This window comes from Nelumbo nucifera, chromosome 1 (genome assembly GCF_055504915.1).
Source record: "Nelumbo nucifera cultivar China Antique chromosome 1, China Antique-T2T, whole genome shotgun sequence".
Lineage (NCBI taxonomy): Eukaryota > Viridiplantae > Streptophyta > Magnoliopsida > Proteales > Nelumbonaceae > Nelumbo > Nelumbo nucifera.
The window spans coordinates 74,331,089-74,403,177 of record NC_142649.1 but is presented as its reverse complement, the minus strand read 5'-3'; the positions used below and the strand labels follow the sequence as shown (position 1 = coordinate 74,403,177).

At 35.5% G+C, this 72,089-nt stretch overlaps 3 protein-coding genes across 33 annotated transcripts in view; 1 reads left to right on the top strand and 2 right to left on the bottom strand.

Moving 5' to 3' along the window:
* Positions 1 to 1,772: 1,772 nt before the first annotated feature.
* Positions 1,773 to 5,912, bottom strand: LOC109115229 (cysteine-rich receptor-like protein kinase 10). Of its 4 annotated transcripts, none has more exons than XM_088904113.1 (7): positions 4,937 to 5,912; positions 3,961 to 4,086; positions 3,645 to 3,766; positions 3,321 to 3,531; positions 2,865 to 3,102; positions 2,463 to 2,550; positions 1,773 to 2,293 (listed from the first exon to the last, which is right to left on the bottom strand). In XM_088904113.1, exons 1-7 carry the CDS (start codon positions 5,742 to 5,744, stop codon positions 1,946 to 1,948), a joined length of 1,941 nt encoding a protein of 646 aa, XP_088760239.1. In that variant the 5' UTR covers positions 5,745 to 5,912; the 3' UTR covers positions 1,773 to 1,945. The 4 variants fall into 4 exon arrangements, with proteins under 4 accessions (XP_088760239.1, XP_088760229.1, XP_088760234.1 ...); XM_088904103.1 differs by having other exon boundaries at positions 2,463 to 2,613; positions 4,937 to 5,909; XM_088904108.1 differs by having other exon boundaries at positions 2,463 to 2,613; positions 4,943 to 5,909.
* A 28,685-nt stretch (positions 5,913 to 34,597) lies between these two features.
* Positions 34,598 to 42,194, top strand: LOC104604921 (uncharacterized). 25 transcript variants are annotated; one of them, XR_016085784.1, is made up of 7 exons: positions 34,598 to 34,941; positions 35,047 to 35,099; positions 35,189 to 36,003; positions 36,735 to 36,825; positions 38,013 to 38,213; positions 40,871 to 40,954; positions 41,763 to 42,194. XR_016085784.1 is itself a non-coding variant. In XM_088904042.1 (6 exons), exons 4-6 carry the CDS (start codon positions 36,715 to 36,717, stop codon positions 41,919 to 41,921), a joined length of 354 nt encoding a protein of 117 aa, XP_088760168.1. In that variant the 5' UTR covers positions 34,599 to 34,941; positions 35,047 to 35,099; positions 35,189 to 35,234; positions 36,704 to 36,714; the 3' UTR covers positions 41,922 to 42,194. The 25 variants fall into 25 exon arrangements, 3 of the variants coding, with proteins under 3 accessions (XP_088760168.1, XP_088760164.1, XP_088760161.1); XR_016085785.1 differs by having other exon boundaries at positions 37,998 to 38,213; XR_016085783.1 differs by having other exon boundaries at positions 37,949 to 38,213.
* Positions 42,195 to 66,188: 23,994 nt separating this feature from the next.
* Positions 66,189 to 72,089, bottom strand: part of LOC104604920 (cysteine-rich receptor-like protein kinase 25) — an 8,009-nt gene continuing 2,108 nt past the window's right edge. For 3 of the 4 annotated variants that reach the window (XM_010269498.2, XM_010269499.2, XM_088904031.1), the window contains 5 exons: positions 70,526 to 70,647; positions 70,155 to 70,365; positions 69,563 to 69,800; positions 67,018 to 67,165; positions 66,189 to 66,835 (listed from right to left, as the gene is read on the bottom strand). In XM_010269498.2, the coding sequence (XP_010267800.1) occupies positions 66,530 to 66,835; positions 67,018 to 67,165; positions 69,563 to 69,800; positions 70,155 to 70,365; positions 70,526 to 70,647 (1,025 nt within the window). In that variant the 3' untranslated portion in view covers positions 66,189 to 66,529. The remainder of the gene's footprint in view (positions 66,836 to 67,017; positions 67,166 to 69,562; positions 69,801 to 70,154; positions 70,366 to 70,525; positions 70,648 to 72,089) is intronic. The other variant, XM_088904028.1, reaches the window with a different exon arrangement.

Sequence of the window (72,089 nt, the reverse complement as noted above, 5' to 3'; positions counted from 1 at the left end):
TTAGAGATCTATTTGTGCCTGAAACCATTTTGGCTGTTTGGAATAAACAGCCTGGGCTGTTTTGGGAGCCTCCACACATGACACCTTGGCTAATTCTGGTTCTCATTTGTCTTTTCAATTAAAAATGTATTGAGTGTAAATACTATTTTACCCACACTCATTGTGACAGGCTCCCAGAACAGCCCAGGCTATTTTTTTTTTTTTTACCAATAGCCAAAGTTTTTCCCTTTGAAGAAGCTTTAGTTAGAGTTGGGGGCTTGGTTAAAGTAGACTTTAATATGAATATCTGGAATGTTCTCCAGATCCAGTTAGGTAACAGTTTTACAGCCCTTATAAGCCCTCCTATAGAAAATTGTAAAGATTATTCCTTCTAGGTTTTGGTGGGTGCAAATAATGTTTGGGATGTGAATAAAGTTAGAAATATGTTTGGGGAAGCATGGGCAGAAGCTATTATCAATACTCATATCTTTAAATCCATGGATTGTTTACCCTTCCTTTGGAAAGTTTCTTCCTCTACAAATCTTTCTATTAAGAAGGTTATCTATAAGCTAGGTGGGGTTCTGTTCTTCCTCAAAATGTGAAGGGCCTTCTCTCTAAGATTTGGAAATTGAAAGCTTTGTTTCATTATAAATTGTTCCACTGGAGGGCAGTTAGGGGTTTTATTTATATTTCTTCTATTACGAATTGCAGAGGAAAAAACTATTTGTCATTTGTTTCTTGGTTGCCCCAGTGCTAGAGCTGTCTAGAGTGCCTCTCCTTGGGGTCTCAGGTTAGAGAATGTTCAATCTAGGGATTTAATTGATGTTATTTTATCCTTGTTATCGAGCTTGGACTGCTAGGAGTATCATGACAAGTTTCTTATATGGCTAGGTGTTATAATATATGGTTATTTCACAATTCTATCTTATTTAATGGGGAGTATGTTTATCTTGCTAACTTTGTTTCACGGCTTAAATCTTATGTGATGGATTGTTTTTCTTTGGATCGGTGTGAAGATTGATCCCTGCCTAGCTTCTGTTTTTTCCTTTGACAAGAATTGGTGCTCTCATTCCTTTGTTGTGTTTTGTGATGGAGGGTGTTTAAATTGTTCTATAGGCTCCTATGGTTGTGTGGCATTTGATGAAACTAACGGTAATTTTCTTTTCCCTGTAGGAGGAAAGTTTATAGTCTCTGCTGGGCTGATCGAGGAAAAACTTTTTGCCGTCAAGTGCTAGGGCTATCTTCGTTGGCTGTTATCTCAGACTCCTTACTTTCTGTTTCTCCTTTAAATGGACTTCCCTCTTCTTTTGCTTGGTCTTCTTTTACTACTTTGGATGACATTGGAACTCTTTTATCTTCATTCTCTTCAATTTCCTTTTTGTTTGTGAATAGATCTGTAAATAGTTTGGCTCACTATCTTGTTATTAAAGCTAAACATTTTAGTGAAAGAGTGTGGTATTCTCCTCCCCCTTTTTTGGGCCTATCTTTGTATAATCCATTCTCTTTTGATGGCTAATTTTATTTCTTATAAAAAAAAGCATGTTTTTGCTTTCTATTGCAAAAAGAATGCCATGAAAGCACATTCTACCAAACCCATTTCACACACAAAGGCTCAGTTTGGAAGGAGTACAAATGCAAATATGTGGAGTGAAAAACCTTGTATTATTTTCTATGTATTTGTACTCTTTCCAAACTGAGCCTAAAGTACATAGTAAAAGCCCACAATTAGGCTTCTGTTTTGGGACTTTAAAAAACATAAAAGCATAAGTCTATCCAAACAGAGCCTATGCTTCTTTTTCATCATTGTTTTTTTCTGTTGTTATCCTTTCTTTCTGTCAAAAACAAATTAATTTACTTATTTCAGTATATTGCTCTCCTTCGAAAGCACTTTAATAGTACACAAATAGAACTAGATTTGCAAATCAAGAAAAGTCTTCTTTTGTATTCTTGATACCATGCTATAACTCTACCTGGGGTCTAATTCTGTAATTGTTACATCATTGATAGACCCCGCTAGTGATCTACTTGTAGATCGATCTGATTCTGTTGATTGTTCTTCAATCTCCCTCGTGGGTTTCTTTGGCTCCATTTTTCTGTATCCCAAAAACGCTGGTGGTTGAGGCACTTCAAGAGTGACAGAATAACTACTCAGCATGAGAACTACTGTTTCCATGGTGGGTCTCCGAGCTACATTATCCTGAACACACAATAACCCAATATGAATGCATCTCATCACTTCATCTCTTGAGTAGAACTCTCTTAAAATTGGATCCAGCAACTCTAAAGCTTTTCCTTCCTTCCAATTTCTCCAGGCCTACAACAGTTCATCAATATGCAAGTACTCAGTTTACTTCTGGGTGCATTGTGAATTGGACAACAAATTGACGTTCTGGTAATTCTGACTTCTTTCTATTGTAAATAATAGCAATCTATTGTCATACCAAAGAAAAGATAAGTACATGAAATTAAGGATTCACACTTACAAAGCTTAGAAGATACTCTGCAGACTCTGCTCGATAGAAAGAATTGTTCTTCTTGCCAGTAATAATCTCTAGAAGCAACACACCAAAGCTGTAGACATCAGATTTAACGGAGAATTGTCCACGCATCACATATTCCGGAGACATATAACCACTGTAAAGAATTATAAATGGGAATGCACTTTAAGTCATGACACTAAAACTAATAATGTTTTATTCCTACTGAATTTGAAGAAATAATTTATAGCTTAAATAGGGGTCTGCATTTCATAATCCAACTGGTCTGAACTTAAGTATAGTTGAGATCAGGTCTCTCCATATCCAAATCATTCTACCACTAAAGTATACATATTGTCTTATAAGTTATAACCCTCATATACAAAGGATTCAATAGTGAAGGCTTACAATGTCCCAACCACTCTGTTTGTATTGGCTTGATTTTGATCCACACAAAAAATTCTTGCCATCCCAAAATCAGATATTTTGGGGTCCATATTACCATCTAACAAGATGTTGCTAGCTTTAAGATCTCGATGAATAATCCTGAGCTGAGAATCTTCATGAAGATAAAGAAGCCCTCGAGCTATGCCCACTATAATCTTGTAACGTGTTGGCCAATCCAAACATTCACTTCCATCTGGATCTGTACAATATCCAAAACAAGTTAGGAATTTAGGATATAGGATTTGAATAGATAGAGAATTGTTTTACCACCATTCTAAATGTTTAAATCTATTAAGAAAAATTTTAAAGCACAAAGCTTAGAAAATACTATTTTCCAAAATCCACAGAGCATTAGAGAACAGAACAGCAGTAGGTCAGAAAGCGTGAGTGGGGTTCTCGAAAGATTAAAGAACAAACCGAATAGAAGGTAATCAAGGCTTTTGTTGGGGACGAATTCATAGATAAGTATCTTCTCTTCTCCTTCTAAGCAAAATCCCAATAGCCTAACAAGATTCCTGTGTTGAAGCTTTGCAACTAATACAGCCTCATTCTTAAATTCTTCTGCACCTTGTCTAGAGCTTCTAGAGAGCCTTTTCACAGCAATTTCTTGTCCATTGGAAAGTATACCCTGGCAATATATATAATTCATCATAAACAGCTACTCACCTATGACTATACTCACATGTTTACTCTATGTGTAAAACTATACTCACATGTTTACTCTATGTTTAATCTCATTACCTTGTAAACACAACCGAATCCACCTTGACCAATTTTGTTGTCATCAGAGAAGTTGTTTGTAGCTGCTATGACTATACTGAAATTAAATTGCAACGACTCCACATTTGTAATATCATTCCCATCTAGACAAATGTGAAGAGGAAAGTGTAATATGTTAAAATGAACTTGTAATTATTGAACATGGGTTATTTATTTTATCAAACAATTGAAATTACAGGCGTCCATGGAGCTATGATTATGCCTACCTAGCCTGAAGTATTGAATCTCAAATGGCAAATGAAGTTTACCAAGAGTAAATAAAAGACTTATCTCTTACCATTGATTGTTTCCTCTTTTTTTCTACTCCGCCAACACCACCTTAGAACTGACAATAGCAACACTGCAATAGCAATTGAAACAACAATTGCAACAAAAGTTCCAGCTGATATCCTTTTCCCTTTTCCTGCATTGATAGGGAAAAAAAACATTAAAGAAAGAACATTTGCCGACGATAATTGAATCTTGAAGATAAACACGACACAAAATGTTAATACCAAACGACTGCATTTTCAACAACTGTTCGTTTCAGGGTAATCTTATAAACAACTCCCTTTTCTTCATAGAAGAAATAGTCTTCAAACTCTCCTTTACTTTTATGCTTTGGAAGAGGTACAAAGGGCTAAAGACCTAAAGGTCAAGAAGCTGATTGTAGAGGGAGATTCTATGGTGGTAGTTAACTAGTTGAAAGAAGACAATTCTAAGTTCTGGAGTTACAATAATGAGAAGAGAAAATTCAAATGGTTGTCCAAGAATATGGAAGTTCAGTGTAATTGGGTTAAGAGAAGTGCAAACTCGTCTGCTGATGGTCTGGCTAGGCAAGGAGTCAATAGGATTTCTGGGTTCTGGGCTCAATTGTAATTGTTTTGTTCTTTTCCAGCTTGGGATTTATCCTTTCCTGGGGAGTTAAGATTCTTTAGCTCCCCTATTAGTAGGAGACAGAGCAACACTCCCCTGTTGCCGAATATTTTATCCAATTGAAAGAATCACTGAACTCTGAGTTGCTAGTTCTGATAATTGGAAAGTGAAATGGGGTGGGCAACGAATGTAGAAACTAGAAAGCCATTTTTCTCCGGGAAGAGGTACCTACCTACGGGATACGGAGATTTGTTTCTTTAAGAGACGAAACAATAGCAAAAGATTCATTGAATTTCGAGTACTAAAATAGAGGCAAAATAATAAAAACAATGACAGAAGGAAAACAATAACAAAAGGCTAATTCAAGGAAAGGAAAACCAAAGACGGAAAAATATTACCGTCACCTGACCCATCTTTAGACGGAGGATCTGCTTCAATCGGTGGTGGAGGAGGCAATGGTGGCAGCGACTTTAAGTCAAAGAATGGGTAAGTCTCATATCTTACGTTACAACTCGCAGAAAATATATGGGCTCCTATTTTGCCACTACAGCAGGAAGGGATCAAGTTAATCATCTGCTGGAGACAAGAGGAGCAGCCAAGCTCCGTTAAATCCAGAGTACACTGCACCAAACCATATACAGTGCTTTTGCCGGTCAAGTCGGTGTTGATCGTCCCGGTAGCGAACCTGGAAGCCTTAGAGGACGCCGTATTTATAAGGCTGGTCAAGAGTTCTACTTTATCCAAAACATCCGTATTGGATGCACTGGTGTCATTCCAAAGATATCCTACAGGACTAGCTTTGTACAGGGAAAAGAAGTTGAGGTTGGAGTAGCGTAAGACGCAGTTATCGTAACAGATGAACGCGTCCTTCGTATTTGAGCATCTCTGGACGATTTGTATGCTCGAGTTGTATAAGCAGTTCTGGCAGTCATCCATGGAGATATCGCCTCTGCACTGAACAAGTCCATAAACCATGTCGGGGTTGTCGCCAGCACTAGTGTTGAAGAAGCCATTGCGGGAGCCACTGGAGACTAGGGAAGGAAGGAGGAGGTTCACCAGATTTTTCTCGAATTGGCTTCCGGAGGTGTAATTTTCCGAGCCGTAGCAGGAGTCAAGGATGGGGTCTTGAGCTCGAGTGGGCATTTGAAAGAGAAATAGACAAGGAAGGAAAAGGAGTAGTAACTTCATGGCACATGACCCAAACATAAGAATACTTCTTTCTTGTTTTGATTTTTCAACTTTTGATTAAAGAAACAAAAGCATACTCACAGGAGATCGGGAAAAGCGGGAAGCTTTGCCCTGACCGAAGCCGATAATCTCGACGGGCACGTAGAAGTTGAGTGCACAGCCTTAAACTTCCCCTGCCTTTTTCTGACAATACCTTAAACTCCTTTGAACTTTGACCTTCCTAAAAACCTACCGTGACTTTGGATAAATGTAATTTCGATCCCTTCCATTGGTGTGACGTTAAAACCCTGAGAGAAATTGCTGGTATCATAGTTTAAAACATGTGAAAATCCCAAATTTGCCCATCGATGGAGACGATCAAATATTTTATAACCAAACTACCCCTACGAGAAAGACAAGCAAAAAGGATCTCATTCTCCTCCTCACACATATTGGATATTCAAGAGTCCTTCAACTCCAATTAAAAAATAAAATAAAAATAGGATCTTAAAGAACACACCCAGTCAAATATCAACGTCTCAAACTTGAGCAAGGGATATTCTCTGGTCCTCATTTTTCTAATGCAAATATCGGATATGGTGAACAGCCTATTTACATTAAATAGCTTAGGTTTTGCGGAGCAAATTGAATCAATTATAAAATCTCTTCTATACGGAATAAGAATTTAAGACCCTTAGATTTGTTTGGACTTGCCAGAGGGACTTGATACAAAAGCGATTTGTAAAATTAGGAATATGTAGTGTTTAATATTATTATTTGAAGTAACGCAATTAGGAAAAGAGTAAGTACATTCTCAATATGTTTTATATGTTATGATTAATTTTATTTTTAAATTTAAGTTTATATTTTTAATTAATATCTTTTTTAATACATTGTCTTGTGCCGCAAAATATTCCTTTGCTTTTTTTTTCTCTACTTATGCTTTTAAAACATTAGGCGCACAGGGAAGCGGAGGAACTGAATGGTGAGTCATTTTATTTTTAACTGTTGTATCAAAATGTAAGCGCTGTATAAAATTTGTTGGATTTGATTCCCTGTGAGTGGGATCAATTGGATCCATTTTTCTATATTTTCGTAAAGAAGCATCAATAGTGGGGTGTGAGGGCATTAGTTTATGCATCATATCCAGCTGAGAGTAACAAAACTTTTGTGTAGGCTTTTAATCGATTTGTTAATGGCCACTATAATTATGAATAAAGATACATTTGTTTGAGGTGTAAATTTAAATTTTATACTAGGGAAAAATGTGAATCGGTTTAGTGATCGATGAAAATTGAGACCAGTTGATTTTGAAAATTTACACCAATCATGCTTGTTTTTTACGTAGTGCTTCAATGTGTACACCGGAAGGATTTATGCTGATACGCCGCTTGCCGCCACCGGAACTCTGATACGCCAGAATTGGGTCTGGACAGAACTCTAATATGCCACTCGCCGCTCACCGCTCACCGCTAACTGATAATGTCAAATCCTAATCTGTTTATCGGTGAGGAGGATTGCATGATTTGTACTAATACGCCGATCGCTGTTCACTGATATGCCAGAGCTGGTTCACTCTCTTCTTTGATCAAACTCTGATACATCACCGCCACTCACCGCTCACTGATACGCTCACCATTTGCTGATACGCCACTGCTCACTAATACGTTGCCGCCGTCACACTAGTTCGCTCTCTTCTTTGACCGAACAAAGAGATGCAACCGTTGGATAGAGGAGATGCAATGTAACCGTTGGACAGAGGAAGAGGAAGGTAAAGTTTTACATTAGTTTTATCGATGTAAACTTTCCATTGATTTTCAATGAATATACTGACAAGAATGGACTTTTACACCCATTGATGAAGTATATCAACACCTCTACCAAATGCCTACAAAATCGAACCGGGGTATAAAGTTTACCCCGATTCTCATTTACACCTCTACCAAACGCACCCTAAGAAACAAGATAAATTGTTGGAAATGACAGAAAGACAAGAAAATATCGGAAGTTCAGAAGGATTGACAGGTTACAGTAAAAGGGAGAATAAATAGAGGAAGAGGTGAAATGGATCACACATGACCATTTTGATGTTCGGGTGAAAAGGACGAAGAAAACAGGTCAACCTATCCGTGTGGTATATGGGTCATTCATGTTCCCACAATTTTTCCTGTGTGGAACATGCTGTTTTCAATATTAAACTAGAGAATGATGGGTTAACTTTGGCTGTTGGGGGCTAGCAGCCCTTGTTGTTGAGAGAGTTTCTGAGTTGGGCATGTTCACAGCAGTTCACCAATTCACGGGCATGCTTTTATTTTTATTCAAAATAAATCAATGGACAATTACTTTAGAGATTAGACTATTGTTATTTATTGGAGATTAGACTATTAATTTAGTTGAAACTAGGAGTGTTCATGGGTTGGTTTAGTTTGGTTGTAGGTTGTTTAGCCAACCAAATCGACATGGTCAAGTTAGGGAATTGGTTACCCAAAACCGACTTACCATTAGTGAAAATAGGCCAACTCGGGCTGTAGGAATGGCAACGGGCAGGGCACCCCCCTTCCCATCCCCGCCCCTTAGTCAAGATACTTTGCCCCTTCCAGCTGTCCCCAATGGCGGGGAAGGTTCGGAGCAAGGCACCCACTCCTTGTCAGGGATAGAGAATCCCCGAATTTTCCATGCTTTAAGGCAAACACATAAAAATTATCTATTTTGTGGATAATTTATAAATAGGATTATGGGAATTTGGAGGTATTTTAGAAATTGAATTATGATACTTTGGGTGTAGTTTAAAAATAGAATTATGGGATTCTAAGATTTTAAGAATTTAGGGAAAACTTAGAGATATTTTAAACCTAGGTATATTTAATTAATTTACTTTTAGGTTCAGGGAATTATATACAAAATCCATCCCTGCCCCATCTCTGGTTGGGGAAAAAACTATTTTCCCCGCCCCATCCCATCCTTGTTTATAGTCAGGGAAAACCTGGCCCATACGGGGTGGGGGGCCTTGATTTTACTAGGGAAATTGCCATCCCTATAGGTTGTACCGATTTAGTTCGACTTTCGATTTAGTTAGTCGGTTCAAAGTATTTAAACATAAAAAAATAAATTTAAATTTAAAAATTACAGCGACATTATTAAAAAATAAATTTTATGATTTAAAATATTTTAGACTAAGAAATAATGGAATTTTTCTACTTTCTCATATTAAAAATTATATTAAAAATATAAAACATTAATATATATATGGCCGGGTCGTTCAATTTTTGTCAATTTACAAATGGCGAAAGCGAAACTAATCCAACCTGGTCAAGTTAGGAAATTATTGAACCAAAGCTGACCGGAAATACTAGAAAATTGACCATCTCGGGTCGTGTTGGTGGGTTTCATTAATTTGATGAACAACCTTAGCTGAAATTAATTAATTATTTAAAAAATAAAAAATATAAAAAAATTGTATACTCTTATGTGTTTCTATTGTTTAGCTTTCACTTAACAAATCTTGTGCAACGCATGGGTCCCCATGTCGACATGCCTCTCCTTGCTCCATTACCCCCACCCTCCGTTCTCCTTGACTCTCTCCTCTCCCCTTTCCACCACTCCCATTAAGCTATATCACCATTCCCAACCCAACTATCTAAAAGTATTCATAGAATCTCTCTCCTACACTACAAGAAAAAAGCGCCGCCTTAGATCTAAGGTCGTGGTCAAGCGTCCACCCCCTTATAAAAGCCGCTGCCTTAGATTAGGACTGCCAGCTTAGATGCAAAAGACCGCTGCCTTATATGGCCGGTTGAAGACGGTTTAAAATGCTCGGAAGTGGTGGTCTTACCTAGTCACTGGCTTAGCATTAATTAGGTAGTGGTTTTGATCGCCGTTTTAGATACCAAAAGACCGCCACCTTAGATTTTTGTCAAAATCCTTCATGTTCTTAGGTGGAGGTCCGAACTACCAGCTTAGGTGTTAAATGACTGCCGCCTTAGGTGTTGTTTGTGGCTAAACCGACGGTTGCATGACTGCCACTTAGATCTTTTCTTTTTCATTTTTATTTATACCAGGTTGATAGCTAAGCCGACGGACATGACCACTAGCATAAACCTATTTTTTTTCAAAAAAAATTCATATACCCGCTTAATTACAGTATTTTTGTGGTACCTGAATTGTTTATTGATTTAGCATTTTCATACTTATTTAATATAGCAAAACCATTTGATAAAAATCAATTTTAAATGAAATATATTAATTCAAATATTATATATTAAAATATCCAAAAGACATTGTTCAAATACAAAATCCAATTGACATACAAATAATAAAGAACTTAAAAAAATAATCAAATTCTCTAATAATGCGTCACATCTTCCAATGCAAATCCACTTAACATATTGGTTGAGCCTGCAAATCAAAACATATAAATATTAGAATTATGTTCAAGTGTTTTAACTATAAAGATAAGAATAGTAACTAAAATTTATATGGGCTGAATTCTAAGCAATTAATTGGAATATCAATAGTAGTTCAAAATATTCTATAGCATTCATAAGGGCATACTAACAATGCATCATTTACAAAATTCAGTTGATGTGAGTCTTTACCTACTTCAAGAACCGTTGGACCTTCACTACTCAGCAAAGACATGTCACAAACTACGACACTTTTTTTTACCAAACTTGAAAAATAGCAAACAAATCCACAAATGAGCATTGTCTATTAAACAAGATAAATAACAATGAAAGGCAAAACAAACTACAGATCAAAATTTAAATTCTTACAAATTCATTATTCTAGAAATCAATGCATCAATACCACTTAAAACCCAATGGAATTTGAAAAAAAAAAGAGAGAGAGAAATGGAAGTTGATTATACCTGAAAAAAAAATCTAGTTCACCACTGCCGTTCCAACGAAGAAGATGAATGGAAATGGGGGATTTGGTGAAAAAAAGAAAGAAAGAAAGAAAGAGTGAAAATGGAGAGAATGACAGAGGAGGAAGAAGATGGTCGATTGGTTCTTACTGTTCACTACCACTGATCATGAAAACAATTAAAAGAAAGAGATTTAAAACATTACCTTCTTTTCTCCTACTCAAACAAACAAGATTCAGTGTTGGATTGGATATCGCCCAGAAATTTCCCCCTTCTCAAGCACAAACGAAGAATGAATAAAGTTTGCAACCTTCTTATAACCCTAACCCTAGATTTCCTTCCCAATTTTTGCACAAACAATGGTTGTCGTCTTCTCCAAAATTTTTCTTACTTGTGAAAAGGAAAAATACTTAGCGCCTTCTCCAAAATTTTTCTACAAGGTCTCTCTGCCTCTTTGTAGAGAACCTTTTGTCTTGTCAAACAAGAAGGGTTCCCTTTGCATGGGAGAAAGAACTGGTTTAAATCCCGTCCAATGTAAAATCTATCAAGTACACCGCTGTGCCATCTTTTAAAACAGATGTAGGTGGCAGTCTTTAGAAGACCACCCCCTCAGATATCACTCTAGCGGTGGTCATTAAGACCACTGGCACACATCGTTTTTCTTGTAGTGCTAAGATATCTCCTCTAAGCCATTATGAAAGTATCATGTTACCTCCACTCCCAAATCAATTCCTAAAATTTCTCCCCCCAATCTATATCTACTCTCCCTCATTTAAAATATTTAGATTAATTAATAAATAGTTAAATAGAGTCAATATTTAATCCAACCCATATTCAATGAGTATTAAATAGTATTATTACCAAAAGTTAATAAATATTGTTATTAATTAATTCATCGTGACTTGCCTTGAACCCACTTGACACTAGGGACAGTGTGGGGATAGGGTAAAGTGTCTTGACCACGGGGTGGGGATAGGAATGGGGTTACCTACCCCAAACCCGCCTCATTGCCATTTCTATATAATTGTTAATTATTAGTGAAATTAATAAAAATGTTAGCTTTTTGTAATTTTTTATTTATTTAACGTTATTCAAAATTTCATTTAAAAATAATGAAAATAATAATAGTTATTAAAATTACTACAAATGATTAATAAAATTAAATTTATTAACAATAATTATTGTTTGTAAATCAACATTAAATGAAAAATATAATTATTAAAATTTTAGATATTAACAATAACTTTGAATATTTTTAGTTAATTAACAACAAATTTTGATAATTAATTTATCAATTAATGAATAGTAAATAAAATGATTCAATCTTTTAGATTTTCTTGTGCATCGCATGGGTCCCTGTTAGTGTGTATGTATGTATGTGTGTGTTTATATATCTATATATCCAATTTTTTATATTGATTAACTGAAACCCAACTTTTACCTTGTACTTAACTGATTAGTTTAGTTAACCAAAATTTTTAGTTTGATTTCATTGGATATCATATGTTTTCCATATCATAGTCAAACCCTTTTGGTTTTATGAATACCTTAGTTGGCAGAAGCGAAGACAAAAACGGAATGGAAATGTTCATAAAGAGAGAGAGAGAGAGAGAGATGAGTTCCCAAAGTCAAAATATGTATGATAGTTAAAAGTAATATGAGGTGTAGTCTTCAAAGAATGAGTCGAATTTCATTGATTGTAAAATGATTGTACAAGTTTGAATATATTGGAAATAATTACAAGTATAGAAACAGAGAAATAAGGAAGGAGCTTCAGTAGGAAACTTCCTAAGAGGAGAGTTTCCTTTTTAGTTTGATTGACCTCTCTATAGTAAGAACTCTTTGTATAGTAACTGGTCCTTCTTTAGCAAGAAGACTAGCCTTTTTTGGTAGGAGATCTAGAGATCTCTTTGGTAAGAGTTCTAGAGCTCTCTTTAGTAGGAAGACTAGAGCTCTCTTTGGTAAGAGGAGGAGAGCTAGGGTTGGTCGACTCCTCAATACACCCCCTCAAGTGAAAGTGGGATGGAAGCAGTCGAAGCTTGGACAAAAGCCATTCAAACCGGTGAGAGGAGAGCGGCTTAGTGAAAATATCAGCAAGTTGGTCCTGTGTGGGAAGAAATTGCATTATCAAAGACTTCTTAACAATAAGATCTCGAAGGAAATGAAAATCGACCTCAATATGTTTAGTACGGGCACGAAAAATGGGATGAGTTGCAAGATATGTGACCCCAATATTATCACATTATAGAATTAGTGGTGACTGGATTTTGACTCCCAGATCAAAGAGAAGAGAATGCAGCCATAAGAGTTTCATGGTGGCATTAGCTAGAGCCCGAAACTCAGCCTCTGTACTAGGTCGAGCAAAAGTTGGCTATTTCTTAGCACTCCAGGAGATCAAGTGAGAGGCAAGAAAAATGCCATATCCACCAGTAGATCGTCTATCATCATGGCAGCCAGCCCAATCAGCATCAAAGTAAGCAGCCAATGTCTCCGATGTGAAATAGGGATAAAAAACTTTCTTCTCTATTCAAAATCATTTCTATTCTAAGGCAATTGTTCCTCCAATTCTAAATGCAGGCAGGTCGATTAATATTAACCACCTATTAGGTTGTGCATTGATTAAAATTGTGCTTTCATTGAAGACTGAAGTTGAACCATGGACAAGCAGAGACTTCCAATCACAGAAAAGGAAAGTTTGTGAAGAGAGGCTTCATTGTTTGCCACTCATTATTGCCGTTCGTTGTTCCCATTTCCAAATGCTGAATTTCAGCTCCCATCTTGTAACGAGATTAAGATGAGTTGTTGGAGGAAACTTTGGAATACTGTCTTTAGACAACCACTGATTTATTTACTTAAGGAAAGGATGATCATTAGAGACATTATTAGGTAAATGTCTTCTAAGTGCTCGATGAAATACCTAGTTAACTTTGGCTCCATGTTCACTTGAAAAAAGTTAGTGTAGTCCTCTTTCTTATGTTAAATTGTTTTGTTGATCCTGTCCCTTGTAATGTTGTAGTTCATTTTTCTTTGCTCTTGGCTGATTCCTATCTGTTCATTTTGATTATTACTTTATCTTGCTCTATGCTAGTCTAGTTTTTTGCTTTGTTGATTGCATCCATGCTACTGGTGAAAAACCCTTTTTATCTTTGCCAAAATGATAGAGGATTTACGTCATGGTGCAGTTGATTTTGATTGAAAAGGTATTATTGGGATAAAAAGGAAATGTATCCCATAATATAAGGCCAATTTTGATACAGGTTGGAACCATCTTAACTACTCTATTGAACCTTTATCATTTGCTTTTCACATTGTGATCGGAGCTGGAGGAAAATCATATATCTCATCACTGGACCCATCCGATGTTAAATTGATCGAGTAGGTGTAAGGAGAAAATACTAGGAGTCCTAGGAGGCACTTTTGATGTTGTATAGGTTAACACTCACACATGTCCATTTATAGCAATCCACATGACGAGATTCATTCATTCTGTTATTCTATTCCCCAGTCTTTGTACACAGTAGGCTAAATTTAAAGCAGCCTAGCTCAAGGGCCTGGGCCCGGGCCTAATCAGGTACATGATTTGCATCCCTAATCTGCATGAAAGAGAATTTGATTAGCCCTGTAGCATTAGTCTATGAAATAGTCCATATTTGTAACGAGCAATGTTTTGAAATGTACTCATTCCTCCTAGTGAGGGTACTAAGAAAATGCCTAGAGGTGTAGTGTATGTTTGATATAATTGTACCTTTTAAGCTAGCTTTTCATAATAAGAATATTATAAATAAAAGTTGAAGTATCATTATATCATGTTCCCCATTATATATTAAATTATTAATATAATATAAAGGATGAGAACCCATCAAATTTGCTTATTGTAGTCCTAGGTTTAGGTTTGGGCTAGCTCTTAATTGGATAAGAGTGGCCTTAGCTTGAATTAGGGAACCAGGATGAATTAATAAAATTTATGAAGTCCTTGAATTGATTGTTGAAAGTATTTGGAATGGTATGATCCCCCATTTATCTTCTTGGCTACTTCTCCAATAGCAATAGAGATAACTCTTTGAAGAGTGAGTGGACACCGGAGATAGCAAGTTATCAGTTTTCTTTAGAAGTCCCAAAGGTCGGATCCTGGAGGATCAGTAAATAGAACTTTGTTGACAGCATAGGGGAAAGGCTTAATCTTCCTTCCTTTTTTTTTTGACTATTGGGATTGATTGTGAAGTAAGTACCCCCTAAGGGAAAGGTGGTTATTGTCTAGGACCATAGCAGGTTTGTCCCTCTTAACCTAAAAGTATTCCCCTTTGGTTGGATGATATATAAGAAAGATGAGTTCTTTGAGGACTTCTTCCAACCATTAGTTTGCTGATATGTTGTTACCACAAACAAGAGGATCTTGCCAAGTAGTCAATGTTGCACTTTTTCTCTGTAAAACATATACCATTACTCCTTATGTTCGCACATCCACCCTTTTTATGTTTTCAATATGAAGATTGTAAGCAAAAACTCTATTATCATTCTTTTATTACATATTTGCATTCTATATTAGCTTAATATGAGATTGAATCAATATCTTACTTTTTTAATGGATGCATCAATCTTTTAAGTTTACAAGATATCTTTTTTATGATTGACTAATCAGTTCCTTGACATTGACTATTCACTCCATTGCCTAGGGAGCTCAAAATAACTAGTCATCACTCACTGAATTGACAACACTTGGACCTGGCTTGTGCATATATAGATTATATATTAAGTAGATGATAGAAGTCCTACCTTTTTGTATTTATTTCTTTCTTATGTTTAAGTGTAATACCTTCAAATAGTATGTCTAAACATGTTATTTACAAGACTTATTATTAAATAACTTGGTTTGTTAGCCCAATCAAGTTTATTATGAGTTTCTTATAAAACAAACTACAAATTTTCACTCTTGTGAATTATAACCGGGTCTTATTAGGTCAGATCCAATAAGCATGATCAATGGTAGCATTGGTTCTTGGCCTCTTACTGACAGACTCCATAGGGTTTGGTCAGGACTGGGTCTATTGAACCAACCCATTGACATGTCTAGTTGGTGGTGAATTAGTGAATTTTTACAGGACAAGACATTAGGAGAATGGTACTAGATCAGACTGCATTTGATTGTACCAAAGTGCTTCAAAATGTTTGGATAGTTTACAGGGTCTTGTGCACCAGAATTTTGTTGTTTTCCTGTAATTTTATATAGATTTGAGTATGTGATTAGAGATAGATTCATGAGAAATAAGTTTGAGTTTCTGCACCCTTTTGGGGAAAAAGGTAAAGGGAGAAGGGATAATTGATTCAATATTATTTTCATAATGCTTAAGCTAGAATGCACATTTTACAGTTCTATCTACTAGCTGAAAATAGGCTACTTCTAGAATCAATGTGGTCCTTCCTTATTCTTTTGGATAAATGTTTGCAAAATCAACATTTAAAGGTTTTGTGATCATGTTGGTGGTAACATCTAGCTTTAACTCCAAAGATTTCTAATCTGGAATAATTTGGTTCCAATAATTTGGATCAATAACATGAGTCAGATGTATGAGCTTACTAGTGTTATGTAGCACCTGACATATATATGTATTTTCAGCCTAGAAATTTTGCATCTTCCATCTTGCCAAAAGGGGCTCAACATTCAGTCCATAGTCCATACATTCAAGTTAGTTAAGAAAATTTAGCTATTTGGAAATAGAAAACCCTTTTCTCACTTTATGTGGAAAAATTGGAATTCCAGTTACTAGCTAGATGGCTTAGGACAAGATTCCAAATGAAAATGGGTTGTTGTTGTTGTTTAGTGGGTACTGAATATTTGCCAATTGAAAATATCCATAACAGAATGACTATTATTTCCTACACCACTACTCCCGTGAAAGAAACTCAAAACTAATTAACAATCTTCTAAATTCATATATGATACATATCTCTAGATATTTGGCTTCATTTGTTAATTGCTATTGGAATCCCCTTACATTAAACCTACCTTTCAGCTTTTTCTATGAGAAATGTGGAATTAGTGCTTCTGTGATACAACTCTAGTTGTCTATATTCTTGTAGTTTACAAAATGAAAACATCATGCATTTACTAGGTCTTAGACTATTAGGGTGGCTTTGATGTTTATGTTCCTAAAATTTATTTTCTTGGTTGAAGAATGAATTGTATTGCATGGTTTTGTCGTATGACTTTCAGTGCATTGTAGACTTCTCCAAAAACTGTTATTTCAATGGATGGAAGTCTCACTAGAGAGGAGAATTTGAACTCTCTCTTCCACTTCCAGTTCCAAATGGAGGCTGAGAAGGTATAGGTTCTCTTGGTTGCATCTTGGAGCTTTCATGTTTACCAATTAAGTGATTGGAAGAAACTAGAAACGTGACTGATTATCAAAATCATATCTATCTAATAAGAAAGTTGTCAGATTTTTTGGTATATGGGTAAGAGGATCTAGCATTCAAAGTTGCATGATTGGTCCATAAATTTAAAGAAACCGAGCGTAAATTGTATGACCAATAAATGGCATCAAATGAACAGAAATTACCTGAGAGGAATAGATTATGCATTACTTAACAAGGAAAGACAAAATTATCACAAATTCCATAACAGAATTACTTTTAGATTTTCTTTGTTTTGTGTCTATATGTTGCAATGGTCAAGGTGAGTCTAGGATCCAGGTGACTGGCCTACTTTGGTGTTGCTTAGGTGATACTTTTATACAAAAAGTTTGGGTAATTTAGCTTGGTGTGGCTTCATTTAAACCTGACCTAGTCCAGCTATTGCGCATCAGGCCTGGTCAATCTTATATCTGTATAAGCCTGAGCTAGGCTGGGATTGCATATAAAACCTTTGCCTGGGATTAGAAATTTACAGGTTGGATGGGCGGGGCTTTTTGGGACTTGCTAACAATGATCACCCCTACAAAAAGATTAAGGGATTGAGTATTTGTTATGCTGAATTTGATTTGTAGAGCAAAAGAATGAGCTATTGTGTGGAAGACTGTTCTTCTGGTAATCTGGACTATTTGGAATGAGAGGAACTTAAGGATATTTGAAAATAATTATAAAACTAGGTCGAGAGTTTGAGCCTTTCTTACCCCAAGTTTAGAACCCTTTGTAATTCTGATTTATGGGGACGCACTACCCCCCGTCTTGTGTAGCCCCTCTTGGTTTCTATAAAAAAAAAAAAAAAAAAAAGTAACTATAAAACTGAAGATACACTACCAGCTAAGTTGAAGGCTAGAATTTTTTCTTCGGCTGGTGTGCATATCTTGTTCTAAAGGAAATTCTGACTCTTTTTTCTTTTCTTTTTTGTTAAAGGAATATGTAAATCAATAGATGTAAAGTTGCATGGTGTATATTACCACCGTATAGTTCTTTGTGTATATATTGCGATTGTATACTTTTGGATATTTTCTTGAAATGTAGTCAGGGTTGAAACCCACATTTTGGATATTTGCTTTCACATAATATATCATTTTGGATTTTATATCACTAAAAGTGTGATTTCTAACGTATTTTTTATTATTTTCTTATAGGTTGAACATGCTAAAGGAGGATATACTTCACACATGCGGATGGAGACAAATTTGATCAAAATTTTCACATGAAATATTTTTTATCGAGTTTCTTGTATGCAAAACCTTGAATTTGTAATAAATTTTAAACACATGGATGTATTAAAGCACCTTTGAAATGCAATTCATTTTTTTATTGTATTATCTTTTATTGGAATTTTGCATTCAAGTACCATCTTATATTATGAATGAAATAAGTTGTGTTTGTATTCAATACAGGAAAAACACTTCAGAAAATCAATGAAAAAAATTCCAGGATACAATCATCAACCATAGATTAACAATTTTAGCTATGGATAGTTAAAAATCATAGCTATAGATTTATAATTTTTTTATACCAATTTCCTAAAGGTCCTAAACCGTAATTATAGGTTTTCATTTTTTGGCTACTTACAATCTATCCGTAGTTATACATTTATACTTTTAGCTACAGTCACCTTGTACTGTAATTTTAGATTTATATTTTTAGCTACGGACGTTAAAAATCCGTAGCTATAGATCCAAATTTTGTAGCTACGGATATTTCGAAACTAAAACTATAAAATGAATCGTAGCTAAAAAGTCAATTTTGTAATTATGGTCAACTAAAAATGCACATACAATTCGTAATTCAGGCTTTAGCTACAAATACAAACTGTAGCTATAGGTTAGTTTTAACTACAGCTTCTATCATCTGTAGCTATTATTTATAGCCACCATGACAACAATTACTATTTCTTGACCATAGTTAGTTTGCAGCTATAGTTTAGTTTTAACTACGAGTTCTATCATCAGTAACTATTATCTATAGCCTCCGCGACAACAGCTACTGTTTCTTGACCGTAGTTAGTCCGTAGCTATAAACCTATAGCTACGGTTATTTGCATCTATATCTACAATTTTGGTTATAGCTATAGGTCCATTTTCTTGTAGTGAGTTGTGCCAAACAGTTATTGAATAGGTCTGGTGCACCGAATGAAGGGATGAGAGATCCATCCTATGGACGCCCAAAGATTGCGGAATAAGGGGTGAATTTCAAAAATTTTATCTCTCCCTTCAACTGGGAATCGTATTCCCCATTTAGAAAATCATATTTTCAATGATCAATCTTGAACCATAAACTGAACCAGATCTGAACCAAAAGGAGTGGGAGAGGATTATACCTGATACGGAGAAATACTATCTCCCAATGGAGGTGTTCACGCCCAAGGAAGGATCCAAAATCTGCTCCCACTGAAGATGGCGCAGTGCAGGGTGGAGCAGACTCAGCAACGTTCTTCAAAAGAACTTGATCCTTCGTAAGGATCAACTGGACGACTTGAGTACAGCTCCAACCAATCTTTTCACAAAAGATTGAAATCAAGATCCAATCTTGATTGCTCCCAAGAACTGGAGATCGAACTGAAGGAATGGCAAAAGCAGGAAGGTAGCGGCAGGAGAGAATTCGCAGTATGTAGGAAATCTCTCAATCTCTCTTTCTTCAAAGAGAAGAATGCTATGGATGTTGTTGTGTAGTAGGCTGCCGCCCCCTTCCCCTTTTATAATCTCAAAGGGATCAGCTCCTAATCAGATTAGGAGTTGCTAATCCAAATCATATTTGGGTTAGAAGTCCCTTAGTAATAAGGGATAATCCTTATCTTATCTGCAAATCAGATCAGCTGTCTCCTAATCTAATTAGGAGGTTTCCAGATGTAAATCTTATTTAGATCTTGGACTCTCTGAGTGGATAGGGTCTAAGCCCAATCCTTTTAGCTGACTCACTTCAGAATTCGCCCCCTTTAAATGACTGATCAAATCAGCCCAGTTCGAAATGGGCTTAAGGCCCATTAAGGTTATGTACTCAAAAACCTTCCAAATTGCTGCCCAGTTGGGCTTCCTTGTATGGCGTGGGACCCAAGCATTGATCTACACATCAGCCACATGGGTTCAGCCCAGCCTTTGTTACAAAGCATGGCCGAATGCACTGCTGAAGATAGTGTACCCCCTGAAACCCATCAAATGAGCTCTATGGGCCCAACACTTACACTAAGTGGTCCCTGGGCCAAGCCACCTTGTAACACCGAGGGACTGTGGGCAGATGCAAGATTAGCCCATCAGGTGTTATCCTCAATGGTCTTACACTTAACCTCTCAGCCCATAATGATCATACACTGCCCGACAAGAGAGGACCTCTCCCTCGGCTGCAAGGAACAGTGTTGCACTCTCCACTTATATGGATCCCGGGAATTAAAACCTTCTTGCAAACAATTTAGAAACCATACATATATACTTTTATATCTTATATAAAATATATTTTGCAAAACAAATCTCAACGGTTGAAATCGGCTGCCGGCAGTCTTGGTTTCCATCAGTGAGAGTGCATCCCCGATCATTACCTTTGTCCGACAAAGGGGCTGATCCTGTCACTATGATCACCCACTCAGATGAATTCTCGGATTGTCCCAACATACCCAGGTTTTGACCCCCGCTAAGGATCTCACTGATTGGTACATCAAAGACAGCCCAATCCGACACCTAGTGTAGTATCATAATCGAGTCTAGGGGTCGGGTGTAACTTTCCAGTTTTGCCCATCAATCTCCAAGGTCCAGGGCAATACTGGAAATCTGGTCCAGTTCAAAGATTCAATTAATCCTACACTGTATGTGCCTAGGGTCTCACCCTGGCAGCTGAGACAAGCCACCCCAACCGACTTGGTGGCACTACAGTGTCAGCCTTGTCAGGATAGGTCTCCCCAGACCGACCCACTGGCTGTGAACATTCTAAACTAACACGAGTCTCATTAAGTGTCCAGTTTAAGGGTATTACATAGAAACATACCAAGGGAACATGAATCAAATATGTATCTTTATTCATTTACAATAAACTCATAAAGTACATCATTCTGATTGAAGCTAAGGGCATACAAAACTGTCTAACAGCTCCCACTTGCACTTAGGTCCAATCAGGTACTAGCCGGAGTCCCATGCTTTCCACATGTTTCTCAAACACTTTCTGTGATAGTGGCTTTGTCAATGGGTCTGCTACATTTTCCGCTGACGCTACCTTCTGAATCAGGACGTCCTCTCTACCAACAATCTCCCGCAGTACGTGGTACTTCCTCTCGATGTGCTTCGACTTCGAGTGGGCTCGTGGCTCCTTAGCCTGAGCAATGGCTCCATTGTTGTCACACAACAATGGGATGGGTGATGTGCTGGATGGAACAACTCCCAACTCGTGAACGAACTTCTTCATCCACACAGCTTCTTTGGCAGCCTCACTTGCGGCAATGTATTCGGCCTCGGTCGTGGAGTCTGCAGTGGAACCCTGTTTGCTGCTTTTCCAGCAAACAGCACACGATCCTATCGTGAAAACATATCCAGAAGTAGACTTTCTATCATCTGGGTCTGACTGGAAATCGGCATCTGTAAACCCCTGGATCTGTAGTGAGCTACCGTCGAACACCAGACAAAATTCTTTTGTCCTTCGAAGGTACTTAAGTATGTTTTTCACAGCAGTCCAATGCTCCTGCCCTGGGTTGGCCTGAAATCTGCTTACTACACTCACTGCCTGAGCTATGTCAGGACGAGTGCACAGCATGGCATACATGATGCTCCCTACGGCTGAGGCATAAGGAACGTCTTTCATGCCATCAATCTCCTCAGACGTCTTGGGAGACATCTTCTTGGAGAGAGTGACTCCGTGCCTGAAAGGAACATTTCCTTTCTTGGAGTTTTCCATGCTGTATCTTTTGACTATTTTGTCAATGTAAGCAGATTGGGATAATCCTATTATCCGCTTCGATCTATCTCTATAGAGTCGAAGACCCAGTATATAGGAGGCTTCTCCAAGATCTTTCATGGAGAATTGCTGCGAAAGCCATACTTTCACCGTAGTTAACATTCCCACATCATTCCCAATGAGTAGAATGTCATCTACATACAGAACCAAGAAGGTAACCTTATCCCCACTGTACTTCCTGTAGACACAGGGTTCATCCGGATTCTGCTCGAAGTCAAACGATTTGACAGCAGAGTTAAAACGGATGTTCCAACTTCTAGAAGCTTGCTTAAGCCCATAAATGGATCTGTTAAGTTTACATACCATGGTTTCCTGACCTGTAGCAACGAAGCCTTGCGGCTGCTGCATATAGATATCTTCAGCAAGATCTCCATTCAGGAATGCAGTTTTGACATCCATCTGCCAAATCTCATAATCATGGTATGCTGCTACAGCTAGCAGGATCCTAATGGATTTAAGCATGGCCATAGGCGAAAAGGTTTCCTCATAATCAATGCCCTCTTTCTGAGTGTACCCTTTCGCCACCAGACGAGCCTTGAAGGTCTCAACTTTACCATCGGGGCCCTTCTTCCTCTTGTAAATCCATTTGCAACCGATTGCCTTTACCCCGGAGGGCGGATCTACTAGAGTCCAGACTCCATTGGTCTCCATTGAGTCCATCTCTGCCCTCATGGCCTCCACCCACTTCTGGGAATCTATGTCCAACATAGCTTCCGCGTAAGTCACGGGATCCTCCTCACTAGTCAAGGTTTCCACCAGGTAACTATCCTGGTCATAACCATAACGGACTGGTGGCCTGGATGCCCGAGTAGATCTTCTAAGTTGGTCACTACCTGGAACTTGTGGGACATCTCCCACTGCTCCTGAGCTCTCCTCATCAAGAACAACTTCCTGACGATGGGTGTCCAGGATATAGTCGGTTTCCAAGAATTGCGCATTTCGACTGCAGAACACTTTCTGCTCACTTGGGTCATAGAAAAGGTAACCTACAGAGCCTTTTGGGTAGCCTACAAATAGGCAACGGCTAATCTTAGATTCCAACTTGTCTGCACTCGTTCTTTTAACGTGTGCTGGACAACCCCAAATCTTCAAGTGTCTGACACTTGGTTTCTTTCCGGTCCAAAGTTCATATGGAGTATTCGGAACCGATTTGGTTGGAACCCGATTCAGCACGTAAATCGCAGTCTCTAATGCGTAACCCCAAAAGGATGTGGGTAACTCTGAGTGTATGAGAAGCGACCGGACCATATCTAATAAGGTCATATTCCTCCTCTCTGAAACACCGTTAAGTTGTGGTGTAGCAGAAGGAGCTAATTGGGATACTATCCCATTGTCCTTTAAGTAGTCCCTGAATTTGTCAGAGAGATATTCGCCACCTCGATCGGATCAAAGGGCTTTAATTTCTCTCCCTAACTGTTTCTCGACCTCTTGTCTAAACTCTTTGAACTTTTCAAAGGATTCAGACTTGTGTCTCATTAGGTACACGTAACCATATCGTGAAAAATCATCTGTGAAGGTGATGAAATACACGTGTTGATTTCGTGTCCTAACACTCAGGGGACCACATACATCAGTATGTATTAGGTCAAGTGTGCCTGTACATCTTTCAGGCTTACCACTAAATGGCCGTCTCGTCATCTTGCCTTGTAGGCAAGGCTCACAGGTGGGAAGATCTTCTACAGCTAGAAAATCCAAAGGACCATCCTTTACCAACCTTGTGATTCGGTCAACACCGATGTGGCCAAGTCGGTAATGCCACAGACACGTGGGATTAACTGTATCACGGGCTCTCTTCTTGGGGTTTTCAACCGACGTAGTTTCGGTTATGTTAGTTTCTAGAGAAGGATGTAGAACATAGAGACCGTTCTCCAGTTCCCCGTATGCGATGAATCTGTTGTTTCTTTTAATAGTAATCGTATTACTAAAGAAGACAGAATAACCATCTGCACACAGTTTTGAGACAGAAATCAAATTTCTTCTTAAATTTTGTACATAAAGACAATCTTTTAGTACAATTTTTCCTTCTCTAAAATATAATTCCACGGTTCCTATGGCCGGGGCTGCAACAGTTGCAGTAGTCCCCAAGTAGAGTGTGACTTCTCCTTCACTCAGCCTTCTGCTTACCTTGAACCCCTGCAGTGAGTTACACGCATGAGTTGAAGCCCCGGAGTCAATACACCAGGACGCAGAAGCTACCAATAAATTGGTTTCTATAACACAAGTTTCGAAGTTAACTTTCTTGGATTCCAGATAGGCAGGACAATTCCTTTTCCAGTGGCCGGTCTTCTTGCAAAAATGACAGGCATCTGATGCCTTGTCCTTCCTCTGTTTCTTGGGTTTGGCAGCCTTTTTCTGGGGCTTTCTCTTCGCCTTCCTTTTCTTGCCCGATTTGCCAGTTTCAACAAGCATGGCAATGGGCTCATCCTTTTTAATCAATTCTTCGGCCCTCTGCAACATATTGCTGAGTTCCTGCAAGCTGACGTTCAGCTTGTTCATGTTGTAATTCATGATGAATGGATTAAAGGATGGAGGCAGAGAGTTGAGAATAGCATCGATCTGAGTTACCAGATCCAGCCCGGATCCAAGAGCCTCCAGTTCGTTGATATAGCCCATCATCCGGAGACAATGGTCGTGAACTTGTTGGCCCTTGGTCATTTGCGCGGTCATGAACTGTTTCAAGACCTTCTGCCGAGTAGAATGATTCTGCTCTTCGTACATTGTCCTAAGACTGTCCAATACGTCCTTAGCAAGTTCGATCTGATCGAACTACCTCTGAATTGGATTGTCTAAGGAGGCAATGATATAGCAGCGGGCAAGGGAGTTTTTCTCCTCCCATTCTTGGTATTCTCTTCTTTGGGCCTCAGAAGCCCTATCCCCCGGACGATCCGGGGCAGGATTCTTGGCTACCTTGTCAAGTTTTTCAGAAGCAAGGACCAGCATAAGGTTCCTATACCAGTCAGCATAGTTTGGGCCTTTCAACTTGTTGTCATCAAGTAGCTTTGCAAATGATCCGTTTGCCATTTTCTGATAAAAAAGCAAACATCAGTCCACGACCTAATTTGATTCATGTTCATTTCATAGATATGGATTTTAATCTACGATCCATTTCCATTTATTCATCTCTGAGATTTCCCTCCTTTCTCAGTGACGGAGACTACGGGTTGTCTCTGGAAATGTGGGAAATCACATAGGGTGCATGAAGCCAACTGTTTCAGCTACATAACCCCACCACCTTTCTGTGAAGGATCATATCCACTCATCATATGAGTTTTCCCTTTGGCCTCTGTCAGACAAGGTTCAGAGCCGTTTTCAGGTAAACCTTTCTGTCCAGTGAGTGCTTACCCATCATATTCGTGAACGCCAAGGTACCGTGAGAGAGTTCCCATTTTCTGGTGAAGCCCCTCCCACATCGGTCTATGACGCCCCTATCATCTTATGAAACACTTAGACAAGCCCAACAGCAAATGGATAGCCCATTTTCTGGTGCGTTTCCTCATTACTGAAGGACCCATCCTTGTGCTAATGATGGAAGGCCTTTAGAGAGTTCATCATATGAATCTCCCTATCACATGCACTCATATTATCTGGAGGGAATAGATAATTACGCCCTAGTTTTATCTTTAGGTCAAACCAAAGTGGCTCCCACTGACTTTCAAAAAGCCAGATTTTGGTGGGCCTAAATCGGCTAGGGTTCCGCACGAGACCTCATGATGAGGTGTGGGGCCCACCACTGAGGGAGGTCATCCAATGACCAAAAGGGACACCATGGCAATGATGTGTATTCAGCCATGGTGTGCGAAAGAGCCACTGTCGATTGAGCGTGGGCCAAGTACTTATGGCCCATGTACGTAGCAAATCGCACATCCATACATCACATGCAGGGATAAATTGATCCAATCAATTAATTATTTGTAAAGCCCATTTGAAGCCCATTTTAAATCCGTAATATTAACCATTAACATTATCTAGGTATATGGGCCGAACGGTTCAACCCATATAGCTTTAAGGGTTAAGTGGGCTTTTAGCAGTTTTAACTGTTTAAAACTGGGACTTTACAGGTTGGGCCGAATTAACCATTCAATTAAATATCAATCCTTAGGCCCATTAGTGGGAAAATTAGGGCTGACTTTCAGCCTTGATTAAACCCTAGATTCGGTCCAAACAGTTTGAACCAATTTTGGTTCGAATGGGTCTAGGGTTTGATTTTTAATTAAATCTTTAATTCAAGAAAATAATCTGAAATTAATTACTGATAAAAGAAAAGCAACAATCAGTAAATCAGGGCTGTTCGCACAATCCATCCTGCAAAACAGAGGTTAGATCACAGAATGCAGTTTCACAAACTACAAATCGCAGATAGCGATTCTCCCATCTGCAAAATCTTCTTCTCTACGAAATCTCCCTTTCTGCGCCGCCATCTTCGATCCAAAATTAAAATAAATAGAAATCCTATTTCTATTAATAATTACAACAGATCGAATACCTATACATTGAGTCTAGAAAATAAAAAAAAAAATATTTACAGACCAAATGTAATAAATAAATCAAGAAACTGCAAATCTTGCAGGTTCCCTGCGCAAACCAAGATTTCGATCTCCTCTTGTATGAACAACCCATAAATCAAGAAAATCATAAAGAACAATTCTAAATAATAATCAGATTTATATAAAATTAATTTCAGATTATTCGCCCATTAATTTTGGGAACAAAATTTCCCAAAACCCATATCTGCGCAAATCGGGTAGAACACCTTCTGCCCATTTCGCAGGTTCAGATCTGAAACAAATTGGCTCAAGATTTGAACCATCCCTCTGATACCACTGAAGGGATGAGAGATCCATCCTATGGACGCCCAAAGATTGCGGAATAAGGGGCGAATTTCAAAAATTTTATCTCTCCCTTCAACTGGGAATCGTATTCCCCATTTAGAAAATCATATTTTCAATGATCAATCTTGAACCATAAACTGAACCAGATCTGAACCAAAAGGAATGGGAGAGGATTATACCTGATACGGAGAAATACTATCTCCCAATGGAGGTGTTCACGCCTAAGGAAGGATCCAAAATCTGCTCCCACTGAAGATGGCACAGTGCAGGGTGGAGCAGAATCAGCAACGTTCTTCAAAAGAACTTGATCCTTCGTAAGGATCAACTGGACGACTTGAGTACAGCTCCAACCAATCTTTTCACAAAAGATTGAAATCAAGATCCAATCTTGATTGCTCCCAAGAACTGGAGATCGAACTGAAGGAATGGCAAAAGCAGGAAGGTGGCGGCAGGAGAGAATTCGCAGTATGCAGGAAATCTCTCAATCTCTCTTTCTTCAAAGAGAAGAATGCTATGGATGTTGTTGTGTAGTAGGCTGCCGCCCCCTTCCCCTTTTATAATCTCAAAGGGATCAGCTCCTAATCAGATTAGGAGTTGTTAATCCAAATCATATTTGGGTTAGAAGTCCCTTAGTGATAAGGGATAATCCTTATCTTATCTGCAAATCAGATCAGCTGTCTCCTAATCTAATTAGGAGGTTTCCAGATGTAAATCTTATTTAGATCTTGGACTCTCTGAGTGGATAGGGTCTAAGCCCAATCCTTTTAGCTGACCCACTTCAGAATTCGCCCCCTTTAAATGACTGATCAAATCAGCCCAGTTCGAAATGGGCTTAAGGCCCATTAAGGTTATGTACTCAAAAACCTTCCAAATTGCTGCCCAGTTGGGCTTCCTTGTATGGCGTGGGACCCAAGCATTGATCTAAACATCAGCCACATGGGTTCAGCCCAGCCTTTGTTACAAGGCCTAGCCGAATGCACTGCTGAAGATAGTGTACCCCCTGAAACCCATCAAATGAGCTCTATGGGCCCAACACTTACACTAAGTGGTCCCTGGGCCAAGCCACCTTGTAACACCGAGGGACTGTGGGCAGATGCAAGATTAGCCCATCAGGTGTTATCCTCAATGGTCTTACACTTAACCTCTCAGCCCATAATGATCATACACTGCCCGACAAGATAGGACCTCTCCCTCGGCTGCAAGGAATAGTGTTGCACTCTCCTCTTATATGGATCCCGGGAATTAAAACCTTCTTGCAAACAATTTAGAAACCATACATATATACTTTTATATCTTATATAAAATATATTTTGCAAAACAAATCTCAACGGTTGAAATCGGCTGCCGGCAGTCTTGGTTTCCATCAGTGAGAGTGCATCCCCGATCATTACCTTTGTCCGACAAAGGGGCTGATCCTGTCACTATGATCACCCACTCAGATGAATTCTCGGACTGTCCCAACATACCCAGGTTTTGACCCCCGCTAAGGATCTCACTGATTGGTACATCAAAGACAGCCCAATCCGACACCTAGTGTAGTATCATAATCGAGTCTAGGGGTCGGGTGTAACTTTCCAGTTTTGCCCATCAATCTCCAAGGTCCAGGGCAATACTGGAAATCTGGTCCAGTTCAAAGATTCAATTAATCCTACACTGTATGTGCCTAGGGTCTCACCCTGGCAGCTGAGACAAGCCACCCCAACCGACTTGGTGGCACTACAGTGTCAGCCTTGTCAGGATAGGTCTCCCTAGACCGACCCACTGGCTGTGAACATTCTAAACTAACACGAGTCTCATTAAGTGTCCAGTTTAAGGGTATTACACAGAAACATACCAAGGGAACATGAATCAAATATGTATCTTTATTCATTTACAATAAACTCATAAAGTACATCATTCTGATTGAAGCTAAGGGCATACAAAACTGTCTAACACCGAACTAGTAAGAGATCATCAATGATGGAAGCTTCCTATTCTAGTGTAGAGGAAGAAGTAGCAGATTCCTCATTAATATAGGTATAGATGGCAAGGTAGTAGGAGATACCTCAGGGGTAGGAGCAGCAAGACTAGACACGTATTAGCATTAATGATACCCAAAGAAGGTAAAGTAATGTCAGTGGGAGCACAAGTTAGAAGATGGCAAGGACTGTACAAATCCGAGAAAGGAATGTTTATTAGAGACAACATGTCGAGCAATGATTTCTTTGCCAGTTGCAGGGTTGTAACAACGGTATCCTTTGTGAATGTTGCTATAGCTAATAAAGATATAAGAAGTAGATAAAAAATCCATCTTATGCAAATTATAAGGCCAAAAAAGAGGAAAGCATTTGCAACCAAACACCTTTAACATAGAATAATTAGGAGGTTTGCCAAACAATTTCTCATACTAAGACCCGGAGTTGGCAGTCGATTGATAAAAAAGACTACAGTTTCAACAGCATTCGTCCATAAGGATTGGAGGAGAAAGGAAGATGTCAGTAGAGATAACATGGACTCAATAATGTGCTGATGTTTGCATTCAGCATTGCCATTTTGTTCATGCATATTATGACAGTTGAGATAATGAGTAATACTGGCATTGTCAAGATATCGAGAAAAAGAGTGAAATTCACCACCCTAATCACTTTGAAACATCTTGACTTTTGTTGAAAACAAAGTCTCAACATGATTTTTAAATTGAAAAAACATATTAAACACATCCGACTTCTTCTCAAGAGGAAGAATCCATGAAAATTTTGAATATGCATCCATAAATAAAACATAATATCAAAATACTTTATTGGATAAAATTGGGGCAGGTCCTCATACATCGGAAAATACTAATTCAAGAGAAGAATAAAAAGTTGTATTTGAAAATGGTAAACTTAAACGATGGGCTTTGCCCACTAGCAAGCTTCACACACAAAAAGACAATTAAGAGATTTAGAATAAGGTAAACCAAATTTAAAATTAATGTTTTTCACAACTCTTAGGGAAGCATGGCCAAGTCATTAATGCTACTTTGCCAAGGATGTTTTCTTGCCAACAAAAGCTTCCAAGTTTTTTGTCTTGTGCTGAACTGCTCCAAGAAATTGATATAGTATATCTCTACTGGGTCCTCAAAGTAAAACTCTCCCCGTATAATCTTTCAAAACAAAGAAATTCAGATGAAATTCAAAAATCAGTCAGATTATTATTCTTCGTAAATTTACTTATAAAGAGCAAATTCTTAATAAAGAAATAATATAAAAAATATTCTTCAAAGCAAAATGATTATCATTGAAAATTAAAGAAGTCGACCATGTATTATTCATAGTCAAACATGTGCCATTACTAACCTTGACTTGATCAGAACCTTGGTATTCAGTTTGAGCTTGCAAGTTGTCAACATCTGGTGTAAGAATTGCAACGGGGCAGGGCGAGGATAGGGAACCACTCCCCATCTTCATCCCTGAGAAAAAACCTATCCCCGTCCCTGCTAACGGGGACAAGACTATCCCCGTCCCAGTACCTACGAGGATCCCCATCCCCGTAGGGTCCCCACACCCTGCCAATCCTCTTATATATAACCTACTAAGGTCAAAGTAAATTACATCATTTAACTATTATGGTCAAATTACTCATTGACAACAATGCAATCAAGATCGTTTGGATTTTTTTTTCCAAAAACACGCCAAACCTTAAATTTAGCCGACTGAATTTTTTCTCATAAACATATATTGGCATATTAAAAGGATTCTTGCTCCCTCCTACATTAAAAGCATGACACGAGTTTTGGTCAATAACTTTCAAACCTTAAACTTTTGGCATATTTTGGCATATTAAAAGGATTCTTCAAATCAGAATTTGATTATCTTTAATAGGAGAGGACCACCAAATATGAACTAGAAAGTTTCAAGGAATTGTGGGTCTATCAATAACTTTCAAATACAGGAGTCGGAGTCTACATGGAAAAGAAAGGAATTCATGTTCCAATATTAAATTCGTCTTAAACTCAAACAAAATAACAATAATTTGAAAAAAAAATTAAATGTATAAATATTTAAATGTCAAAAGAAACAATTAATCCATGCAAAACTAATCAACTAATTAAGAAATAAACACATTTACTCGAAGTCTCAAGACATATAAAAGCATACTTTTAATTAGCCATGCGAAACTAATCAATTCAAGTGCTTAACATCTCCATGTAATATTATTTTCTTCAAAAACTACCTTTCAACTTGAAGCATTATCGCAACATGATTCTTTGTCCTACAATATTATAAAATCATACATTTTGTTTAATTATTATTAATTAAATTTAATATACTTAAAGAGAGGTGACGAAAAAATAAAGATAGCATAGAAAACACAAATTTTAATATACCTCATTTATATCCATATCTTTGAAAAGTGTAACATCCCAAATGAGTAGCCGAACAAGAATATGATAAAAAACAATTCAATTTAATTATCCATGCATTCTATAAAATATATAAATTTTTTGAATAATTATAATAAAATACTTTAAATACCTTGTATTTCAGCCCATAATCAATCTTGTGCACACATTAATGCCTCTAATGTATCGGGATGAAGCCTGTTATGATATGGGTTAATAAATCTTCCATTACTACTAAAAGAAGATTCTGAAGCCACAGTGGGTACAGGAATAGCCAAGACATCTCTAGCAATCAATTTCAAAGTAGGATACTTAATCCCAGTTATTTTTCACCACTCCACTATGTTAAAATCAACCATTTTAGGTATAACAGGTTCTTCCAAATAATGATCTAACTCGGACTTAACATATGCAACATTACTCTTTGAAGCCACATACAAGTCATAATCACACATGCGATCCAACTCATCAATAGTAGCAATCCCTAATTTAGAAGTCATAACCATTGAAGATTCGAACTCATAGCTTCCACTCTAGAATTTGATTGATACTGAGTAACCGAGTCAACACAAATTTTTTTGGACTTTTCTAATTTCATCCAAATATGTAGTATGTCCATAAATAAGTTTATATTAATATTCCAATAATGTCAACTTGTACCTAGGATTTAAGACAATAGCTATAGTCATAATACTATGAATTTCACACCAATACTTGTCAAGCTTGGATGCCATTTTTGATGCCATTAATTTTATGCCATCATGCCCACAATTAAGCCACCGCCTCAATGCTAATTTAATCTCACAAATTTTAGGAAAATAAAAATTAGTTATAGGATATTTGGTTTTAGAAAACAACTCAGTCACATTATAAAACAATTTCAACTTACAAAATTCTTTTGCCATTTTCCAATTACTCTCAAATGGCACACATTTGTATAATGGATATCGTTGCTTTCAACGAGAAAAAAAATCCTTATAGCCTATAGCAACATGAAGTATCAAATAGGTGGAATTCCACCACTACTTTGGCAACAAGGACTTCATTACAGTTGTAAATGGTTGTTGCCGAAAATAAACATTAACAACAATTGATCAACATCTTTGCTAAATCAAATGAATTGGCAACAAAGGTTAGCTAATTGTTGCTCATTTTATTTTTAACTTTTGCTAAAGCAATGAAATGAAAACAAAGCTTACGATTGTTTACTTATTGAATATCCAATTGTTAAATTAGTGAATTGGAAACTAATGTGAATAATGCCATTAAATCTTTAGCAACAATCATTGAACATTGTAGTTATAAACATATTTAATACATCAACAAATGGAATAAATAACAAAAATTTATTTTAATGAGTCGAGCTTGAATTAATTACAATGGTTTGATTACTGGACAACCAAGTAATTAATTAATCAAAATTTAAAATAATAATATACAAAAAATTATTAAATAAGATAATACAATATAAAAATTGAAGAAAACATGTAACAATTATATTAAATACTTAAATATAATGATTGAGATGTTATAAATATAGAAAAATGAAAAAATGGGAAGAAAACTCAATTCTTTTGAGTTTTAACGTTTTATTTCTATTTTTGGAGTTCAAGTATGATAACAAACTTAACTAGTCTTGGGTCGAATAGGTTAGACCAATCATGGTCCTTGGGTCACAACATTTGTTTGGTTTTTAACTGGTAACCATCAATGAACCGATATCATTAACCAATCATGGTCCTTGGGTCAAAAATTACACACTAAATTGAACTTAGATCCTAATATTTAGAATTTTTTTGTCTAAATAAGCAATTAAAATTAAAATATAAATATAAGCTAAACAAAAATTAAACTTTATATGTATACATGTAATTGACATGTTTGACCCAAATAATCAAACAAATGTACCACCTAGAGGCAAGACATTAGATATTTGGGATCTGATCCGATCTTATTTATTTTTTTCAAAACTTAATAATTTATTAAAATAAAATAAATATAACAATTTAAGTAAAGCAAAATAAAAAATGCAAGTATATTTCAACTATTTCCATCATTTATATGCATGCTTTTTATAAAAAATAAATAATATAACAAATTTACAAAAATTCAATATAAATAATATATTTATAAATAAATAAATAACATATGTATGTGTTATATATATTTATATAAATAAATAAATGACATATCGATTGGATAGGGGTGATCGAAATCCGATCCTATTTTCTATTCAATCTAATCCGAATATCTGAAGTGTGGAGGTCGGAATCTAACAAAATAGGATATATTGGATTTAGCTCGAATCAAATCAGATCATGATTTGAACCATTTGCATCCCCTGGAAGGTTAGACTATTTTTGCCTCTAGGCCAAGGGTCACTAGTTTGATCGTTTGGGTCAGATGGGTTAAAATTTTTTAGATGTAATATATGTATATTTAATTTATATTCTTAATTTATTTTTAATCTTTTTATTTATAAAAATTATAAAAATTGTGATTTAGGGCCAAAAAAAGGTTTTATTTTGTAAAAATAGTGGGGCAAGGCACCATATAGATCTCAAAAAGTTACGCAAAATAAAAAATAAAGATCATCTCAATTAGATATCTGAGCACAAAGCAATGTTTTCAACCCGTTGTTAATTCAGTTGGTTGAACCATTCAAACAGTTACATAGTCAAGATTCTAGGTCTAGTTTGAGTGAAACCTGGGCCAAAACCCATTGGATTGATAAAAATGTACCAAATCAAATAGTTGGTTCGTTGAATCAATTGATCCATTTACTGGGTTGCAAGTTACATACTAATTGTGTATGCAAACTATATATAGACACTGATACAATCTGACCCGCTTGACCTAATCGGTCAAACTAGTGACTTGCGACCCAGAGGCAAAAACAAGAAACCATAATTTGGGTGCTCACAGTGGTTGGGTCAATTTTTGGAACCGAACTAGTACTACCGGTTTTTGGAAAATTGGTAATTGGAATTGAACCAAAGCTAGTTAGTTAACCGTCGATTCAGTTTATCAATTTTTTGGTTTTTTAATTTTTATAATATATATTTATATATAATGCATATTTATTAATTTATAATATATAAAAATATAAAATATATATAATATAATATACATAAATATATATAATATATAATGTACATAATTATATATTTATAAAATAAATAGAAATATATGTATACCGATCGGTTCAGTTAACCGTTGGTTTTCTATATTGGTTAACCGAAACCGAACCAGTACCTTCAATTTTTAAAAAACACCAAAACTGAAACCAAACCTAACCAATTTTTCGGTTCGGTTTGAGTTGATTTGGTTTTTCGGTTTTTTTTCTCACCCCTAACCATAATTAGATTTTAGTTTCTAAGACAAGAACCCAAATCATTTTAGTTACCAATCAAAATGATCATTACTATTTTTTATTAGCATACTAATAAATCTTAATATTTTGTTAGAAAACATAATTAAAAACTTCCCTCTTCCAGCCATGAATGCCATGGTGTTTAATTTATACTTTTTCCCTCCATGATAACGCGCCAATTCCAGTTCTCCCTTCCTACATCTCTCTTCCGACTCTTCCTCTTCAACTGCAATCAAACACCATCAAATAGTTCAACTCTCCCTTACAAATTAATCTCTGCTCCCACTCTTCGTTTTCCGCTAGAATTAGAACACCATCAGAGGATCGACTTTAATCTCTCCTCCTACTCACTCGTTTCTGGTTCATAGATTTAGGTTGTGGTGGTCGAACAAGTCACGATTTAGGCCGAGCAAGACGGGGGCATTGTGGTCGAACAAGTCAAATCGGGTGAAGACGCTGAGGTAACCAAAATTTCCATATCCGTAGAGGTTAGAAATCCCTCATACTGGCTTTTGGTTGCATATTTAGGTTATAAATCTCCCTGTTTGTCATGATTGGAACATTAGGTCGAGCAAGATTGGCTATGGTCGAGCAAGCTAGATAGGGGGAAGACATTCAAGTAATGTTTTATCTTTCTCTCTCGCCCAATGTAGGATATCCCTTTCTCTCTCGCCCAATTTAATGTTTATCTTTTTTTGTTTGTTTCAGGAAAGATCGAACCAGAGTTATCAAACATTCTGGACTTGCGTATATTGTATGTTCTGCAAACCCTCTGAATGTTTATTTCAATTACAGGTAGTTGTCTCATTTATTTTTTGCTTGTCATAATGGTATTATCATTTCATTTGGTTATCATAGCCAGCTTTAACCGACCAAATGTTTAGTAGACTATTGGATTTCATTTTCGAAAGCTGTTGTACACAGGAGTAGCATTTTCAGTTAACTTAATTTCAATCTTTAAGCAGATGGTACATAGGAATTACAACTTTTTTGGTTGACTATGTTCCATTATCTAATTTTTCTCATGACAAATCAAATTTGAAAATTCTGGTTCTGGGAAAATAGCATTTTCACATATAATTGTGCAGATGGCTGTATGGTAAACATGATGGATCCCCTTGTAGGTTATCAACTAGGGCAATTGTTAGTAGGAATAATTCTGTAAAGGCTGATTCTGTTGTAAAGAAGAGTTCATGTAAAGTTGTAAAGCTGATTCTGTAAAGGTGACCAATGTTGATAGCTATTCATTGATGTAATTATAATATTTATGGGTTGTTTGCATTTTAAGGTAGAAGTTTTATTAGTTTTAGGATTTAGTTTGGCTGGTCCAATAAGTTCAAGAAACAATTGTATGTTTAGAAATTAGAATAAAGGTTGTATCTTCAGAAGCTACCTAGGCTGATAATGTAGTACTTTGTTTTTCTATTATCAAGAAAAAATAGTTAGTTATGGATTCTTTTATTATGGCAGGGTTACAATGTTGGGAATGTTTAGGAGAATTTCAATAAGGGAAAGAAGTTTATGTAAGATCCACAAACATGAGAATATCAACCTTAAAGTAAAATTTTGCATTTTAGTTCTTTCTAATTTAGTTTTGATACCAATCACTTTGGAGGTCCAATACTGATACCGAACACACACTGAGGCTCAATGCCTAATTTAGTTCTTTCTATTTCTTAGTTCATCTTATTTTCTTATTTTTACCAGAATGTATTTTCTTTTTCTGCAATGAATCCTATTTTCCCAAGTTGCAATTCTGAAAACTCAATTTAACTCAATCCTTAAACACTATATTTTCAAATTACAGATACCTAGATAACAACTAGTTATTAATCTTTGTAATGGAAACTGCATCAATTTGATCTATTAGTACATTGCCCTGAGATTCTTTCTTTTCTAGAAATCACTACTAAACATTGGAGTGTCATTTGACTTCTGCCCATAACTGGTGAAATTTTGAATGATACATTTTACTTTTCTTGTTCATTAGGCTTATTTTGCTTCTGTCTAATTTCTGTTTTCATCAGTCAAGCATTGATGGGTTTGGCTAACTTCTAGATGCCTTAGATTTTCTGTTTTCATAAAGGTTAGAATTTATGAATTATGATATGTTTGGCTAACTTCTAAATTAGTTCCGAGTCTACACATTAATTCCATCTCCTATTTGTCTTAAATCATCTTTGTTTCATCTCTTTATTCTGTGCAACCAATTCTTCTGCATAGCTAAGCTCACAATGAGATTTTGTAAGAGCAGAAAGACTCCCTGGGTTTCATGCCGGTGTTGGGACTTGGGAGTGGTGGCAACACTGGTGAGAAACTTCCTCCTGATTGGCACACTGAGAAAGGTAATTCTTGATTCTGTTGATATTTATATGAAGATTTCCCTTGTTGGGCCAACTGGATTATTTAAACTTGACTAAATGCTGATGGATACTTTCATCAGTGGATCTATAGATGGAGAAGGTAGAATATGTGGTGTTTCTGATGAATGAGTTGTTGACTGGGCCGATGTATGCAAGATTTAGTAATTTGCATATGATGTCAACCAGATGAAGAGGATTTTCTTCTAACTATTTGATTCCACTATGGTTTAGCCATAAAATTTTTTCTTTTGATGTCCTCATCCTTATAAACTCATTTCTTCAGGATTGTAACTGATTATTATTTCATTGATCAGTTTATAGAAATCTGATTATTGAAGAGGATTTAGAGGTAATTTTAGAGTGGTTATAGGGGAACCTGGCAGTTGAGGCATCAAGTTCAAGAAGCAAGACCACTAATAAACACTTTGGGAGGTTCTATTCTGTTGCATGGATTCCAAGGTCTGCCAACATGCATGTTCACAAACTCCTGGGTTGAGTCTGTTGTATATATAGTGACTATATATATCAGACTCTGACGTTTCATATATTCAGGAAGTCAAGACTGAATTTCATATATACGGCAGGTTACAACCTGTTCATCAAAACGACATTTACTCAACCCATCTTTCCCAAGAAATCAAGTCTACAGTAAAAAGACAGCTCATGATCAAGCTAATTGTCCAGTCAATCTGTTAGGTTGGACCCGTTCAATGGGAGCCACACGACCAATGAAAATTGGAGTTATAAACAGTTAATATATATGTTGGAAATTAACAAGACAGTCTCTACACATCCTAGACGACCAAGAAACAAGATATTAGGTCTTATTTTGCACAAGCTAAAATAAGCTTAATGAATATATTAATGAAACATATACTAAACAATTAAAAGTTGGTTATAACCAAGGGAAAAGCAAGTTCAATATATACTTCCTGGTCAATTAGTTCATTGCAGACCTGAAATCATCTCCTATAAATATACCATTATTCTTCTCCTTGTTCAAGGTTCTCAATCATCTTCAGAAGACTCTTACTTCTCTCTCTCTCTCAAATCATCTCCTATAAATATATATGTTGGAAGAGGTTTCTTGATCCATCATTCTCAGAGTACAGGAATGGATTTAATATGGTTGTCTTCTGAGCTTTTCTCACCAGAGCTGTGGGAAGCAGGGCCAAAGGAGAATCTATTAGGCCTGTTAAGCCTGGCATCAAATTGCATAATGGAGGCACTTTCTGTGAGACCATCAATGAAGCATGTTGCAGAGAAACTGAAGCAGTTACAGACCAACTGACAACCGATCTTACTCTCAGTTCTGAATTGCCAGGACAGTGATAAATCACGGTTCTGATGTCCTTAAGGTCATAATTAAGGTCAGTTCATTAGCTTAATCATAATAACTAATGATTGTACCCATATGTTTGCAGTTGCATGATTATACCCATATGTTTGCAGTTGCATGATTGTACCCATATAGTTCTAATAGGCTTGGATTATGTATGGCTTGGACTTCTTGTTTTGATACAAACACTGTACGCTATGGATATATAAGAATGTGCTTGGGATAGGTTTTGGACACCAAGTATGTTAATTTCCAAAGCAGGAATAGATTTAATGTCTTAGACTCATCATGATACATTCATGTTTACTAGCATGATTGCAACTTGGGGAGGCCAGTCCATGTCAATCTGAGTTTTTTTTTTGGGCTTTTTAACAACTCAAGTTTTCATTAATTATAAACAGAAAACAGCCAGAGCCTGAGGTTAATTCAAGTTGAGCCAGATCTAGATTAATTGGGTTCGGTCTGGCCTAGGCCAGAATTCAGCTCAAGATAACTGTAGTTCCAAAAAAATTGCACAGATTAGCTGATTGGATAGTTTAACCATGAAGATGCAGACAACCCGATTAGGTCACCACATCGCACATTGAACAAGAAAGAGCAGTACACTCCTAAAAGCAATCATGACCCAGTAGACAAATGATACCTGAAGCAGGACCAACAAGAAAATATATCTTAAAATTATGAGCACCGTAAATTCAGGCTCTAGGTACTGTAGCTTGATTCTGGAACCGAGGATGCTCTTTCTGTCTGCAGAAACAAGAAATGCTCAAAAGCATTCATTTATAAGCACTAAAATATATTGGATGAAAATTTTTATCACATAGCAAGTCATCAGATGACTTTTAAGTAAAACTAACATAAACAGATTTGATCAGGTGCAGGATTCAAACTCAGCAGGATAAACAAATCTAAGGTTAGCTTCTAATACAACTTTAAGTAAAAAAAATTACCAAGTTGACTATTTGTTCTCATATCTATAGTGATTGAGTTTTGTCTGTGGTTTTAATGATGTGTGTATATAATATATTGATAATTAAAAAAAATATAAAAGTTTACGAAAGGAATAGAAGTTCTTCCACTAAAGATGCATATTCAGAGATATAAAGGATATCTATCGACTTACAAAAATATCATAGAATGTTTAATTAGAACATGAACATTGCTAGATATAGATTGGATATAAATATTACTTTTGAGGCCTTGGCTTGGTCTATTGTGCCCTAACATCACATGCCTGTCCTGTTAAATTAATTATCCTTAAAATATATCCTTTCCAGACCAATGGACTGAAAATTGTAGTTCAAGCTCATCTAGAGGATGCTCCTTGTCAGGCCATCTCAGCCAAGTACACCCTATAAATTATCATTATTAATAAGAACAAATATCTTATGGATATGGCACTAAACAGAGCAGAATGGCAAAACATTCACATAACAACCATTTTTTATGGTCTTTCCTTTTTTTTTACTTTCAGGTAATGATTCTAGTGACCCATTGAACAGGTCAGCTTGGTGAACTGTTCACTGTCCAACAGTTGCTAATCATCTCCTTTTATGTTCAAGGTGATTAGGATCTTTTTTTTTTGTTTTCTCAAGTTACACAGAGACAAATAAATGAATAAATAAAATTGAACTTTGAACAGGGGGCTTAAACTAACATAATCATAGACTCAGTCTCATAGAGAAAGATTTCTCCCACTGAGCACTCTAATTGGTTTCATAATTTCAGTATTCAAACCTTAACATAAAGTCCAAACAAGGCAAGCCCACCATTTCTAAATCACTCATCAACCAAAAAATGAAACAAAAACAGATGGCTAGAAGGCGTAGGAGCCCAACTTATTGATACACCTCTTGGTCCAAACAACAAGTTTAGTGCTTGTGATGAGAATATTCTAGAAGGCATAGGTAGATATCAAGGTTAGTTGATCAGTTGTTATATTTACAGATGGCTAAACTATATATTTCATATGCAGACTTTTTTTAATCAATAACAGCAAAACTGATTCATTAGGAGAAGAAAACCTTCCTACCTCAGAATAGAAGGAAGAAGTACAAGGCTAAGAAAAGCAATGGAACAAAAACAAGAAAAAAAGCAATTACATATTCATCCCCGGCCAGGAGTACCCCAATATCACTCACAACCCCTGATTTGGCCAAGGCATCAGCCAAGTCATTTACAGACCTTGGAATCCACTTGAATGAGCTGTTCAACTGAAAGCTCAAAGCTTGAGCCTGTCAAACCAAAGACCTGTAGCTCCGACTAATATCCTCATCAGATTGAATGATGCATCCATCCTATCACAGTTTGACAATCCCCTTCCACCACGAAGTCAGTCCACCCATGCATAGAGATAAGCTTTAGCCCTTGAATAAGTGCAAGCATTTCTACTTTGAGATCTATGTCCTGCCCAATTGGACCTGAATAAATAAGGTTTATGTTGCTGTTGCTATCTCTCACTACCCCTTCAATGCCAGAAGCCCCTAGGTTGCCAAGGCTGCATCTATCAAAGTTGAGTTTTAGCCTGGCATTCTTGGGATCCACATGCCTCTATGTTTCTAGACTGATACCCTGTCACAACATGCCATCCTCTCAACATCTGATCCGCATTTTTTGCAGTCCTAATCATTTGTTGTACAAAGTAGCCACTCTTAGATTGGCCCATCGAAATCTAACCTTTTTTTGCAGGTTGGTAGGGCTGGTCGTTTTGGGAGCAAGGGACTTGCAGTCACTTTTGTATCATCTGCTGCTGACTCTGATGTTCTTATTCAGGTTTGTCTGCTCTTCCATGGTAATGGGTTTCATAATCATTTTTGTCTCTTTGTTACAGCATGTGCGATATGTTATCTTGTTCGCATCAATCAACCTTGTCAAAAGAAAATACTTCAGTGATTATTGGTTCCATAACTTATGGCTGGGCTATAAATTGCCTAAAATAAGAAACTTGATGCCTACCTAGTTTGGTTTTTAGGTTACTATCCTATGGCCTAGTTTGGTGATACAAAAGGTTGTATTGTGCGTTTGTAAATGAACAACTGCATTAATAAGTTTGCACTGAAATGCTTTTGTACTTAACCTTTTTGTTCCTTGCTTGACACAAATGGTTTATGAAGTCTTTCTGATTATAAACTGGCATTTACCATTTTCTCTTTATTCAATATGGATCTATGACTAAATGCAAATGCTTATGGCGTTTTTCAACTTTCCTGATCCTGATTCTAATCAATTTGAGGATTCTGAAAATTATTTTCTAGTTTTCTGGTCAATATTTAATTTAGTCACCTGTGTGAAGAGTGCGATCTTCTCCTTCACTTCCCTGAATTTATCTCTACTTGGACTTGGAAGATGGAATCTATAAAGAGATTTGCAACAAATGCAAGCTGTGCATGTAAGGAAATTTCTTTTAATATTCAATGACTTGAGGTATCTAAATGGTGATGTATTTGTTGACAATGCCTTGAGTTGTTGAATGCCATAATAACATGAAGCTATAGAGGGTCATAGTGCTTTACTAAAACTGTGAAAATGCTTTACTAAAACTGAATGACGAGCTTTTTTTTCTTTCTCTGTTGTTTTGCAGCGGATTCCTCCAAATTTTACAAGGCACATTTCGAAAACAGCAATTGGAAGAGCAATCCTAGAGGATTGTAGTGGTTATCGTTGGTTCGTCAAATTAAGACAGACTTCAAGTGGCATATATTTGGCAGGATTTTTTAGTAGATCACTCTATACTGGATAATGAATTTTTACTATTTCTATATGATGGAAATCTGATATTCAATGTGAAGATTTTTGGCAAGAATGGATGTGGGAGAGATGCCAGTACATTTACTCTTAAGACAGACCAAGTCCCTACATTCTCAAATAGAAGAGAGAAAGGAGCTAGCCCATCAAGAAATTTTTTGTTAATTGTATTATTTATATGATATGAATTTGGAAATTGTAATATATTTTTAACATAGTTGCATATAAATTACAGTTGGAATGCAATTTCTATCTTTTATTACATCAATGGGCTCACATATTGGCATTTTACATATGTATTTTATTTAGATGATTGACAATCATTATTATAATATTTGCAAAAATTTATTAAATTAAATAGCAATAATTAAAATGATAATTGGCAACAGTTAATATAACAATTGCTTGATTGTTGCTATTTCAACAACAGTTTGGAAAAACCAATGCCATAAATAAGCATAAGAAACAGTTGTCCAATTGTTACTGGTTGTAAATTGGCAACAATTAACATGATTGTTGTATATGAAACTTTGGGGCAATAATTGCTTGATTGTTGCCTGTAATCTAGAGACAAATTTTCAACTGTTGCAAATTTATAATTAACATTAGTTAGTATGATTGTCATCAAAGGTACCATTGAGCAACATTTAATTAGTTATTGCTAAAGATTTATATGGGCAACGACTTTTATTAACTGTTGCTGAAAGAAGAATTTTGGCAACAGTTTCAATTGGTTGTGGTAAAATACTATTGTTGCCAACAGTTTGTTTAACTGTTGTGGGTAGTATATCCTACAACAATTGATTGTTGCTAAAAAGTTTTAACAACGGCTTTGCTAAAAACTTGTTCAGTTGTAAGTAAAACATTAGGCAACAGTTTTTTCTATATTGGAAACAATTTTTGACTGTTGCTAAAGGTCATTTTTCTTGTAATGCACCTAGTCTTACAATCAAGAACCAACTTCTTCGTGAGTGCGATTTTCAATTGATGAGCTATTTCGTCAAATTTTTCTTTTCTTTTTGGTGTTGCTAACCAAAAAACAACACCATCATGTATCCTTTCAATACCCTCACCAATCATCTCTAAACCATCTTTTACAATCAAATTTAAAATGCAAGTACAACACCACATATGCAATAATTTCCCATCCAACCACAATGAATCACTAGAAAGCTTTTCTAACAAAATATTCACCAATGCATCATTAGTAGAACAATTATCTAGTGTTATAGTGATTAGTGGACAACTTTTTATCAATGTTCCAATCCATTAAAGTATTAAAAAGATTCTTACAAAGTATCTTAGAAGTATGTGGATAAGGCACACAGAGAAACCTAAAAAAAATATTTTAAATAATCATAAATTCACAATCATTATTCACAAAGAAACTAGCTTAAAACAAAATAAATCATTAATGGTATTTTCTAAAGGAAAATAAAAAAAACTAGTAATGTAAATAAAAATTTAATAAAAAAATATTTAATTCATAATAGAAGTTACCTTATAATCCGACTTTGCAACACCCAATAACTCAATAAAATGTGTCGTGATAGCCATGAATCCCCTTTTTTGATTGTTAGAAGTCCACATGTCAGTTGTGATGGCAATTTTACTTGTATTTTTTTCTAATAATTTCATAGTTTTAGATTTTTGATGATCATAAATGCCGAAGATATCCTTCTTGATTGTATTCTAAGAAACCACCTTAAACAATGGTTGTAGAGAACTAGTGAATCTCCGAAACCCATGATGTTTTACCATTGACAATGGGTACTCATGTAAGATGATCATGTTGGCAAGTTCTCTTCTTGAAGTGTTTTGATCAAAAGTATAGGTTTCTAGTGCAACTTTCCCATCATCTATATTTTTAGATCTTAAAAATGATTGCTTTATACTCACTTGATTCTTGTATGGGCAACTTTTTAAGTGGTCATGCAAGTGTGTGGTCCCATTTTTTGTTTCCCCTCCAAGCTTTTTATTACAATAGATGCACATTGCTTTCCATTTATCTTTAACCCTTTGCTTCTTGAAATGTTTCCATACTATTGATCTCGATGTCCATGTATGACCTAATTCCTCCATGGTTGGCCTTGAACAAGTTGGTCCAGTTGGATTTGAATCAACCGGTGTTGGTAACTAGTTCAATGGAGGATGATTCAGATCTTGACTCTGGCTTTCTTGTGTAGAACTCATTTTTTTCTAAAAGGATTAAAAAATAGATAATACAATAGAATCAATAAATAATAAGATAATTACAATTGAGTTCAATTAGTATTTCATCTTAAAAAAAGAATTCCAAAGCTAACATGGCATGATTTAATTGTTTCATTACAAATATAAATACTATCTAACATTGTGGGGATTAAGTTTGCAGCATGGCAACCTAAAAAATAAGGTAATCAAAGTAGACAATATACCAGGGATTTAGTTTTAATGGGTCGTAGTTTAATTAAATAGACAATATATCAGTGGATTACTTTGTGAAGATTTGATTCAAAAGTCAAAACAATAATCGAAAGTGTTTTGATTACAATCTACTTATCCCTAATCGAAAAGGACAAAACATTATATATCAGAACTAGTAACCTTTCCCCCTTGTCCCGTGTTTTTGGATCATCGTTGCAGACTCTACTGGCTAATTCTCCGATGAGCTCAGTCTTTTAGGTCTGAATCGGGTAGTCTCTTTCCGTTTTGTGACCAAGAATGTCTTTGGTCTTCTCACCCTCATCACTATTGGAATAATAATTGGATGGGAGAATTGCCACCATCCAAATTTCAAAACAATAAAAAATTATATATACCAAAACTTGTAGTTGCAGAAGCAGACAAATTAATAATAATGATAGTAGATTCAAGTTGGGTGATTTAAATAAAAAACCCTGAGGAATTGCCACATACAAGTTGTCAAAGCAATAAAAACTATATAAAATAAAGAACTAAAATTTGCAGTACAAGGACAATATTAAAAAAATCATACTTGTAATCTGTTCAATGATGTTAAATAAAAAATATTTTAATGGAAAAATAGTAGAATATAAAAAGATATCTAGACTCCAGCACCGACTAGACGTTTGGGGTTGGGGACGATGAGAAAAACTGAAACATAGTTTATAGGGAAAGTGCCTAAAAGTATTATATATAGGGGTAATTTGGTAATTTTATTAATGGGATCCCCGTGAGATGGGGATTGGGGACCCCATGGGGTGGGAATGGAATCTCCGTCCCCGCTAACAAGGATGAAACTTTCCCCATCCCCATCCCCACGAGGGAAAAATCATCCCCATCCCTGCTCCATTCGGGGTGAATCCTCACAGGGATTGGGGGAATGGGGAAAATTGCCATCCCTAATCTGGTGTCATATGATGAGTGACACCACTATTTGAATATCAGATTGGATCAAATCCAGATCTAGACATAGAGCCATTATGGGGCAGGCCACTGTGAAAAGCTACAAGATCTACTGGATTTGAGCTGCTTTCTCCTTGATATGAGAGATTGAACTGTTTGTAACACTTTAGTGCATCATGGCCTAGCTTGTTATAAAGTTGACATGTTATGCTATTTCATTTTCCATGACCTTGTCCATGGCTTGAGGGCTGACCACCATGCCCTTGCCTTTGCCATGATTATTGTCACCCTTGTTTTGATTATATGAGTTCTGAAAGGACTGGAAACTGTTAGTAACATTTTTATTATTCATGGTGACAATCGTATTAGGACTTTCACTGGAAAAATTATGTTGCAAAGCCAAGATTCATGACTCAAAAGTAACCCAAGAATATCACTAATATTGAGCTAATTTGCATCAGTTCGATGATGACTGTAATAAGAAATTCATACTCACTTCCCAAACCAGATAGAATATATAGAACCATATCTTCTTTTGCTAATTCTGAAATTGTAGAAAGGTTATCTGCGATGGTTTTGGCTTTTTGGACATAATCACTGATGGAGAGATTTCTTTTCTTGAGGTTCTGAAGTTGGTGCCTTGTAGTACCCTGGATTGAGAATGAGAAGAGAAGATCTTTCCAAAGTAGTCTAGACTTCGACACCTGTAGAAAGACCAACAACTTGTGCCAGGACTCTCTCAGTTAGAGAGGCAACAAGCCAGCTTAGGACTAGCTGATCTAATTGCACCCAGGTTGACAAGTTTGGATTCAAAATTCACTTGTGAGTTCAAAGTATTGGAAGCAATTGAGCTTTCTAGAGAAGAAAATTGTCACCATTAAGCTTGATTGTCAGATAATGAGAGATGTTGGGAATTAAGCTTATGCTCATGGGTAGATAAGAAATTTGGGAAGGGGTTGAGCTTGAGATCATTGCTTCAAATGCAATGGAGGTATTGTAAGTCATTGCTTTAATACCAAGTTAAAAGTAATATGAAGAATAGTCTTCAAAGAATGGGTCGAATTTCATTGATTGTAAAATGATTATACAAGTTTGAATATATACAAGAAAAATAAAGAATAAATTGGAAATAGTTACAAGTATAGAAATAGAGAAATAAGAAAGGAGCTTTAGTAAGAAACTTCCTAAGAAGAGAGTTTCCAGAGAGTTTCCTTTTTGCTTTGATTGATCTCTATATAGTAAGAACTCTTTGTATAGTAGTTGGCCATTCTTTCTGGATTCAAAATTCACTTGTGAGCTCAAAGTACTAGAAGCAATTGAGCTTTGTAGAGAAGAAAGTCGTCATCATTAAGCTTGATTGTCAGATAATGAGAGATGTTGGGAATTAAGTTGATGCTCATGGGTAGATAAGAAATTTGGGAAGGGGTTGAGCTTGAGCTCATTGCTTTAGATGCAATGGAGGTATTGTAAGTCATGGCTCTGATACCAAGTTAAAAGTAATATGAAGAGTAGTCTTCAAAGAATGGGTCGAATTTCATTGATTGTAAAATGATTATACAAGTTTGAATATATACAAGAAAAATAAAAAATAAATTGGAAATAATTATAAGTATAGAAATAGAGAAATAAGAAATGAGCTTTAGTTGGAAACTTCCTAAGAGGAGAGTTTCTTTTTTGCTTTGATTGATCTTTCTATAATAAGAACTCTTTATATAGTAGTTGGTCCGTCCTTCTTTAGCAAGAAGATTAGAGCCTTCTTTGGTAGGAAATCTAGAGCTCTATTTGATAAGAAGAGAAGAGCTAGGGTTGGTCGACTTCTCAATAATGATAGATGAGTCCCCAAATTTAAATTATTCTTATTTATGCTACATTTTCATCCTTGTTTATCTTTTCTTTTTGCTAAAAGGAAACTAATTTCCTTATTTCAGTAAACCGAACTATAGCACTTTAATGCTTTAGATTTGCAAATTCACAAACACCTTCTCTTTGTACCTTTGACCGGTGGCATAACACTACATGGGATCTAATTCTGTAATTGTCACATCATTGATAGACCCTGGTATTCATGTACTTGCAGATTGATCTGAAATACTTAGCATTCTATTGCATCCCAATAATAATGTTGGTGGTTGAGGCACTTCAAGAGTGATAGGATAACTACTCAGCATGAGAACTACTATTGCCATGGTGGGTCTCCGAGCTACATTATCTTGAACACACAATAACCCAATATGAATGCATCTCATCACTTCATCTCTTTGAGTAGAACTCTATTAAAATTGGATCCAGCAACTCCAAAACCTTTTCCATCCTTCTAATTTCTCCAGGCCTTCAACAGTCCATCAATATGTAACTACTCAATTTACCACTTCTAGGTGTATTGTGAATTGGAGATTTGTGTTATAGTAATTTTGACTTCTTTCTATTGTAAATCAGGTATCTTATCCTAACAAAGAAAAGAGATGTACTTGAAATTAGGGATTCACACTTACAAAGCTTAGAAGATACTCTACAAACTCTAAATGATAAAAAGAACTATTCTTCTTTCCTAGTAACGTACATGCTCATGGGCCCATGCATAGTCCATGCACGAGCTATAAACAAATGGACTCTAGGCCCAATTCTCTTAAGAGACCAAATATTGTGGACTCCTGTAGATAGCCTCCTTATCTAGGATAACTCTAACTCCCATCTAGGATAAACCCTATCCTAGATAACTATCATCTAACCTGGATAATGTAAAACTCCTCTATTCTTATGTCTTGTAATCCTATTGTAATCTGAACTCTCTCACTATAAATAGTGACAATCGGCCATAACCCACAAGGTTAGCCAATTTATTTTTATTTTTAGTCTCTCCTATTATTGCTTTTACTATTATTATTTTTATCTTCTTCTTGTTCTAATTTAGTATCAGAGCCAATGTCGACCTAAATTGGAACACACGGTAGCAGTCCTTCTTTCTCCAATAGTGGTCATTCGTCAATGACCTGTTTGCTCCCTTCAATCCAAAATGTCACTCACTACTTATCAAACTTGGTAGTGACAACTACCTGTTATGGCACACCCAGTTTCTCCCTATTATGCGGCATCACTATCTCATAGATTTTGTTGAAGGGAAGAAGAAGCCACCTGATGTTATTCTAGATCCAGATGGTACGGGAACAATCATCAACCCAGAATTTGAAAAGTGGACAAACATATACTCATTCGTGTTGAGTTGGCCGATGTGTGGACTTTACTTGCTCGTAGTTATCAATAGCAGCCGATGTATGGACTTGACTTGCTCGTAGTTATTCTACTCATTCTCATTCCAAAATACTACAGTTGTGATGACAACTACAAGGTCTCAAAAAGGGGTCCCTTTCTATTTCTGCATATATTCAACGTGCTAAGCCCATTGTTGATAGCCTATCCACAGTTGTTGAACCTATTCTCAAATCAGAACTTGTTCTCTACATTCTTGTTGGACTAGGGAGTGAGTACAAATTCGTAGTTAATGCACTCACCAACCTGCCTGACATAGCCGATCTTGACATTGTGGACATTATGGGAGCTCTCCTCAATCATGAGATCTGGCTTGAAAAACAGTCACACATATTTGATCCTCAAAATTCCAACCTTGTTGGTGTTACTCTCAAGAAAGGTAACTCTCAAAAACCCCAACACCAATTTTCTCCAACATTCAATAATAATAGAGGCACAAGACAGGGTAGTGGATCTCCCCAGTACAATCATCAATCTTTTCCAAATCAGTCTCAACAATTTTTTGGACGTTGTGGAGGCAAGAGCAACATAGTTTGCCAAAGCTATAATAAAGCTGGACATAGTGCTCTGCAATGTCGTAAAGCAAAATATGCTTTTGGTTTTGCTAATGACAACACATACAATGAGCCATTTGTCTTTCATGGAGGCATAAGTACCCCTCAATATCATTTGTACAGTGACAATAGCTTCGACCCCAACCGGTACCCAGATTCAGGAGATACACATCATATGACTTCAGATTTAGATAATCTACAAAATTGAGCTAAGTACACTGGGTCAAATCAAGTCAATGTTAGAAATGGTCATGGTTTGCACATTTGACATACTGGATCATCTTCTATGTTGTTTGATCAACATGCTTTTTCTTTGAAAGATATTTGCCATGTTCCTTCTATCTGAAAAAATTTATTATCTGTTAGCTAATTTATAAAGGATAATGATTTATTTTTTGAGTTTTATTGTGATTGTTGTTATGTGAAGGATTATTCGGGGAGAATCCGACTTCTAGGGGTTAAGTAGAGATGACTTATATAGCTTCCCTTATTCAGTCACCATAGCACCAGAAGCTCTAGTTGGAGAATGAACATTTATCCATGAATGGCATCTTTGACTTGGTCATGCAGCTCTGCGCATCGTATAACAAGTTCTTTCAAAATTTTGTCTTCCTTTTGATAGGTTTACAACTAGTCAGTCGATTTGTGAGTCATGTCAAATGGGTAAAAGTCATAGGTTGTCTTTACATTCTTCCAATTCTATCCAAGTGTCCGTTAGATTTAATTTTTCTGATGTATGGGGACCAGCTCCCATTAAGTCAAATAGTGGATATTTTTATTATGTTATTTTTATGGATGATTTTTCAAATCTTTCTTGGATATACCCTATGGCTCGAAAATCAGATGCATTTGATTTATTTCTTAGGTATAAGAGACAAGTCGAAATTCTCTTTGATACTATGATCAAAGTTTTTCAATCTGATTGGGGTGGTGAATATCGTCACCTATCCTAGTACCTTGACTCTCAAGGAATCACTCATTGACTAACCTGCCCCCCACCCCCCCCCCCCACCCCCTACATACACCTGAATAGAATGAGTCTGTTGAACAGAAGCACCGCCATATTATTGAATCCACCTTGTCTCTGCTAGCCACCTCCAATCTCCCCTTCTCCTTCTAGGCTGATGCGGCTGAAATAGATAATTTTTTTATCAATCGGTTGCCTACTATGGTTCTCAATGGTATGTCCCTTTATGAGAAGCTCTTTTACACTACACTTGATTATTCCATGCTTCACTGTTTTGGATGCGTATGTTATCCCTTCTTGCATCCATACAACAGGAACAAGTTCATGTTTTTTTCTCTCTGATGTATCTTTATCAGTTATAGTAGCTCACACAAAGGATATAGATGTCTTCATGTTCCTACAGGGTGTCTATTTGTTGCTTGCCATGTGTTCGGTGAAAGTATTTTTCTAGGAATTGACAAGCTAGTGTTTATCCCTTCCATTACTTCCTCTAGCATGTACATCTCTACGTCCATCTCTTGGCATCCAGAACCTGCATAGCAGCAGTCCTCTGTTGATCCTCCTAGAATAAGCTCCAACCTCTCCGGATCAGACTTCTTCAATTGATTTTCTTCCCAGTACTACCCCCACAACTGATCGACTACCACGGTATCAAAGTATTCAGGAACTGTTGGATAACACAGACCTTGTGTTGCCACCTATATGCTCTCACTCTATGCATACCAAATCTATGGAAAGTACTCTTCCGCACTCTCACTTTGCCACAAGGTACGGCATACCCTTCGCTCTCCTTACTCTTCTCTCTAACGAACAAGAACCCAAAACATTTTCACAAAAGGCTAATTCTAAACAATGGCATATGGCAATGCAAAAAGAATATCAAGCATTAATAAATAATGACACATGGTAGTTAGTTCCATACAATCCATCCATGAACATCGTAGGAACTAAGTGGATCTATAAGATAAAAAAGAAAGCTGATGGTATGATTGATCGTTACAAAGCCTGACTCGTTGCCCAAGGTTTTCATCAAGTTTTGGGACTTGATTACTTTGACATTCAGCCTAGTTGTCAAACCGGTTACCATTTGTACGGTCCTCTCTCTTGAAATCTCTAACAAATGGCAAGTGCACCAATTGGACATTAATAATGCCTTTCTACATGGTTTACTTGATGAGGACATTTGTGTTCATCAACCCAAAGGGTTCGTTGATTCAGCACATCCTACCCATATCTGCAAACTGTGTAAGGCACTCTTTAGGCTTAAACAGGCACCTTGGGCATGGTACTCTCGTTTGAGTTCAGTCCTCAAATGTATGGGCTTTCACAACTTCACAGTTGATCCATCTCTATTTGTCTTCACCTCCGGTAACACCATGATGATGCTTCTTGTGTATGTTGATGATATCATCCTAATTGGGTACTCCTCCACAACTATTACTAGATTTCTCCAATCTCTATCTTCGGTGTTTCCTCTGAAGGATCTAGGCACTATACACTATTTTTAGGGCATCAAAGTAAACCGCTCCCCTAGCGGTTTGTATCTCTCACAACATCGATACATCTTGGAGTTGTTACATTGCACCAATATAGAAGGAGCCAAGCCAGCCTCTTTGCCCATGGCTACCTCTAGCTGTCTTTCTAAGGATTTTGGAACACCTTTGCCTAATCCAATTGAGTATCACAGAATAGTCAGAGCTCTCTAGTATGTCACAATCACTTGGCCAGACATTTCCTTTGTTGTTAATAAAGTGTGCCAATTCTGTCACTCCCCAACTGATGAACATTAGGCGGCAGTGAAGAAGATCCTCTGATATCTCAAAACTACTCTCTCTCATGGTCTCTTTATTCAGCCTTCTTCATCCTGCCAACTAGTCACTTACACTGATGCTGACTAGGCTAGTTGTTTGGATGACCGGCGATTGACTAGAGGCTACACTATATACCTTGGCTCCAATCTCATTGCTTGGAGTTCCAAGAAACAACAAACAATAGCCCATTCTAGTACCGAATCTGAATTTCGAGCTCTTGTGAATGCTGCTACAAAACTATTATGGATTTAATCACTCCTCAAGGATGTTGGTTTTTCAACTCCCCCACTAGTCATCTGGTGTGACAATATGGGAGCCACACACCTCGCTGCCAACCCTAGTTTTCATGCTCATACCAAACATGTTGAAGTTGATTTCCATTTTCTTCGAGATCTCACCACTCAGAAAATCTTCACATTCGGTACATACCTACTGTAGATCAAATAGTTGATATCTTCACCAAGCCATTCTTGTCCACAAGATTTGCTCATCTCAAATCCAAGCTTTATGTCACCCCGTTTAGATTGCAGGGGGATGATAATGTACATGCTCATGGGCCCATGCATGAGCACTAAACAAATGGACTCTAGGCCTAGTTCTCTTAAGAGACCAAATCTTGTGGACTCCTCTAGATAATCTCCTTATCTAAGATAACTCTAACTCCCATCTAGGATAAACCCTATTATAGACAACTCTCATCTAACTTGGATAATATAAAACTCCTCAATTCTTATCCCCTGTAATTCTATTGTAATCTAAACTCTCTCACTATAAATAGAGTGGCAATCGGCCATGAGCCACAAGGTTAGCCGATTTAATTTTATTGTTAGTCTCTCCTATTATTGCTTTTACTAGTATCCACAAGGTTAGAGAAGTTGTTTGTAGCTATTATGATTGCACTCAAATTAAATTGCAATGACTGCACATTTGAGCCTTGAATGATGAAAGAAGATTTCTTAAAGGAATTCTTCTCTTACCATTGATCAATTTGTCTTTCTTCCTAGTCAGCCAACACCAACTGAGAATTGATAAGAGCAACACTACAATAGCAACTGAGGCCATGTTTGGTTCATTGCTCTAGGACTCATTCTCTTAATTCTTGTTCATTCTAGGAAAGAATGGGCAAAAATGAAGAACATTAGAGTCTTTAGTTACAAAATTCTTGCCAAGGGCCACATTCTTTTTAGAATTAAAAATCAGTTCCATAGCACAAAAATTGACTAGCCTGCACCATGAAAAATAATCATGCCCCATCTTGTTCATTTCATTCTCCAAGGAAACTCTACTTAGAAAACTGTTGCCATGGATGTTTATTTTTGCAAAAGAACTTTTACAAAATTACTTTTACATGAAAGCATTTTAACAAAAGCACTTTTATGTAAGTAGTTTTACGAAAAATACTTTTACAAAAGTACTTTTATAAAAACACTTTTATGGAAGTACTTTTATGAAAGCACTTTTACGAAAGTACTTTTATAAAAGCACTTTTGCGAAAACATTTTATAAAAGCACTTTTACGAAGTACTTTTATAAAAGCACATTTATGAAAGTACTATTATGGAAGTACTTTTATGAAAACACTTATAAAATCACTTTTACAAAAGCACTTTTATGGAAGTACTTTTACAAAAGCACTTTTACAGAAGTACTTTTATAAAAACACTTTTATGGAAGCAGTATTTTTATGAATGCACTTTTATAAAAGCACTTCTACGAAAATAATTTGTGAAAGTATTTTTATGGAAGTACTTTTACAAAAGCACTTTTGTGGAAGTACTTTTACAAAAGAACTTTTGTGAAAGTACTTTTATGAAAGCACTTTTAGGGAAGTACTTTTAGGAAAGCACTTTTATAAAGCACAATTGTGAAAGTACTTTTATAAAAGCACTTTTATGAAAGTACTTTTACAAAAAATTTATGCCAATTTGTAAACATTGACTATTGAGACCTGGGTTGGTAGTTTGTGAATACCAGCACTTTTTTCTTTTTTTTTTTGAATAATGAAAATCAGCACATAGGACACTTGTTAGTCTGAAAAGAATTCATTTTTAGGAAAAGTGTTTAGTTCATAGAAATATTTTCTCATTCTACCTATTTTTACCCATTCTTTTCCATTTTAGAATTTCATCTTGGATAAGAATGAGAAAGAATGAAAATTGAACCAAACATGGCCTGAAACAACAATAGCAAGAATAGTTGTTGCTGATATCTTTATGTTTTGCTGCTTGGAGAGGGAAAAGGAAAAAAATAAAAAAAAGGAACTTTTATTTATGATTATTCAGTCTTCAATATGAGCAAAAAGAATATATACCAAGCAATATGTTTTAATATCTCTGCTCAATAATTATGCCATTAACTCCCTCTTTACTCCAATAATTCATGCCACTAATTCTCTTCTATCTCAATTACTCCATTGAAATTTCAAAAATTCATAAACTCTACATTAAATTATAATTATTAATAAAAAATAAATTTTATCAAATTACAATTTATAACATAATTAACTTAGTTAAATTAAATTAATATAAGTATTATTTACTTCATAGTAAAATTAAATTCTATTTAATTATAATTTATAACCCATATAATATTCAAAGGTACATTATTAGGCTAAATAATCTACTTCTAGCTAAAAGATAATTAATTAATCAAGTAAGTTGCATTTTAGAATAAATATTATTTACTTCACTTAACAAATTAACTAGTATTTTAAAAACTAACTTGAAGGTTTAACTATTTTTGCCTCTAGGTCATGGGATAATGGTTCAACGATCTATATCAGACCATAAACACACCATCCATATGTATTTTAAAAGTTAACTCCAATTGGACAATAGAATGCAAAAAAGTTATGCCTTTTGGAAAGCTTCGATACATTGTACATTGTAACCCATGACCAAGCGACTGGGTCATGCAAGTGAATGGTTCAACCATATAGGTCAAACAAGTTTTGACCAAAGAATGGATTTTAGGAAACCCAAAACTAAAAATAAAGCTGGTGACAATTTAAAAGATTTGACCATCCCGATCAACAAGAAATTGAAAACACTAGATAAAACATCACAAAAATTATAATCCTTTTGTATTCGATTTGAAAATAATAAAAGTTATTTAAACATAGGAAAGTAATTTAATAAACTACTTATTAAATAAAAAATTAATTACTAATTATTATTTTTTGTGAAAATAGTTTATTAACATAATAAAAACAATTTTTTAATAAAGTAATAAAATAGATTAAAACTAATATCCATTCAAACCGGAAATATGAAACTTTAAATTGTGTACTATAATGCTTCAACAACAATAAGGGCATTTTGGTAAATTTAATGTCTTTGTTACTGAAAAGCTAAGGGAAGGAAGTATACACACCTATTTTTTCAAAACTGAGGTATTTTTTTAGGGTCATAGAATAAAAAGGAGGCTTATTAGATTGTAGTAAGAGGAGGTTTTTCTATAATTTTAACTAAAAATAATATGAAAATAATAATGAACCAATAAAATTTAAAAATTAATAAAACATTATTTAACAATAAAGTAAGAAAATAATAATAATAATAATAATAATAATAATAATAATAATAATAATAATTTATCGAGAGCATATAAAATTGGTGACTTTTACTAAAGTGCAACCTGGATTAGATATAACTCAAAAAATAATACTTGAAAATTGGACTTAGATGGCTCTTCTTAACAAAGCTCGTGCATCAAATAGGTCTGGACTACTAAGAAAATAAAAGAATATTTACCAGTGTTGTTGATATTTACTAGAGAAATTGCTTCAACCGATGATGGCGGAGGGGGTGGTGGTATGGACAATAATTCAAAGAATGGGTAAGTCTCAAATCTCAAGATACAACTCGCAGAAAATATACAATTTTCTACTTTGTCATTACAGTAGGAAGGGATCTAGTCAATCATCTATTGGAGACAACTATTGCAACCAAGCTCCATTAAATCTAGAGTACACTACATCAAACCATATATAGTGCTTTGGTAGGTCAAGTTGGTGTTGATCGTCCCGATGGCAAACTTGGATACCTTAGAGAGCGCAATTGAAAGACTGGTGAAGAGTTGGTCTATTTTGCTACTTATTAAGGATATATATTGAGTTTGTTATGTTATGATAGAATTTAAGATAGATTGACGTAGACTACATAAAGTCATAGATAGAGTCTAAGAGTTTGAGTTTGAATTTAAATAGGTTTGGTCCATTTTAGTCTATAAATATGATATAATTACTACATTCAATCAATGTAATGTTTTATTAGCTTTCTCTGAAATCTAACATGGTATCATGGACAAAGGTCTGAACTTAAAGGCCTTCTACCTTGCTTCTTGTGTTTCTGGTGGGTGGCTTGAATCCTAGCCACCCATCGGGTCCACTATCTTTATTTACGTACTAGATTTCCCATTTAGTCACTTGTTTCTCTTCACCAGTTTAACCGCCCATTAGGTCTACTCTTTTCATTTACTTGTTATGTTTCCCATTCAATCACTTTTTTAGTTTCTTTTGTTCCTATTATTGTTGTTATCTTTATTCTTCTAGTTCTATTTTTAGTATTACTTTCAGTTTCTCCCATCTTTCTATTTATTGACTTCCAGAGACAATCTCACCAATCGGATTTCATGCCCCTATTCCAACATAACTTAGGACCCTAATGGTTCGGACACCTTCTGGATCTAACATTACCCTCATCGACTCCTTACTATTGGGATCTTCAATCATATCATTCTCAGAAACTGATTTACCCCTTTCCCATCTTTTCTTACCCTCCCACCACTTCACTAATGATTGTGTATATTTCTCTCATTTGCCCTCTTATTGGACTTCTTGCTACACAACTTACCCTCTTTAGTTCTCTCTTCTCTCTCTTTTACTTGTCTCCTTCTCTATTTCTATTTGTATATGGCCATTGCTGGCCCATTTCAGATAGGCTCCAAAAGCCAACCCATTAAGGTATCTTAGTTGATCCACTGAGGTCTATTGGTGGCCTATTTTGGCCTAACTTCACTTTGGCTCATGTTGGCCCAATTTCTCTCATGTAGAAGCCCATAGTTGATTCATTGAGATCTATTGATTGCCATAGCTGGTCATCCATTAGTAATGCCACACCATCTTCACGGCTGGACTATTTATCACATTGTCATTACCACAACTTCAAGTTTTGGATATATGCACATCAACACCTCCTTACCACATTATATCATAGCTAGGAGATACAAACAAGTTATCATCATTGCAGCAAGGTTAAATTAATGCCATATTTTAAACATCCTTTGAATCACATCAAGACTTGAAGGTTAGAAGCCATCATCATCAACTTACAATTGTTTTTAGTCAAATACATGATGATCGTTAATCCCCATGTATTTGAGGGGGCATATTAAGGATACAGATTGACTTTGTTATGTTATAATAGAGTTTGAGATGGATTGAGATAGACTACATAGAGTCCTAGATAAAGTCTAAGAGTTTGAGTTTGAGTTTCAATAGGTTTGGTTTATTTTAATCTATAAATATGATGTAATTACTACATTTAATCATTGCAATGTTTTATTGGCTTTTTATGAAATCTAACACTATTAAAAACATCAATATGAATAGAGTCCCACGGAAAAGCATCGACCTAGAAAAAATTGAGATTGGAATAGCACAAGAGGTAGTAACTACTACATTCAATCAATGCAATGCAATGTAATTAAATTCAATCAAAGCATCGACCTAGAACAATGTAATTACTACATTTAATCAATGTGTGTCCTCTTACTGGGGCATCGGCCTAGAACAATTCAATCAAAGCTCAAGGTGTGCAAGCACATCTAGAAGTCATCCATGGAGATATCGCCTCTGCATTGAACAAGTCCATAAACAATGTTGGGATTGTCGCCAGAACTAGTGTTCAAGAAGCGATTCTGGGAGCCATTTGATACTAGTGAAGAAAAGAGGAGGTTGACCAAATTTTTCTAAAACTTGCTGCCGGGAAGTATAAGTTGTCGGGTTGGAACAAAATGTTAATTAAATTCATGATACAAATCTCTTCAACTCGAGTGTATACTTACTTGAAAGAAAAATAGACAAGTTGCCAACCAGACTTCTTTGGCTTTTGAGGGCCTAGAACTTCATTGTCTTAACGAGTTGCCAACTAGTAGACAGCCTTTGTCCTCAAAAGCTTTACAATACTTTCAAAGATAGGACTTTCACAAAAAGAAAGGAGTTCATATGTGATATATTTTCGCACGTGTTAATGCGGGCCTCTAACTTACGGACATATAATAGGGTTGGATTCAAGGTTCAAAATTTTGCAATGTATCGGATCGTATTGGGCGATACATATCGTTACAATATAAGTCTGATATACGAAATGCATAGAAATTATCTATAGCGTTCATTTTCGTATGTATTAGTCTGTTTTGGGTCTGTATCAGTCAATACGGTTCTCATTAATTTCATTAAATTATATTTAGGGCCAAATTACCACTCATTAATTTTATATTTACTCCTATATTTAAGTGCAATTTCTCTCTCATTAATTAGTTAATTACTCCTATAACTAATGCATAATTTTAAATTTGAATTTCAATTTTAGTGCCTAATTGGAATTCTCTTCTCATTAATTTCGTTAATTAATAACCCTCTTTCTCATTAAAATTGTTTTGTTAGTATAAAACTACAACCTTAGAAATAGTAAGATTCAAACCCTAGCCATTAGGCTTTAACAAATAGCGGTTCACCACTAATCCATGCCCATTTGCTTGCTATAGGTTTATGAATTTTTATTGTTAAGTAAATTTTCTCTTTTTTCTTAGTATATGCTTATCAATAAATGTTAGAATTAATTATTAAAATTTATGTACTAATAAATATTAAGATAAATTATTTTGATTATTTTAAAACTAATGTATATCAATATACATTTTATTTTATTTTTGTGTTTTTTCGTGTTTTAGTTATTCCATCATTTGACAATAGTTACTAAGTGTGTCCCGATATCTCGAATTTTATATAACCATTAAATTATAGTTTCTTTTACTTTTAAATAACTTATTTACAATCATATAAAACTTGTAACTATCATTATTAATATATTTTTTAGGATTTATTTGAGTTTTTTAGCATATTTATGTGTATTTTGATTTTTTGTCCGTATTCATACGTATCTAAAGCATATTCAAATACATCTCTTAAAATTATCTTTCCGATACAGCTTATGTTTCCGATATTTTAAACCTTGATTAGATTCCACGTTGAAGTCTTGTGCTTTTGCTTTCTGTCTTTTTGGTGATATATGGAAGGCAACTTTTTCCCACATCCATGCCGCATGCTAGCATAGCGTGTGATGCGAGAGGACAAAAATCAAAAGAATAAAAAAGAATACTTTACCATCAATGATTTATGAGCAAAAAGATAAAAAGAAGTCTGAATGAATTAACATGTCATTTAATAAAAACCTCAATTGGGCTATTGGGACCCAACAAATAGAATGGATTGACCCTTGTTTGGATTGAATTGTACATATAATTCGGTCCATTAACTACTTTATTTATAGTAACCCATAAAATAATGACTAGTTTATTAATAATCTCTTGAATTTTCGTATTGATTTTTCAAAAGTAAAAAGCCTCCCTACATGTTTGGCGTAACTTAGAGTTTAAACAGACTTAATTTGACGTAGTCTCGTAGATTCCAGAGATAAAAGACAAAGATAAAGATGACATGACATTGATTAATAGAAGCAACAACCATACAAGACTGATGACTGTGAAGGGTGAACAAGTTAGTTGAAATTTTGGTGTGGAAGGCCTTGCTTAGTGATGATATAATCTTTGTTGGATTGTAGAGAATTATTTTTTCCAATCCGTTGTTGACCAAATTTAGTTAGTTTGTCAAAAAGTGTTGGTTAATTTAGTCAAAACCCATTTTACGCATACAATTGAATTGTTGATCTACTTGACCCTATCACTAGATGATAGGTTATATACAATATCTTATTGAAAACTTTTGGAAACTGTAATTTTGCATCCTGTTGATCTAACCAGTTGAACCATTTGAATTGTTACCTGATCAGGATTTTTGGTTTTGTTTTGTAAAATCCATTATTCAATCAATCAAAAATAGTTTCTCCTTATTGGTTCAATTGTTGACCCGTTCGACTCGATTATTGGGTCGTGGGTTGCACATTTAATGCATGCAAACTTTAGAAGGCCATAACTTTGCATTCTAATGTCCGACTAGGGTGTTCTTTTTTTTATTTTCGGTAACTTTTCGAGATCTATGCATTCCAAGGAGCTGTAAGCACCTTGCCATGCTATTGTTTTTGAAAAAACTCTTTTTTGGCCTCAAATCGCTAATTTTAATATTTTTTATAGATAAAAAATAAAAAAACTGAATTTAAAAACAAAATTTAAGTATAAAATAATACATATAACCTATCTAAAACATTATAATACATTATTTATTGATAAAATATGTATTTCTACACACACACACACATATATATAGATAATGATGTAGCACGATCTGATAGGTTCGACCCAGATGGTCGAGCTAGTAATGCATGACCCGAAGGCAAAAATGGTTCAGCCTCCGAGTCAGTTTTTAAAAAATTGCTTTGAATTCGTTTGTTCAATTTGGGTATATTTATTTTAGGAAACTTTTTGTAATCCCAAGATGCTTTTGCCCCACTATGTTTTGCTAAAAGCATAATTTTTGGAGTTGAATATCAATTTTTAGTTTGCTTTTAAAATATATATATATATATAGATAGATAGATAGATAGATAGATACATTACACTTAAAGTGCATATGTATATGTGTGTCATGGTCCAACCCATTCAACCTATACCGTTGAACCATTGGTCTGACCCAAAGGCAAAATATTTCAGTCTAAAACACTCATTTCTTCATGATTTGGTGTCAAAATAAGAATGCACCAAGGGAATCTCGTCATGTACCTACAATCCTACATTATGCATTCCCTTGTCTCATGAGAGTTGATATATATCTTGGAAAAATTGTTGTTGGCAAAAGATGATGAGCATAAGATATCCATACTCTCATGAGAGTAACCACAGCTTTGAGCTTTTCATAGCCCCAAATAAGCTCTCTCTTTAGCTTTGCACCTTTATGGACTAAAAAAACCACTTTTGTTATAGTACAACCGGTGTGCCAGTGTGTGGCTCACTAAATTAACAAAATAGTGGCCCACTAGTATGAGTCCATCTTTTGTTATTACTTAGCATTGAAGACTATTTAAATGCTTAAGTATTAAGTCTTGAAAATTCCCATTATACCCTTCTACAAGTATAAATAGGGTTCCTCTTTTTTATTCTTTTCATTTCATTGTATATATTGTATGCAGTATGTTAAGAAGAATGTAGTGTTGGGTGTATTGGGTATTAAGTACGGGTGAGGTTCTGATATGGTCATTTTCGTATTGTATTTTCTCTTGTTTATAGTGAAGAAGTAAAACTCCGACCTATTGTCCATGGACGTAGGCAATTTGGCCGAACTGCGTTAAATCTGGTGTTCTCTCTTTTTCTTCTTTCTTTTTTTCTTTCTTGTTATCTACATTTGTTTCTTTCTATGCACATACAAATTATATTATCCAATGTGCCATTCCATCAATTGGTATCAGAGCTTCATGGTTCTACTCCGATGTTCTACCAAATTTGTATTTACTATTTTGGTATTGCATGTGTTGAATATGGCAAGCTCGAGCTCTATTTGGTTCAATATACTAAAATTCAATGGATCCAACTATGCAATTTGGAAGTTGAAGATGTATGTTGTGTTGGTCCAAGAAGCTTATGAAATTGCCTTATAAGGAAAAGAGAAGAAGCTTGCTGATATGAAGGACAAAGGTTTTGAGAAGAAAAACCATATAGCCATGATTGATATCCGAGAAAACCACTACCAAAGGCTTATGGGACAAATTGTGGAATTTCTATGAAGGGAAACCGATGTCCAACAAAATCTTTCTCCGGCGATAATTCAGCAACCTAAGGATGAATGACAAAGCTTCTCTACAAGAAAATTTGAATGAGTTCAACACTTTAGTAAGCAAATTCGTAGCTACTGAGGTAGATATTGATAATGAAGAAAAGGGTGCTCTTTTGCTTTGCTCTATGCTAGAATCTTGGGAAAGTTTGATAATGAATTTGAGAAATACTAAAGATTTGTCATTAGAATCTACTATTTCTATGCTGCTTACGAAAGAAATTTGTAGAGAAGTTGGAGAGAGTTCTTTAGGTGATGCAATGATGGTATGAGATAGAACGAATGAGAAACAACTCTAATAGAAATCAAACGAGATCTGATTCAAGAGGCAAATGGAAAGGACTCAAGTGTTGGAACTGTGGTAAGAAGGGTTACCTTCAGAAAGATTATAGGCAATCCAAAGCAGAACAAAATCAACCCAACTTTGACAAAGATCTAGCTTCAAATAATCCTCAAGGAAATATCGCAAAAGGAAATGATTCATCAAAAGAGGGTGAGGTATTGTCTGTTGGTTCATGTGAAAACTTAAAGCACAATTGGATATTAGATTCTAGTGCTTGTTTCCATATGGCACCATGTAGATATTGGTTTTACACATACCAATCATGGGATGGTGGGATTGTTTATATGGACGACAACAACACATGTAAAATAGTGAGAGTTGGAGATGTCAGGATTATTATGTTTGACTACATCACTCGTACAATCTATGATGAAAACGATTACAAGTTTTTTGGAGAAAATGGCCAATTGAAGATTCGTAAAGGAGCTATGGTGCTTGCAAAGGGAAAATTATAAAGAAAGCTATACCACTTGATCGGAGATACCATGGTCGGTGACACCATCGTTGCAAATGTTGTGACCAATTTCAACATGATTTGGCACAGACATTTGGGTCATATGAGCAAGCAAGGACTCAGGCAACTCTTGATCAAAATCTACTTCATGGTTTAAAATCTATTAATTTGAATTTCTATAAAGATTTTTTATTTGGGAAACACCATAGAGGTAGTTTTCCTAAGCCTAAAGCTAGAAGTAGAGAGGTATTAAATTTAATACACTCTAATACGTGGGAAGCTACTATGAAATCTCTCGGAGGTTTTTTATTCTTTATCTCCTTTATTGATGATTTCTCCAAGAAAGTATGGGTGTACATACTCTGAAGGAAGAGTGATACATTTTTCTATTTTAAAAAGTTTAAAGCTCTAGTTGAAAATCAGAAGGGAAAAAGAACTAAGTGTTTGAGAATCGATAATGGAAAGGAGTATACCTTAAACGAATTTGAAATTTTTTGCACTGAGCACATCATTTCGAGATAGTATATAGTTCCTCAAACTCCATAACAAAACAGAGTTGGTGAATGAATGAACCGTACACTTATGATCAAGCTAGAAGCATGTTAAGTGCAATTGGTCTGAAGCGTGCTTTTGGGCAGAAGCAGTCAATACAATGTGTTACTAGTAAATCGCTCTTCCACTAAGACACTTGATTGCAAAGTTCCATAAGAGGTATGGTTAGGAAACCCTGTTGATTATTCTTTCCTATGCACCTTTGGTTGTGATGCTTATGTTTAGATTCCTAAGGAGCAAAGGACCAAGCTAGATGTAAGGTGCAAAAAGTATATTTTTCTTGGCTATGCAGAAAGTACAAACGGGTACAAATTGTAGAATCATACTACTCACAAGATAGTTATTAACCAAAATGTTTTCTTCAATGAAGATTCGATGTAGAAAAAAAATATATAATCAAGTTCTGAGATAACAGAGAATGTTGAAGTGAAATCTTTTCAAAGGATTTAAGAGTAACAAATTAAGGCAACTGTTGATGAAACTGATGAAGAGCATGCTAAAAATTTTGAATGAGAGACTCATGATGATCAAGGTTGATTGAGGAGAGCCACAAGACCTTCTATCTGGCTTTAGGATTATGTAACTGCTTATGCTTAGATTATAAAAGAACATAAGCCTTGTTCATAACAGGAAGCATGCAAATGTCTAAATGCTTGTCATTGGCAAGTGGCTATGGAGGAAGAAATGGAAGCTCTGAAGAAAATCAAAACTAGGAGTTAGTTAAACTACCTAAGGGTCAAAAGGCCATTGGTTATAGATGGGTATACAAACTTAGAAAGGACACTGCTTCAATATGCAAGAATCCAAACTAGTTAGTATCCTATTTCCTATTGGTTGCAAGTTATCTTCAGAACAATCCCCTAGTACTAAAGCTGATATGACAGAGATGTCCCATATACCATACTCAGAAAGCCTTATGTTTGCCATGGTGTACACCAGACCATACATTAGACAAGTAGTGGGAGCAATCAATAAATTCTTAGCAAATTCAAGAAGAGATCATTAGACTACGGTAAAAAGAATCCTTCATTATTTGAAGGGTACTTCTGAAATCTCCATTTGTTATAGTGGCCAAAGCTTGAAGCTATTTAGTTATATAGATGCAAAATATGCAAGATATCATATTAATAAAAAATCAACTATTGTCTATGTGTTTCTTTAACTAATGGCACAATGAGCTAGGCATCAAAGTTGCAATCTGTAGTGACCTTATCTACAACAAAATCAGAATATATGTCAGCTACACAAGTATGCAAAGAAAGTATTGGCTAAAGAGATTGTTTGAAGAATTCCACATCAAGCAAGAGGTGGTGACTATTCATTGTGTTAGTCAAAGACTCAAAGCGCATTACACTTAGCATGAAATCTTGTTTTTCATGCTTGAACCAAACACATTGATGTACAGTACCACTTTGTTCGTAAAGTAGTTAAGGATGGGCAGATCTCATTACAAAAGATTCACACCAACGATAACGTTCTTGATATGCTAACAAAGCTTGTGATGAGAGAGAAGCTTATCTGGTGCAAAACTTATCTAGCACTTGAAGCCACCTAACAAAAGATGATCAATGGTTATTCTCAAAAGGGTTTTTCACTATAAAAATAACCTTCAAGTGGGATAATGTTAAAGTACAATAGGTGGACCAATCGGTGGCTCACCGAATTAACAAAACAGTGGCCTATCGATTGAGCCCACCAAATTAGAATCAGTGGCCCATTGTATGAATCCACCTTTTGTTATTATGTAGCGGTGAAGACTATTTTACCACTTAAGTATTAAGTCTTGAAAATTCCCATTATACCCCTCTATACAAGTATAAAAAGAGGTCCCCTCTTCTATTCTTTTCATTCCATTTTCATTTCATTCATTGTATATAGTGTATTGATAAGAATGTAGTGTTGGGTATGGGTGAGGTTCTGGTGAGGTCATTTTGGTATTGTATTTTCTCTTGTTTATAGTGAAGAAATAAAACTCCGAGTTGCTGCTCATGGATATAGGCAATTTGGCTAAACCACGTTAAATTTAGCATTCTCTCTCTCTTCTTTCTTTCTTTCACTTTCTTGCTATTTGCATTTGTTTCTTTCTGTGCACATACAAATTATATTATCCATTGTGCCATTCCCACAACAACTTTAAATTGACAGCCATTAAAAGCACCACTTTAGCTAAGATGCATTTAACATCTTACTATGCTGATATATAAACAATGCAACACCAAGCATTAAAATACTAAATAGAGCAACACCAAGCATAACAAACACAAAAAGAAAGAAAGAAACAAGCTAGGGGAAGAAAGAGAAAAAAACTTAGCATCTGTTTGGCATTGATGCTGTGGAGCACTGTTTGCTGATATGTGAGACGTTGGAAACACAATTTTCTGAGAAAACGATGTTTTTTTTTTTTTTCTTTTTGGAAAGGTTTCTGCTAGGTAGGACGTTTCTTGGAGCAACAACAATACCTTCTGTTTGGTACTAGTGCTCCATATTTATTTTCAGCATTGGTACCCAATTTAGGAAATCAACGTCACTGCCATATCATGTCCTTGTTAGAAGCAACAAGCTCCAATTTGAGAAAACGTCGAGTTCAGCATACTCCAAACCACGCCTTCTTGATTACTAAGGCATGACTTGGAGCACCGTTTTTTATGGAAAAACGGTTCCAAACATATTAATGTTTCCTAAAGCATTGATTTTTCCAATGTGGTTTTGATGTATCACCATTTTCTGGAGTACGGCATCCATGGCAAACAGACGCTTATAGGTCTGAAATAATAACAGGAGGAATTGAAGATCAACATAACAGAAACTTGATGTAATAGCACGCCTAGCAAGATCATGGCTGACGCTATTTGATTGACGTGGAGCCCAGAAGAACTTAGAATTAATCTTTACCTGCAACAAGATTCAGAATATCTTTGCAAATAAACCAAATGTCTTTATAGCAAGTTTAAAGAGACATCACATTTTCATCAAGTTTAACTCTTGATGTTTATTAACTCTTGCGATCAGAATATCTTTGAAATACTGTTTATTAACTCTTCCGATCCGATTCAAACAGCACATTTTCATCAGGTTTAAAGAGGCAGCAAAAAGTACAGCTTCTTTCAAGGTCTTTGCTTCAGCCACTACTAAAGCAGATGAGGCTCCACAGGGCCCTCTCTTGATACCCCGACAGCATTCTTCAGCTTCGTCTCTCACCACAGCTCCAAAGGAACTATCATTCAAGAAACAACCATCTAGATTTACCTTCAAAAAGCCAGCTCCGTGGGCTGACCAGATCACTGGAAGCTCTTCGCAGGCCTCACTACCTGGGAGCTAATTCTGTATTTGTGACATCATTCATAGACTCTGGTATTGATCTACTTGTAGATTGAGTTGTTTCCATTCTTTCGTATCCCAAAAATGCTGGTCGCTGAGGCAATTCAAGAGCGACGGAATGAATATTCAGAGTGCGTGCTATCGTTGCCATAGTAGGTCTCTGATCTACATTATCCTGAACACACAATAACCCAATATGAATGCATCTCATCACTTCTTCTCTTGAGTAGAACTCCCTTAAAATTGGATCCAGCAGTTCCGAAGCTGTTCCTTCATTCCAATTCCTCCAGGCCTATAACAGTTCAATTAATATATTATGTAATTTGTTAGTGACCTCTTCTGGATGTATTGTTGTGAATGGAGAATAAATTGCTGTTACTGAAATTCTGGCTTCTTTCTATGTAAAAGATAACAATCTATGAATTATCATACCAAATAAAAGGGATTTACTTGAAATTAAGGATTTATACTTACAAAGCTTAGAAGATACTCTGCATACTCTGAATGATAGAAAGAGTTCTTCTTGCCAGTTATAATCTCTAAAAGCAAAACACCAAAGCTATAGATATCAGATTTGACGGAGAACAGTCCTTGCCTCACATATTCCGGAGGCATATAACCACTGCAAGCAATTATAGACAGGAAAATACACTCAGTCATGAACTTTAAATCTGATTGAGATCATTATAACACCACCAGAACCTGATATTTGGTCATTCTATATTTCTCTATCTTACTTTACCACTAGCTGTAAATATTGTCATATAACCCATTCAAACATAAAATATTAATGTTCAAAGAATCAGTTCAGGCATCTATAACTATATACTTCAAGCATTGTGAAGATGTATGGAAAGTTGATACATGATTTGCTTTTGGCTTGACAGGTGTTCCTCCATTTTCTTCTTATTCTCTCTCTCTCTCTTACCTTGCATTCGAAAATTACAAGAATATCATATAGAAGAAGAATTCAAATCAGCCCCCCACAAGACAGCACCCCACAATGTCCTACAACACATCCCTACCGTGTAGTAGGAACATCTCCTGCGAATACCTCATCATTTATGGTACTATCATCAGGAAATGTTCCTAGTACACGGTGGGGATGTGCTGTGGGACGTTGTGGGGTGCCGTCTTGTGGGGGACTGATTTGATCTCCATCGAAGACAACCTCTCTCTCTCTCTCTAATTGATTCTATAATATTTAAGGCAAATGCACCTTATTTATCTTGCCATGTAATTGTCTCTATGATATTCAAAAATTACAAGAGCGTCACATATAAGACAAACCTCCTTATTGAATTGATTCTATGGCATTTGAAAATTACAGGAGTGTTACATACAATTATTTATGTTTATGCCATCTTATCTCAATTTTTATTTTTTCATTTACTTATTTTATTATTATTATCTAAACATTTATTTATTTAATAAAATTAAATAAACTATTTATTTTAATCATATGAATCAATAAAATAAAGGAGATGTGACATTGAGTGAAAGATTTTAATAAACATTTATTTATTCATTTTTTTTACTAAATTATTTATTTATTTAGAAATAATTTACTACCAAATTATTATCTCCCCTTGAGTTCATATTTAGGGTTGTCAATGAGTTGGGTCTAGCTTGAGATAGCCTATACTAGTCTCATCCCAATAAACTTTTATTTTTTATTTTATTCAACTTAATAACTTATTATATAAACATGAATTTATTTAAGAAAAACTATGGCTGAACCAATGAGTGAGGTCTATCCTTGTAGAGCTAAATTGATTGAAAATAATTATAAAAGTTTTGATTCCATGATTTTTCTTTGATTAATTATTGGATTGATTCAAGTCTAGAACCAAATATTTTATGAAAAATATATTTTTTTCTTGTAATTTCAATCATGTTTCATGTTTGAAATAGTAAATTTGATAAATAATAAATAAGATAATATTAGTCAAAAATGATTAACTTATTAACATAAAATTAATCAGTATTATTTTAACTATTGTTTTCAATATAATCATGTCTATTATTTGATCTGAAATAAATAATTTGTTCATGACTGGTTCTACTTAGTCCTAACTTATTGACAACCCTAAACCAAATTGGATCCCACTATAGTTATTTATTATTTATAATAATATAGTTTATAGTTATTTTATTTAAAAAGTATAACCTAATTTATTATTGTATCTTCAAATGGGAATTTTCAATTTTTTCCCTACAAAACAGGGACTTCCCCACTAATCAAACTAGAAAAGGGAGAGGTTCCCAGGTCAAAGATGAAACCATGGGAAGTAATAAATAGAAAATATTATATAATATATATAACATGTAATATATAAAATTATATAACTATATACAAATTATATAATTGTATTCTACTATAGTTATAGTTTCAATTTTTTATACAAAAATTTGAGATTTGAAGTTAAAAAGGCATTTTTAGGACAAAAATATAGGTTAGGAATCTTGCAAAACAAGCCATGAACGAAGAAAATTCCAGTCCCTTTACTCAGTTATCTGAAATTCCATGTCAGCTCAGAATCTTGGGCCTGTTTGGTTCATGGGGAATAGGGGTCTAGAATTGGAATCAGAATGGATTATTCTGATTCCAACTCTTTGATTGGGTGGAATTAGAATCCAATTTTCATTCCTAGAATAGCATTTCCCTATTTGAGGCAATGGTCATTCCCTGCCCTTCTTTTGAGAATGAAATTTTATTCTTGTTGATTCTAATTTCTATTCTTATTCCTGTCTGAACCAAACAGACTATAGGAACACACTATACTGATTCCAGTTCTAATTCTAGAACCAATGAAATCCCTTCTTATTTGGGTGGGACCAAGTGGTTGAGGGAGAACTTACTGTTTTTGGGGTTTAGGGCAAAATGGGTTTCGTCCTCCCCGGTATCTTTCTATACTATTTTTTTTTTATTAATGATTAATAAAATTTCTAATGCTGGCACCCCTCCAACTAAGTAAATTTTGGGGTCAAGAAAAATAACTAAACGGTGAAGGCTTACAATGTTCCAACAACTCTATTTGTATTGGCTTGAGATTGATCCATGCCAAAAATTCTTGCCATCCCAAAATCAGATATTTTGGGGTTCATATCACCATCTAACAAGACATTGCTAGCTTTAAGATCACGATGAATAATCTTGAATCGAGAATCTTCATGGAGATAAAGAAGGCCTCGAGCAATGCCTCCTATAATCTTGTAACGTGTTGGCCAATCCAAACATGCACGTTTATCTGAATCTGCACAATTAACCAAAACCAGTTAGAGATTTAGGATATAGGATTTTAATAGACAGACCGCAAGCTTATGCTCTCTTGTGTACGGCTGTAATGGCCGGTTGGGAGACATTGTTGCAACCGTATTTTGGTAGCTGATCTGAACCCACGTAAGGATGAGAAACAGCACTAGATCAGAGTTTAAATGACGCCCCACAGGACGTGCCCAATAGCACATCTCAACTATATAATGGGAATATCTCTTAATGAAAAATATAAAAAATGTTTTGTGTATGTGAGACACCTGTGGGGTGCTGAATAAATCAGCTTGTCAAGAAGCATAAACGATGGTTGTTTGAAAGATTAAAGAGAACAAACCAAATAGAAAGTAGTCGAGGCTTTTGTTGGGGACAAATTCATAAATAAGTATCTTTTCTTCTCCTTCTAAACAAAATCCCAATAACCTAACAAGATTCCTGTGTTGAAGCTTGGCAACCAATACAACTTCATTCTTAAATTCTTCTGCTCCTTGTCCTGAGCTTTTAGAGAGCCTTTTCACAGCAATTTCTTGTCCATTAGAAAGTTTACCCTGACAATGTAATTCATCATAAACAGTTATTAGCCTATTAAACTTATTCTAATTTCGTGATATACCTTAAAGAAATGTTCAACATGCAATCAGACTTTATCGTAAAATTCTTTTTCATTTTTCTGAATTTTAATCACTGAATATGTTTAAATCTCCTTACCTTGTAAACCCAACCAAATCCACCTTGACCAATTTTATTGTCGTGAGAGAAGTTGTTTGTAGCTGCTATGACTGTACTCAGATCAAATTGCAACGACTCCACGTTTATGATATCATTCGCATCTAGACCAATATAAAGAGAAAAGAATAAGATTTTAAAATGGACCAGTGAGGGGCCCCAGCTTTGCAAGGGGCAAATGGCATGATAAAAAATTAATGATATAAGAATCTTTCTAAATTTTAAATTGTATTTTTAAATAAAATAAAAATAAATTGCTGTCATTAAAATAAAAACATTGAAATTTTTAAGAATAAAACCAATATTTAATCCAAACAAATCCAGTAATTTTTTGTTGTCTATCTCATCAATAACTCTCACTTATACCATATGTGTTTCTTAAGTTTTAAAATTTTTGTGTTTTCTTTTTCTCTCTCTCGTTTATCTCCTTCTCTCAAGGTAGTTTTTATTCCTTTTTGTATATTTTTTGGTAAAAGACTATAACCATACCCTATGTTTTCTTAAATTGACTTACAAGTAGCTTAGGTTTTAAAAAAAAAAATTAAATATGCCTTACGACTCTTTTGCCCTTCATTTTCATTTAAATTTTCAAAATATATCCTGGATTTCTCAAACTCTTTTGTCCTTCTAAATCATACAACATGGTCAGATTTGGTACTATAGAAGTTTTGTTTAGATCCAACCAATGACAGAAACGATGCAAAATGGGTTATATGAAAACACACCTGCAATATGTATTTCCGTGGACAAAAAAAAAAATCTGGAAATTAAAACAAATTCATTTTGCAAACCTTAAATTAAGTTTAAATGATTGAAATCCAATTTAGCAAATAAATGGCATCACCTTAGTTAATGCCCTTGTGATTCAAATGCTATGCCAATTACTAAATTATAATAATTCCATTTCACATGAAACCCAAAAATACTCTAAGTGAATCGTTGAATCTCTCTCTCTCCTTTTGTCATCTTATTTTGTTAGGTTAACCAATCCATTGGTTTATCTAACAAAATAGGATTTTTAAAATTTTAAATGACCTTATATGTGTCTTTTCATTGACCCCAATAAGGTATATTTAAGTCATTTTAAAAAACTTAAGATATATTTAAGTCAATTAATAAAAACTTAGGATATGTTTAAACCTTTTACCCTTTTTTTAATATTTGAGAGATAACACACATCACCTAAACATGTAGATTGAAAATGTGTAAAATCATGCTTTTTAGAGATTATTTTCAACCCATTGCTGACGTAGACAATCTAATCATTCAAACTAGGCACTTGAGCCATTGACCCATTTGAAGTCATGGTCTAATTAATTTGATCCTAACAGTTGAACCGATTGCCTATGACTTGAAGGTAAAAATGGTTCAGAGATCAGATTTTACAAAACATTGCTCCCCCCGTCCCAACAATTTCTCCTAATCTATTTCTTCCCTAGCCAAAACAGTCCTCTTCTTTCCCCAATGAGATGCATGAGTTTTGTTAAGCAAGTGTAATGAAAGAATAAAAACCAAAAAATGTTTTTTATATTATATATATATATAT

What these genes read in the sequence shown, in the direction of transcription:
- LOC109115229 (XM_088904103.1), bottom strand. Translation starts at nt 5,744, where the DNA reads ATGTTTGGGTCATGTGCCATGAAGTTACTACTCCTTTTCCTTCCTTGT. An exon ending in GATTCGGTTGTGTTTACAAG is followed by an intron (nt 3,532 to 3,644) that starts GTAATGAGATTA and finishes ATATATTGCCAG; the next exon opens with GGTATACTTTCCAATGGACA. An exon ending in CAGAGTATCTTCTAAGCTTT is followed by an intron (nt 2,294 to 2,462) that starts GTAAGTGTGAAT and finishes GAACTGTTGTAG; the next exon opens with GCCTGGAGAAATTGGAAGGA.
- LOC104604921 (XM_088904042.1), top strand. Translation starts at nt 36,715, where the DNA reads ATGAGATTTTGTAAGAGCAGAAAGACTCCCTGGGTTTCATGCCGGTGT. An exon ending in TGATTGGCACACTGAGAAAG is followed by an intron (nt 36,826 to 40,870) that starts GTAATTCTTGAT and finishes CTTTTTTTGCAG; the next exon opens with GTTGGTAGGGCTGGTCGTTT. An exon ending in ACTCTGATGTTCTTATTCAG is followed by an intron (nt 40,955 to 41,762) that starts GTTTGTCTGCTC and finishes GTTGTTTTGCAG; the next exon opens with CGGATTCCTCCAAATTTTAC.